Source organism: Equus quagga, chromosome 15 (genome assembly GCF_021613505.1).
Source record: "Equus quagga isolate Etosha38 chromosome 15, UCLA_HA_Equagga_1.0, whole genome shotgun sequence".
Taxonomy (NCBI): Eukaryota; Metazoa; Chordata; class Mammalia; order Perissodactyla; family Equidae; genus Equus; species Equus quagga.
In genome coordinates, this window is record NC_060281.1 from 91,005,061 (window position 1) to 91,075,871 (window position 70,811).

The 70,811-nt window shown below is 50.8% G+C and overlaps 2 protein-coding genes and 1 pseudogene across 2 annotated transcripts; 2 read left to right on the forward strand and 1 right to left on the reverse strand.

Annotated features, from left to right (window-relative positions):
* The first annotated feature begins 20,231 nt into the window (after window positions 1-20,231).
* Window positions 20,232-26,172, forward strand: LOC124227210 (tubulin alpha-3 chain-like). The gene is made up of 4 exons (XM_046641059.1): window positions 20,232-20,246; window positions 24,238-24,462; window positions 25,364-25,512; window positions 25,825-26,172. Exons 2-4 carry the CDS (start codon window positions 24,339-24,341, stop codon window positions 26,170-26,172), a joined length of 621 nt encoding a protein of 206 aa, XP_046497015.1. The 5' UTR covers window positions 20,232-20,246; window positions 24,238-24,338.
* A 6,401-nt stretch (window positions 26,173-32,573) lies between these two features.
* Window positions 32,574-49,286, forward strand: LOC124227211 (P2X purinoceptor 6-like; annotated as a pseudogene).
* A 2,762-nt stretch (window positions 49,287-52,048) lies between these two features.
* On the reverse strand, window positions 52,049-54,700 carry LOC124227212 (cationic amino acid transporter 4-like). The gene is given in 5 exon segments (XM_046641060.1): window positions 52,049-52,158; window positions 52,161-52,211; window positions 52,313-52,421; window positions 52,677-53,251; window positions 53,719-54,700. Coding segments are annotated over 5 exon segments (1,827 nt in total).
* Between the last annotated feature and the right edge of the window lie 16,111 nt (window positions 54,701-70,811).

A 70,811-nucleotide genomic window follows, 5' to 3' on the forward strand; every position in this document is an offset into this window, starting at 1 on the left:
TTATCTTGCACCATATGCAAAAATTAACTCCAACTGGATTAAAGATTTGAATGCAAGAACTGAAACCGTAAAACTCCTAGAAGAAAATATAGGCAATACACTCTTCGGCGTTGGTCTTAGCCACATCTTTTCGAATACCACGTCTACTTGGGTAAGGGAAACAAAAGAAAAAGTTAACAAAAGAGACTATATCAGACTAAAAACCTTCTACAAAGCAAAGGAAACCATGAACAAAATGGAAAAACAACCCACCAATGTGGGAGAATATATTTGCAAATTATTTATCAGACGATGGGTTGATATCCAAAGTATATAAAGAACCCACACAACTCAACAACAAAACAAAACAACAACAAAAACAAACAACCAGATCAAAAAAAACAGGCAAAGGATATGAACAGACATTTTTCAAAGGAAGATATACGGATGGCCAACAGGCACATGAAAAGATGCTCAACATCACTAATCTTGGGGAAACGCAAATTAAAACTACAATGAGATATCACCTTGCACCAGTCAGAATGTCTGTAATTACCAAGACCAAAACCAACAAGTGTTGGAGAGGATGTAGAGAAAAGGGAACCCTCATACACTGCTGGTGGGAATGCAAACTGGTGCAGCCACTATGGAAAACAGTATGGAGATTCCTCAAAAAACTAAAAACAGAATTACCATATGATCTAGCATCAGGCAGTCCATGCAGGGTCCACTGTGGATGTGCCCCGGACCTCCGCTGCAGAGAGTTCATGTCCCCTGGACACAGCCCGTCTATGAAATTATAAACCTCTCCTCCTCCATGGTCAGAAGATCCCACTAAATTTAGAGAGGACTTAGAAAGGTGAGTGGCTATTCATAACCCCACCCACGGAGATCGTGGCTGGCTGCTAAGGGGGTTCTTCCAGCCCAGGATTACACTGTGGTTATCAGACAGGCCATGGGGCCCCCTCACAGGGGAAATAGAGGGCCAGACCCTCTCCCAGGTCCTCCTGCAAATGACCAGGAAGTGGCTCTGCTCGAGGATGACACTCAAGGGTGAATAGGGGACATTTTAGAGCTGTTTCCTCCTAAAGTTAATTGCTCAAAAATGGAATTATGCCCTCAGAATGAGGGGGAACACCCAAAAGCCTTTGTCGAACGTTTTATACAAACTTTTCAAAGGTGCAGTGTATTAAACCCGGAAGCCTCAGAACATAGGAATCTCCATATTCCTGCTTTAGTAGGAAATTTTCTTCCTGACATTAAAAAAACAAATTCCAAATAGTGTGGTTAGTTGATCAGGGCATCTGTTAAGTGTAATAATGGAGGCTGCTACACAGTTCTTTGAAAATAGTTAGCAGGAAAGTAAAAGTCAAAAAGAATTGAGAGCAGCTCCTTGTTTTACAACTTGAATCTTTAAAGAAGGAGAAATGTGACTGTGAGAAGAAACTGAAGCCCACTCAGAGGGCTCCCTATTCGCCTCCAGACACTTGCAGGTCTTGCAGGAAACCAGGGCATTGGAGAGAGATTGTCTTGCTCTTAAGAGAAGGGAAAGCTTAAAAATACCTCCCCCCTTGGCCCCAGCTCCCCAGGAAGGCTTGGATTTCTCCTCGTGAGGGGCATTTACCCCTTAAATAATGGGGTCAGCTGATCCTCAGTCACTGCCCTGAGCCACCATTAAACTTAAAATAGAGGATTGGGAACTGGATTTCTTAAGAGACACTGGTATGACTTTCTTTACTCTCCCTTCAGAGGGTTTATCTCTACCCGTCCCCTCTGATTCTGTTCAAGCTGTTGGACTCTCTAGGCAGCCTATTTCACAGCCCATATCCCAGCTCTCTCCAACATTGTTAGCCCCTTAACACTCATCCTGCCTCTCTAGTCTCCCAATGCTCTCACCTTTTTGGCAGAGGTTTGTTAGGTGAATTTAATGCCACTAGAAATTGTAATGACAAAGGCATTTTCACCTCCCTGCCCTCAGACCAAACCCCAAGGATGAGTCTTTAAATGTGTCCCCATTAGTCTCTGGGCTACCCATGCAGATGAAGTAGGATTGTTGCTTAGTGCAGAGCTCCTGCACATTACTTGGAAAAAGAATGAACCATTTCCATCAGTAGCCCAATAGCCACTCTTCAGAGATGCAGAGTGAGGAATTGAACCTATAGTACACTCTCTTTCACATCAGGATGTACTCAACTTACTTCCTCACCCTGTAATACTATGCCTGCCCTGATGTCAGTTCCCCTACATTAAACCCAGCATATATGTGGTTAAACCCAAAGCACTCTTGCCCTGCTCACTCCCTGGCTCCCTGGCTGCAGAATCCACTATCTGCCATGGAGACAAACAGCCAAGGACAGCCACCTGGATTCCATATCATCTCCTCCTCCTTCCTGCAAGCAGTGTCCCAAGGCTGAAGGCAGGCTCGTGGGAAACTCTGACCAGTAAGGCCACTGACTCCCCCCTGCCACAAGCAGCCATATTTCTCACAAAGCTTTAAAACCCCTGGCTCCCCATCTTTCAGGGAGATGAGATGAAATGAGACAAATCTGAGGGCTCACTCTCACCTCCCAGCTGATATCATCTGAAATAAAAACCTTTTCCTTGCCTGGTATTCCAGTTTTTATTTGGCCCATCTTGTGTGGCAGGTAGGGAACATATGTCTGTGGGCACTAACAATACAGCAATCTTGACAGTGAAAAAAGAAGACAAGTTTGACTCACATGGAACCAAATCTATAGATTTGTACAGACCTCAGAGCCATAAAGTCTTCTGTATTCCTTGGCATCCCTGGCCCCTGATCCAGCCATCATCCTGATTCAGTTCCTGATGGTGCAGCCTGAGTGACAAGAGTTGGACCTTCCCCAGCTCTCTTGTCAATCCCACTGCAGCCTCACAAGTTCCTTCTGCTTTTACATTTAAAGGGAGGCCATTCACATGGACTCGCCTTCCTCAGGGATATTGTGAGTCCCCCTCATATTGTCCCCAGTCCTACAGCTCACCTGGATTCTGTAGCCTTCACTCAAGGCTCCGCTCCTGTTCAGTATGTGGATGACCTTCTACTCTGTAATCAGAGTAAACAGGGAGCCCTTACAGACCTCTCACTCTCCTGAAGGCACGAGCTGCTCGAGGTCATAAAGCCTCCAGATCTAAACCTCAGGGGGTGCAGATGACTGGGACCTACTCGGGACAGGAGCCATGTCAAGGCATTCAACAGCTCACCCCAAATGCCTTGAGTCCACTTTGTCCACTCCCTCCCCAAAATGATGAAATAGCTACGTAAACATCTAGGGGCAGCTTGTTACTGCCCCAGTGAATTCCTGATTCTGCAGCTCTTGCTAACCCTCTGTGTGCTCTTTTCCCAGACATCACCCCCCAGCCTATTTCCTGCCCTTCGGAGCCATTAAACTCCTATGGAGCCTTAAAATTACCTTTGTCCTCACCCCTGGTTCTCTGCTTACCTAATTTTGACAAAGCTTTCATCTATACTGCCATGAAAATAGTGGAATTGCTGCATGCATTCTAGGACCGATATATCCTATGGCACGTTTCTCGTGCCAACTAGACCCTGTGGCATCAGGTATGCTCCCAGGCTTATGTGCAGTGGCTGCAGCTGCCACCCTGAATGACAAAGCCAGTACTCTAACATTAGGCTCTGCCAGTCATCTCTATGTTCCCCGGGGTGTCTCTGATCTTTTGCAAGTTCACAGGACACAACACCTCTCTACAAGGCCAGACAGGGCAGGCTCTTTTAACTAGCCCTTCCATCATCTTACATCCTTGTAACACTGTGAATCCAGCTGTCTCGTCACCCCTCCCTGAAGCTGTAGAGACCCACTGCATCCCACGGTCTTCCCTTACGTCCATAGAAATGGTCTCAAAGCCACGAGAGGGTCTCTCGGACATCCCTTTAGACATCCCAGACTTACTTCTGTTTTGTGATGGCTCCTGTAAGTGGAATTTCCGGGGAAACATAGTAACTGGTTATGCCACAGTTTCCCTGCATGAAATGCTCGAAGCTTGTTCCTTGCCCACTGTAAAATCACCCAAGCTGCTGGATCATAGCTCTCACTAGAGCCTGAATATGAGCACAAGCGAAAGCTGCCACTCTGTACATGGACTCCACATATGCTTTTGGAGTCGGCCAGGCAGCGGGCACAGTTTGGAAATCCCCTGGAGTCTTAACTTCTGCAGGCACTCCCATTGCTAACGGACACTTAATTCCTGCCCTATTACAAGCTGTTCACCTCCCTTCTCAAAGTGTCATTGTTCCTGTTCAGCCCACACTCAGGAGACTGATGTGAAATCTTCAGGAAACAACAGGCTGACAGAGCTGCTAAATGTGCAGCTCACCGTGGACCCCCTTGTCCCTTCTCCACCCAATTTTTAAACCCGCCTTTATCTGTGACTCATGTTATTAACTCTCAGGCAAATGCCCTACAATCTGAAAGAGACAACTGGATACAAATGGGTGCCAAACAAGGATCAGATGGATTAGACCCTGGACCAAAGGGACTTCCTGTAGTCCCTTTTCTTTTGATTTTTTGACTTGCACTTATCTTCCTCCAAATGGGACATATTTGCAAATGGGGGATAGTTAAGGAAATAAAACACTGGTATTGCCCTGGCAGCCACAAAATTTCTGACCAAATTATTTCCTAGTGCACTACTCGTCAATCTCACTAAGTTTCTGGGGGAAATCCGTGTGCCCCAGGAAGTCCTCCCAGGCCCACACTGCCCTGTGCGGTGCTCCAAATGGACTTTACAGCCTTGCCCCAACTTTAGGCTGTTCTCACTGTTTGGTCATCGTCTGCGTGGTTAGTGGATGCACTGAGTGCTATCCGACTAGATGTGCAGAGGCCCCAACAATGGGACAGAAATTAACAACTGCAGCTGTTCCTTGTTCTGGCTTCCTTTACGGATTGAAGCAGAGCTAGGAGCTCATTTACAGCAGAGGTAACCATTTGCCTGCAGAAATTCTGGGGCACTCATTAAAATTGCATACCCCACATCATCCTCAATCATCAGGACAAGTGGAACATAAAAATGTAGACATGAAAAGGACTTAGGAAACATCTGTCAAGAAACTGGACTTAAATGGCCAGAAGCTCTGCCCTTGGCCCTTAGAAAGATATGGAATACTCCAAATAGGAGACCCAAAGTGACTCCTTTTGAAATAGTTTTTGGATGCCCGATGCCTACTGGCATCTCTAAGCCTTCCTTTCCTGGATTAAGTGAATATTATGGAAACTTAAGTGAATAATTTGATGCTATGACTAGCTAGAGACAAAAATTAACTAGTCTACTTCAAGCATATGGTCAATAGGTAAAAGAGCTGTGGCTTCCACTTGCAGACAAGCCTTGCCCTCCCTCTCGACCAGGAGATCGGCTGTACATCCAGGACTTTAGAAGAAAAAATGTGCTGTCACCTCACTGGGAAAGACATTATGAAGTCCTATTGACCACCTACACTGCCATCAAAATAAAGGAAAAATCTTTCAGAATCCATGCAAGCCACACCAAAATGGACCAAAAACATCACTCCCAGGACAACTTGGAGACAGTCTCCACAGGTGACCTTAAACTAAAGATTTCCTGGGCCAATTTCAGGTCCCAGAAGCAGCTGGCCTCACAAAGTAGACAGCTTTTCCCAACATCACGGATCAAAAAACTCACTTTTACCTATTTTCCCACCTTGCTTTTAAAACTCCCTACACACACACACACGCACACAGACACACCACAACCATTTTCCTATTAATGAGTATATGTACTTCTATTAACCACTTATTAGAAAGCTGACTGGAGAACGCTGGTCTCTGTCCGTCCACTCCCCCTCTCTAAGTTTCCACTACGGGCTCTTTTCCAGTCTGTGCCTTGCTCTCACTAACTCTCTCTTTCTCATCAGGTGAGGCACAGACCAAACACTCCCCTATGCCAGTTTACAAACACTGGCCACCCTAACTAATCAATCTAACTGTTGGCTATGTCAACAGCTAGAGAGCACAGAAGAACCTGAACTGGTTTCTGTTCCTGCTGATGTGAACCCCTGGTGGACTAAGCACGGAAGATGGACGAATGAGATGGCACGATGTCCACGGCAAGGACAACATCACTCTGCCTCTTCTCCTGGTGAGTCATTAGGGCTCCAGAAAACCTCTAGAGAAATTCCAGGATCATCCCTTGCTCAGATAAAGAAAATAGGTGAAAATTGTTCCCTTGGCATCAAAAGTAAACTGGACACTGTACTCTTCCTGGGCAACATAGGAGGTCGATATTGTAATCTAACTCTGTGGTTTGAGTCTACAGGTGGCATCTTCAAACCTCTCAAGGAAATTGTAGGTGACTCTAACACTCCTCCCTTTGGCACAAACATTTGCCAAATCACCAAAGGTTTTGGATGGCTTATGAGTCATGCTTGTCCAACTTGGGGTATTGCACCTGCCTGCATGGTTAACTGCCAATACCACAAACTATATGTGGGTGGATCCAAACTCTGAACTCACTTCATTAGGTGACAGGACCAGGCTTTATAGCTGCCAAAATCAGACTTCAGGGCTCCTGCATCTGTTCTGCTCTCCCAGGTTGAGAGGACCACATGGAAAATGGAGAAGTTTAAGCATGATGGTACCAGTGGCAAAGGTCATGGAACACTCCAGACCCTGGGAAATACAGGTTCAGCTCTAACCTTGTCTGTAAACCACACTGGTCTTTTTATTTTATGTGGCGACAAAGTATAGAAAGGGCTCCCAACTAATGGTCAGGATTATGTGGACTTGGCTACCTGGCCCCTTCTGTCACCAGATGCTCCCCCCTAAATGCCAGCCACATTGCAAGCTTGAGTTCCTTTGTTCATAAGATTGTGACACATAAGCGTGTCAGTTGAGAAATCACAGAGAATCTGCTTGTATATCACAACTCCATGTTCTTTTCAGCATAGAGAATCTTATTCTCCAGGTTTGGAAATTATGGGTTGGAAAAGGTGATCTTAAATCTCTCCATGGTGATGGAACAAGTGTTCAACCCCATCATGCAAACATTGAAAATACTCCAGTCAGAGATTAACAGCCTAGCCTCCAAAATCGCCCTGTTCTGGACACACTGACTACCCAGCAAGGAGGCACTTGTGCAATCATTGATGAAAAACATTGCTTTTATGTGAACCAAACAGGGCAAGCAGTATCTAACTTACATCTATAAAGAGATTTGCATTTTCCATTAGATGAATGAAGCTCACCCATTTCATTGGACTGACCCATTCCCAGGATTGGGAACTGGTTTAATGGCGTGTAAAGAGATGGGTTCTGATCCCTTCCTTTCTACCTGTTCATCCTCATTCTAATCCATGTTCTTTTCTCCCTTTGCAGATTTCTTACCAATAGGCTACTATCTCATTTTCTCTCTCCACACTCACCAGCGCTGCTTTCAATATGTGAAAGTTCCAGGGAAGTTTCAGAGAAGGGAACTGATGGGGTTCAGGCCAGGCCACCCCAAAATGTGCCACTCTGCTATGTGGATTATTTCAAGCTGAAGACAATCAATACTCAGAAGACTCTGGAAGAACACTTGACCTTCCCCTAAATTGCCTAAGAGAATTTAAGCTGGAAGGGCTGGTCCTAGGAGGAGATCTTACCATGGATAATTCTAGGTATGGTGAGCAGGAAGGCATCTGGAAAGGGCCATTTTTATAAAAGATCTCTTTCAGGTCCCCTTTTCAATACACGGCCCAGCAAACATTTGTTTACAACATTTGCCAAATATGAACTCTTTTCATCTTCTGTAAGTTGCCTTCTCCCCCTTTGAAGACTCAGAACTTTATCTCCCTCTCCTTAGTCCAGAAAGACTTGTATACTTCATTTTTCTGACTTTCATTGGAATTCTTCATGCTTACGTGAATTCCCCATGTACATGAAGTAAACTTTGTTTGATTTTCTCCAACTAACCTGTCTTATGTCATTTTAATTCTTTGACCAGCCATAAGAACCAGAAGGGAAAAAGGGGGAGAGATTCTCCCTCTTCGCCTGCACCTTCAATTTATAAAAAATGCAATATTTGCAAAGTAAAATAAAATAAGGTACGCCTATAATATGTGTTGTGACTTTGTCAAATGAACATTTGTTAAGTAGAGGCCTGGGGGTATTGGATGGCGAGCCTTGGTCCAACAAAAGACCAAAAAGGAATTGAAAGAGAGGAGTTTCTTACTCACACGTCCTGGAGAAGGTCCACGGGATACCTTGGGGGGCCGCACCAGGAGGTTAAGGCAGAGGGCAGGCAGAGAGCAGGGCAGGACCTGGGGCATATGCCTTTCTTGGGGTTCACATTCAGAGGCTTTGGGGTTCCCGGGCTAAGTCAGGATTGGTCAATTCAAACCAAATGAGGTTTTGGTAAGCTTCACAGAGTTCTTATCTAAGGAGTGCACACAGGAGGAAGGCCCTGGGAGAGGGGAGAATGCCTCTCACAAGGGCAGCTTCTGGAGTCAGATCAGGAACTGACATTTACTCTGACTCTGCCAGTGGTTATCTAGGGCACGCACTCTCAGAAGGGGCTGGTGTCACTTCAAGTCCCCTGCAGGCTGCTTGGCCACACAAAATGGATGCCAAGGCAGCAACGGTATGGAGAAGTTTTGCGAAACTCCCAACAAACTCTTAGAAGAAAACAGGATTAAATCTTCATGACCATGGATTATGCAAAGGTTTCTTTCTTTTATTTCTTATTTTTATTGAGGTAACATTGGTTTATAACATTGTATAGGGTTCAGGTGTACAACAGTATAATTCAGCATCTGTATACACTACAGCGTGCTCACACCAAAAGTGTAGCTTCCATCCATCACCATATAATTGACCCCCTTTACCCACTTGCCCTCCTCCCAATGGTTTCTTCAAATATGACACCAAACATTCAAGCAATCTAAGAAAAATATAAATTGGACTTCATCAAAATTAAAAACTTGTGTGCTTCCGGGGATACCTTCAGGAAAGTGAAAAGAAAACAATCCACAGAATGGGAAAAAATATTTGCAAATCATATATCTGATAAGGGGAATGTATCCACAATATATAAAGAACACTTACAACTCAACAATGAAAAGATATATAGCCCAATTTTAAAAAGAGCAAAGTATCTGAATAGACATTTCTCCAAAGAAAACACATAAATGTTCTATAAGCATGTAAGTGAGCAAAAGTGAAGCCATCTTGTTTTGCTAAATGGCCCCAGCCCCTCCTCTGTGTGACTACTCGCTGCTCTGCACACGCTTTAAAAAATTCACATGCTCTCCTGATTTATGGCCTCCACTTATGTATGTCCTCCCTGATACCTTGATAAATTAAAGCTTTGTTCTATGAGTTTCTCTCAAGGAATAGGCTGACCACAGGTGGGAAACACACCTACAAGGTATCCATCACAGCAGACGGAATAGAAGAATGTGATGCCTAGAGCCCATCATACCTGGAGACCAACATCCCTGGACCCCCTCCTCACCACCCATTTTCCCTGTATAATTGCCTCAAGATTCTGTAATCCTTGAAGATGGGTTTTTGAGACATTAGACACCCATCTTCCAATTAGCCAGCTAACTAAACTTCCTTTCTTGATCTCTAACTCGTTGTGATTAATTGGCTCAAATGATGGCGAGCAGTGAGCCCATTGTTCAGTATCAAGCACATGGAAAGATTCTTTTTCTTTTTTAATTTTTTTTTCAGGAAGATTAGCCCTGAGCTAACATCTGCTGCCAATCCTCCTCTTTTTGCTGAGGAAGGCTGGCCCTGAGCTAACATCCGTGCCCATCTTACTCTACTTTATATTTGGGATGCCTACAACAGCATGGCTTGCTATGCGGTGCCATGTCCACACCCGGGATCCAAACCAGCAAACCCCGGGCCACTGAACTGGAACTTGTGCACTTAACCACTGTGCCACTGTGCAGGCCCCCACATGGAAAGCCTCTTCATATCGTGAGTCATTAGGGAAATGCAAATCAAAACCACAGCGTGATGCACCCCCAGGATGGCTACAGTCAAGTCAGAGAAGAGCAAGTGTTAAAGATGATGTGGAGTGACTGGAAGCCTCACACACTGCTGGTAGGAATGTAAGATGGTGCAGCCATCTTGGGACACCATTCAGCAGTTCTTTAAAATGGTAAACATGAAGTTACTGTATGATCCAGGAATTTCATCCCCAGGTATATATCCAATATAAGAAAACAAATGTCCAGACCAAAACTTGCACATGAATTTTCACAGCAGCATTACTCATAGTAGACCCAAAGTAGGAGCAATCCAAATGTCCACCAACTCGTGATGGAGAAATAAAATGTGAAATATCCAGACAATGGAATATTATTTGTCCATAAGAATGAATAAAGTGGTAATACAACATGGATGAATCTCAAGAACATCATGCTAAGTGAAAGAAGCCAGTTACAAAGACCACATATTGTCTGATTTCTTGGATATGCAATGTCCAGAATAGGCAAATCCACAGAGACAGAGAGTAGACTAGTGGTGGCCAGGAGGGATGGGGGAGAGGGGGATGGGAAGTGACTTCTATTGGGGACAGAGTTTCTTTTGGGGGGCGATGAAAATGTTCTGAAATTAGTTAGAGGTGATGGCTGCACAATTCTGTGGCTATACTACAACCCATGAAGTGCACATTTTCAGTTGGTGAGTATTATGGTATGTGAATAAAGTTGTTATCAAAATAAAAGATAAAGCACCAAACCATCCACAAGAAAGAGCTCCAGGGGCAGGAAGGGCTGGGTGCCAGAGAGAGATGGAGCCTGGTAAACAAAGGAGCAGAGTAAGAAGTGGGGAGACCAGTGCTTCCCCCAAGCTGGCCCCTTGTGCTTTACCTGATTGAGGGTGTGAAATGTGAGACAGTCACTCATGTCTAAGGGCTTTAAAATGGAGCTGGGAAGCCATGAAGGAAATGGGTCTCATGACGTCCTCATCCAGCAGAGAACATGAACTTCTGAACTGAGCAACCTGCAAGAACCTGCAGCCCATCACAGTGATGGGCTTTTGCCCCCCTCTAGCTGGACTTAGCAATCAATTAATTTTCACCAAGATCAGTTTTCTACCCCCAACCCCCATTAACATTCTTTGTAATGCAAACCTCCCTTCTGTGCCTTTAAAAGCCTCTGACTTTTACTCCCTAGCAGAACACTATTCGGGTTTTGACCTGAACCTGTGCTCCCAGAATTGCAGTGTCCTATATCCCCAAGTAAACCCCTCTTTGCCTCTCATTTTGGCTCTTCAGTTTTAGGCTAACTGTCATGGGGTCAGAAAGCAGGGCCTGAAGTGACCTCACTTGCATGGACTGGCCTCCCCTGGAAGCGGGCGTGGTTCCTATGATACTGAACCTCTTAATCAGAAGGTGTGCCTGATGTGCAATAAGCCCGTCACTGAGCCATTGGTGCTTGGACATGGACAAAGCTTTTTTTGAGTCACCCCAAGATGGGTGACTAGAAGAAACTAGAAGGCAGGATGAGAGTTTCTCTCAAAGCCACCTTAACAAAAGAAGAAAGCAGAGGATTTCATAGAGCTAAGAGACTTGGGAGGAGGAGTTTCAGAGAAACAAAGGGAAATTCCCCTTTCTTTCAGTCCAGGTAAGTCCTTGGGCAGTCAGACTTCTGGGCATCAACTGCAGCCCAGGGCTGGTTATCCCGTCATCCAGCTTCCTTGAAGGGGTTCTTTTTCTTCTCCAAAACAAGCATATAAATCCAGTGACCCTTGATCCACCCCTCAAATTAAACAAGAAAACAGTACAGTCACAAGATTAACCTCTTTTGATTTGTGTCTGTGTTCGGAACAAGGTGAAAGGGAATCATGTTCTCACTGAATGTTTACAGTAACCCTCAGGTGCCTGGCTCACCTACGGGGGCCTCCTTGCACTCTCCATTTCCACAGATCACTGACTCTCCTGATTGTGGGTCCTCTCAGGTTCTGACCTCCCTCCATTGGTCCAGGTCAGTGCCTTTTTTTGGGATCAGGTTGACCACCCTGGAAGTGACTGTCTCTGTGCCTGTGTGACGGCCATTGCCACAGGTGGGGATTCTCTCAGCAGGGTTTTCTCTGCTCAGTGAGCACTCTCACTGAATTGAGGGATGTCTCTACTGTCATTCCTGTCTGTGAGCTTTTCTTTCACATGAGACTTTCATTTTCCAAAATTTCTCAAGAACTTTCTCCCTCAGGAACTCCAGCTGGTTTTCTGTTTAAGAACTATGGTCCTGTCTCTTTTAAATTTCTAGCTCCATGGACCAAAATTACTAAGGGTGATTTAAAACCACAATGGCCAGGAAAGGGAACATTCTAATGAGATAAGATCATTTAAAAGGTGCACTTAAAATGAAAGCCTTCAAAATTCTAAAATGGCTTCATCGGCAGTTTTGTTGCAAAAAGCTAACGGAAAATTAAAGCTGTAAGAGGGACCAAAAGGAAAGACCACACAGACATACACAGGAGTCCACCAGGTTAGTGGCCTTACTGACACCCTCACATCCAGTCTCGTAGCAGGGCCCTGATGGGCAACTCCAGAGTTGATGAGACTCTGAGGGTTTTCCTGGTAAACTGCTACGTTATTCCCTTAAACAGCCCAGGGGAAACTAAAATTAGAAGTAATGGGGTTATTTAACACTGCCAGAAATATTTACTCTTTGTCCCAGCTGAAAACTAACAAGATATTGAGAAGGATTTTTTAAAAATAGGCTTTCTTGTGTAAGTGAAAATAAAACCACATACCCAGAGAGCAAGAAGCAAATTAGGGATACTGTAATTGGATGGGTAAACCCACCTCTGTTGTCATTTAAGTTACAACCCAGTTTCTGAGGCACTGAGAGCAACCGTCCTCATCTCACAAATTTTTGCAAAACTGAAAATGCAGCTCCACAGGCAGCTCAGGTCCCACCATCCCCGTCACTGATCCTGACACCTCCCCGTCTGACTCAAAGCCTGGACCCTCGCCAGGAGCATCTTTATTAGACTGTCCCCCATTCCTGAGACTGAAGGAAAAGTTTAAACCCCAATTACCCTGAAAGCCCTAGGGACAAACTTGCACTATTTCTCTGTGTCCTTTGAAGTTGTAAATTTCTCCCTGTCTTTAGCATGCAAACAGCCCAGGAGCTAACAGCCCACAGTCACCTGAGGCTCAACCTGGCTCCTCAATCAGTGAAGCCTGAGGTTAGAGGGAAAAAGAAGGAAAAAGTTTCCTTTTAAATGCAGGCTGCTAGAGGGGCTCTCTCCCCAAATGTACTTCATAGCCTCCTTATCTAGAGCACAGATCAATCTTCAAAGGCTTCTCCACAAATACTAACAACAAAAAAACCTTTCAAGCAGGTGACCTTAACTTGTTCCAACTGCACAGTTATTTATAAATTAGTGAGTTTTGTAATTCTACCTGTTTCATGGCTAAAATTTTTAAACTAAAAGCTGTAAGATCTCTGTATTGTTACATATATATATATGTATGTATGTATATATGTATACACACTATGTATGTGTGATAATGTTCTACCTTCAGGTAGTATTAACAAAATTGATTTCTAAAAAGGGTTCCATTTAATGAACTTAAAGTAAGAGCTTACATAAATTATTTCTAAATATAACAGAAACTAACTCAAATGTTCAAGTTAATGTGTTATAAAATAATCTTTTGTCAATAAAAGCTTGCTTAAGTTTGTTGGTTTAGTTAAAATAGACATGTCTTCAGAGTTATCAGCATTGGATATAATGGACACATACAGCTTTTTTTCTAACTGGGTTATTAATCAAATAAGCTCCTGTTACTTATTTCTCAGCAAGAAACATTAACTTAAAATGATAGCTAACTGCTTTGTCTCATGAAGTTTTCACTAATAATCTAAATATGGTGATTAAGAACAAGTGAATTACACAGATGCTAATGAAATAAGGAGTTTTAAGTGCAATAATTATGTTTCATTGTCTATGTACTTTATAATAGCTTTCCCAAATCTTTTGGTAACTTGAAAGTTTAGAGTTTTGCTAATTGAAAGTAAGTGATGGAAAATTCATTGAATATCTAGATAGGATAAAACAGATCTCCAGATAAGATACGACAGAGAAATGTTGATTATTGTACAGGTGTTATCTATTTTGGCTTCCTATTATAGAAAACCTGAAAGATGTTTGGGTCTATTAGCAAACACACCTTTGCCACATTTAAAAGATTATGCTATGAGGAAATGTATGTTTTCAGTAAAAGAAGATATATGAAATGGAGATATTTTTGTTCAGGAATTAAATTTGTCCTAAAGTAAAATTGGTTATGGGAAGGAAGGTGAAATTCTGAATGTAAACAGGAAAGTTTTTGGAAGAGGAGCCCTGAGAAAAGAGTCTTGTTCCTGGTCAAGCTAGCTAAGATCAGAATGAATTTAATTAAGTAAATGAGTTTTAATATCAAAAATAAGCTGGTGCAAAAGTAGAATTTGGTTTTCTTTGTGTTTGTTATAAGGACAAGGTTTCTTAGGCTTTTAATCTATTCCTGAGAAACAGGATTATGAAAGATTGTCTTTATGTTTGAGTAATCTTCATAAAAGGCAGAGACTTTATGTTTTATCAAAATAATTTCTTGTGCTTTAAGTTAAAAGCTGAGTCTTCCCTATTACAAAGAGCCAAGGTTTTGTGGCTTTGTAAACTTCTATATTTGTCTTTGAAATCTTTTTGTCGCCTTATTTAAATAGATAGTTAAATATTAAGTTTCATGATGACCTGTGATCCTATGTAGGCAAGTATTTTAAGACTTTCTTTGATATTTGTGACAAACTTACCAAAATCTGATTCTAAATGATGTCGTTTTTTGACCTCTAGCCCACATTGGGATTTTTCAGAGGATCCTTGAAATATGTCAAGAGATTTTATTTTCCTTATAAAAAGAGAGAGATTAAACTAATTAGGCTTATCTGATATGTTAAGTTACATGGGAAGCCTTGGAAAATAAAAAAATAACATTATTCCTTCTTTATGTTATATCTTTATATGTACATGTTATGAGAGTTCCAGAAATTAATGTGACAACATGTCCTGGAATAAATGTTGTCTGTCATCCAAATTGAAGCTCAGACTAAATGTCAGGAAATCTCCTTACGTGATTTTCATGTAAAGGCAACAACAACAGAATCTACAGAGATGGTCATATGTGGATGAAGTCCATTCTGCCTCTGAAAAGAACAGTCCCTCACTGCCAGAGTTCTGCCATCCTGATGTCCTTATCACAGGGCAACAGTCTGCTCCTGAAGCAGGGAAATTAAGGTGGGCGAACAATGGCTGTAAATTCACCAAACAGTCAGGACTATGGAAAACCCAAATGGTCACTGGGCTCTTCCCAGCTCTCTGGCAAATCCCAATTCCCAGGTTTATCTTTTTGGTGTTTTATTTTTTATTTTTTTTTTTTTTGGTGAGGAAGATTGACCCTGAGCTAACACGTTGCCAATCCTTCTCCTTTTGCTTGAGGAAGATTTGCTCTGAGATAAATCTGTGCCAGCCTTTCTCTCTTTTGAATGTGGGTTCCTGCCACAACATGGCTTGCTGAGTGGTGTAGCTCCATGCCCAGAACCTGAAGCCATGAATCCCGGGCCCCCAAAGCGGAGTGTGTTGAACTTAACCACTACACCACTGGCAGGCCTCTATTTTTCAGTTGTTACATTCCTTCACCCACTATAGGAAAAACTATTCTGTCCAGAGGCCTTAGAACTCCTCCCTCTGGGTCCTTTGAGCACCTGCCTTGTCCTTCACTCAGCTGCCACTTCCTACGGCTCATCAATATGTTCTTGTTGCTGTCTGTGGTTTCAGGATGTGTTAATGCCCTTCCCTTGCCACAAAGCTGATGCCCTCACAATGGCAGAGAAACTGCTAGAACACGAGCTTCCCACATGGGATGTACCTTTCCCAATCTCCAGTGATTGAGGCACCCACTTCACTGGGCAAATCATATGAACCTTAATGAAAACTTCCAAACTTCTTGAGATTATCCCTGTCTGTATCACCCTCAATCATCAGGCAAAATCAGGAAAACTAATGGAAAAACTGGATTCAAGCAGAACAAGTATTAATTTCCCGGGACTATGTGAACTGAGGAGGATGTTCTGATGTTTTGTTTTTCCGAATTTAAAGAAACATTTTCTCTTAAACTAACAACAATTTGGTAACACATACCTTTGTGAACAAAGATGAAACATTGACTTTTTCTTCTTACCTGATCCCTCCCTTTCTCAATTCGAGAAACTCTCAGTGAGTATTCTTATTTTCACTTGTATAAATAATCAGGCCAAGTTTTTAATTTAAACGAATTAGTTTTACCATGATTATTTTTGGCAAAAAAAAAAAAAAATTGAGGCTAATTGTAGAGAGAAAAATTCTGTTTGCACCTTGTAGACATTAGATTCTAATCCTGTTAATTGTCTATGAGGTTCGTTACATAATGTGGACTGGACTCCCCTGGCCTAAGGTATTGCCTTCGGCCTTGCTGACTGTTGGCAGTGCCCTCTTTGGAAAACATGGACTAACTCCACCTGGGACAGTCACCAGCAGATCAGTGTCTGTTGGTCCACAACCTTCTGCTGCTCCCCTGTTGTCTTATGTGAGTGTGACCAGCTGCTGTGAGTCTCCACTGTCTTATCCCCAGCCCACCACCAACAGGTTAAAGACACTTTCCTGGATCCCAATTTAAAGGAACCTGTTGGTCACACTCTAGAGCCTGGTGACTGGGTGTTCTGGAAGCATCATCAGAGGACAGCCCTCGAGTTCCATGGAAAGGACCTTACCAAGTGCCCCTGACCACTGACACTGCTACAGAAGTAGAAGGCACTGCAGACTATGTGCCCCTTCTGGGTACACCTTCCACCTAAGGACAACGGTGAGCTGATGGATGTCTAGACAGCTGGCATATGGCAGGACAATGCCTTCATAGGATTCCATTTCGAGTCATTGTTAAAAGAGAAACCCAACCACCATCTCAGAGGTCTAGGCGAGACTTAATGACCCACCTTTACACCCCATTTACTCTCCATTGATCACCATTGCCAAAGATTCTGTCCTTGCATTGATGTTGTCCGTGATGAGCTGACTCCCTCCCTCCTCGAGCTTCCCAGCCACTTCCTCCCGGGACCCAGAACTGGTGCACCCCGCGTGCACTTGCAGGAGTCTGGTGACACGTCTGCCCCTGACAGGCCCAGGCTTGGAGCTTCATCCCAGCCCAGGACACAGCCTCGGCGATGAGAGGGGCGCTGACAGCCCTCCGTGGTGGCTGCGCTGCCGGCTGCAGAGCCTCTCACAGGCCCGGCCCTGTCCCTCCCTGCCGGTGCTGCTCTCCGGGAGCCCGCCTTTCACGGATGGACTGGCGCCGAGAGCTCGCAGCACGGCCTCCACATCAGGGCTCCCCCAGCCCAGCCGCAGCCAGCCCTTCAGCTTCCCGCTCAAAGGGAAGACCAATCAAAAGAGCGATTTCACGGGTCAGGAAAATGGCCAATGGCGATTGTGGGCCTGTCTAAGGCCCGCCCCCCCCAAGTGGTCGGAGCCAATAGCAGTCGCGAAGCTGGCGAGCCAATCAGGATGTGGCAGGCCGCAGTCGGGGGCGTGGCGTTGGACCAGGACTGTCTGGGAGCGCGCCTGAGGCCGGCTGGGGTCCCCGTGGCTCCCGGGCAGCGGGGCGCCAGGGCCATGTCCCTGACCTGCAGCGCCGGGACGGGGAGCCACCCAGGGCGGTGTACCCACAGCTTGAGGGTCGGGGGTGGGCACCGGGTACACTGCACAGGTGCAGTCGCCCTCTGCCCTCGCCCTTCCAGACTCTTCCTTCGGAAGCAGCACCGAGTGTTGCACTTGAGCTCTCTCCTGCTCGTCTCTGCTGTGCTGGGAGCTCGCGAGGGCGCTTAAACGATGGGCAGTATTTACAAGGTCTTGTAATAAGAATGATAGAAACCGGCATATGCGGAAAAATCTTGCTTCCCCCATTAGATAGGGTTTTATTTCCTGGTTGTTTATACTGATAATTTTTTTAAAGCAAACCAAGCAAACAGGAATAGATGTGCTGACATCCCCTCTTTCTTGCACCAAAGGTAGCGCCCAGTATGCGCTCTGGCGCCTGGGGTTTCCTTGTACGGAAAGTCCGGCTCCCTCCGTCTCAGCTCCAAGAATCTGCACGGTCGTCTGCCCCGCACAGTGTCCAGAGCGTGGCGTGAGTCAATCGGCCTGTTCTGTGCAGCGGAGACTCGGGTGTTTCCAGCCTTGACCCAGAACGCTGCCGTGCACGTCCGCGTGTGTGCCTCTTCCTGCCGTGTGGGTGTGCAGGGGCTGCCAGGGGCGGAGGGCTGGGAGTCTGTAGATATGGGCAGATCCCTTTCCGTAGGCGATATGCGAGGGTTCTTGCTTTCACACACAGGGTGGGCTTCTGCCTTTAACTTGTTCATTTTTGTATGCTCAGCTCATAGGTGTCTCCTGGTTAATTGTTGGATTAATATGTTAATAGTTTACACATCGGTGGAACCCAACCATCACCTCTGTCATCTTGCGCTTCTAGAACAAGCGGTGCCCAGAGACAGCCTGATGTGGTGAGGGCCAGAATGACCCTGGGACCGGACTTCACATGGTCCAGTTCAAGTTTCACTTGTTCCCGGGGAGCTGAGGCTGACGGCTAATCATCTCAGCCTCAGTTTCCCCTCCTGACCACTGTGGTATCTTCCAAACTTTATAAAGAGTATGTAACTATACAGTAACTCACACTAGCCTCTGCGTTCTCCTTTCATAAAAGCTGGTTTTGAGGCTTCTGTTATTGGTCATTGCACAGCATGAAATCAAGCTGCTCAAAAAATTTTTTTAGAGGTGAAGTATTCCAAGTGTAAAGGAAAAGTACCTTCTGTTACCTGACAGGTGAAAGGAAGCTTCTGGGTTAGAAGAAATTTGTGCATTTCATCATTCTGAGGAGCTGTTATGTTCAGCAAAGGCTTTGTCCTAAAAGAGAAAAATACCGTGACTAATACTTTCAGAAGAGCTATCCAGCCATTTTTGGTATACTAGGGTCTTCTCCAGTTGAAATGCCTAAATATGATTTTAAGAGTTCATAGTACTTACTTGAAGCAACACAATTAAGAAACTTCATGTGAGGGGGAGGTGGTGACAGGTTGGTGTGAATTTAACCTAAAAGAACTTACACTGACCTTCTCTGAGACAGTGTTGGCCATTCCAGGTAATTTCCTTTTGTGTTAGAAGTGTTTGTGTCTCAAGAAGAATTTAATGGAAATCTCAGCTGCAGAAATTTTGATTAAAATCCTACTTTCTGCATCCAAGAGCCGCCTCAGAAAGTTGAGAACCTTCTGAAGAATTTGTCCTGCCTGGAAGGGTAATTTTTCTTCTGGCTCAGTATTGTAGTTTGATTGGAAGCAGAATTAGCCCATTGGCTATCAATTAGCCTCTTGTCTTTCACTGACTAAGGAGGAGGCCAGAAGCAGTATTTCTAGGCTTCCAGACCACCACTCTCATGAGCTAGGAGATTACAATGCTGGGTTAGGGAACCAGAAAGAACTTGAGGTAGTTTGAGATTTCTGAATGGTAATGTTGATACCAGCCCTGATATTGGTTCCCTACATTAAACCCAGCATATATGGGTTAAAACCACAGCTCTCATTCCCTGCTTACTCCTGGCTTCCTGGCTCCAGAATCCACTCTCCGCCATGGAGGCAAATGGCCAAGGACAGCCACCTGCAAATTCCCTATGATCCTCCTCCCTGTAAGCAGCCTCCCAAGGCAGAATGCAGGCTGGTGGGAAAGCTCCGACCAATATCAAGTTGTAAACTTTCATCACAAATTAAAAATGAGTTTCTTAAAAATGTAACTTGACCAGATATGAAAACATTTAAAGATCTTCAGTATTGAGAAAGACTAGGCTTTAAAAAACAATAAACACCTGTGTCATTACCAAAAAGAGACATCTTTAGATAAAATAATGAAGGTTCCATGCTGTGTAGATAATGCAGATGGTTCCAGTTATCTGGTCAACGGGCAAAAAGCAAGCCCTTGAGGTCTTGCACTCTGATCTTTTGTCGTTTCTCGGTGCTGGAATGTCATCTTCACCTCTTCGTGTTGGATGACTACAGACGGTGGTGGAGGCAGGAAGCCTGCGTCTACTCACCAGCCCTGCTCAGCCCCGGGAGGGGGCTTCTCAGCTGGGGGCAGCTGCTTTCTTCTCCTGGCCATCTTGTGGTCTAGGGATTTCTTGGCCTCTGTGTTGGTCAATGAAGGTGTGGCGGTGCTGATGTTGAGGTGGCTGCTTACAGTAGGTCTCCTGTCCTTGAGCTTCCTGATCTGTGTGGCCATCCTCTCTGGCTGTCTTTGGCGAGGAGGCCCCTGCAGCACTGTGGTCTATACCCCGATACAGCTTCTGTCTACTGGTCTAGCTTGTTCTCCTGCACCTGGTTGTCATTCCCCTCCATCAGTTCTCCCTGCAGAGGAGGGCTGGAAGACTGTGGTTGTCACCCTAGGGTCTATGCATGTAGCAAGGTGGGGACCGTGGCCTGTATTTGGTCAGGCCAGTGCTGTGGGCCCGACCTTCGGGAGCACTCTCTGATCCCGCATTCCTTCCTGCTCTCACTATTCTGGTGGTTCGGCTGGGGTCGCTGTGGAGGCCCCTGCGATGTGAACAGTGGCTATACTGGCCCCAGGCTGCTGCACATTTACTGTCTGCACTGCAGCTCCACCAGGCCTGTCACATTTGCTGCCTCTGCCCCCTTTTCCTTCAGCAGCATCAGACTGCACAGTCTCCCCATCTCCTGCACTGCGAAGGTCCTTGCTGCTCAGGGTGTGGTGACAGTGGCTGGGCCAGCTCACCCCTCAAGGGTGCAGTGATGGAGACTGGAGCTGGAGGCGGGGCTGCTCAGGGCTCTCTGGGCTCCGCTTCTCCTCCCACTACTGAGCAAACTCTTCTTTGGATTATTTGGGTTTATTGAGACTTGTCTCTGGTTGGTGGGGAATGGGGTCTCTTGGCAAATGTCTCCTGTGCATGTGAGAAGAATGTGTCCTCTGCTGTGTTGGGGGCGTGTTCTGTAAAGTCAGTTCGGGCAGAGTGATGACAGTGCCATCCAGGGCTTCCACATCCGTCCTCGTCTCTGTCTAGCTGCTCCATCAGTGATCGAGCAAGTGTTGAAATCTCGGACTGTAGGTCTTCTGTTTCTCCTTTCAGTTCTGTGGGTTTTCTTTGTATAGTTGAAGCTCTGGATCTAGAAGCTATGACTCTCCTGATACACAGCCATTGAGGACTGTGATGCCTTCCTGGTGAATGGCCCCTTTATTATTAGGAAATGACCACCTTTCCCTGGGAAATTCTTTGTTTTGAAAGCAGCACTGTTGGCCCTGGCCTGCGCACTCCCCACTGGACACCACGTGAATGCGCTGCTCCCTGGGAGCTCCCTGTGGGCCAGGTGCTGTCTGGAGGGGCCTGCCTCCCACCCCCAACCAGAGGCCTTCGGGGGCACATCAGAGAACCAAGAGACCCTGAGTTCCTGCTAGTCTGCCCACCCAGCTGCAGGTTTGAGCCCACTGTGACGCTCTTGGAGAAGCACGGGATGAGTGGTGGAGTGGGAGGCCCCAGCAACTCCACCTGGTCGGCGCATGCTGGAGCAATGTCCTTGCTGCCCCCTCCATGTACCATGCGCCCTTCCCACCCCTGCTGACCTGCCTCATCCAGAGCGGAGTGTCCTCTACACCTGCTTGGAGGACGCCTGGTGGGGTGATCTTTCCATACCAGCCTCCCCTCTCCCAGACCAAGGCCCATCTGTGCTCAGCATGTGCTGCTGTCAGCAGAAAGCAGATGACACAGAATGCACACCACGCTGCCCCTGCAGCCGCCCTCCTTTCCTGCGGTGGAGCCTCAGCCTGCTGGGTCTCTCTCCTCTTTCCTTTCCCTGTCTCTTGGCTTCCTGCACTTAGCACAGAGTCAGGTCTGCTTTTTTCTCCCTCTGACAATCCGCCTTTATTAGGTAATTACATGGAATTTGTAAGGACACTGATGTGACTATGGGCGGGGTTGGATTCAGATCCACCAGGTTGCTGTTTGTTTGTTATCTATCCTGTTTGTCCCCATTTCCCTCTTTTTCTACCTTCTTTTGGGTTAATTACTCGTATGATTCCATCTTATCTCCTGGCTCAGCCACTTCATTTCATGTTCTGTGGTTGCTTTGAGGATTCCTGCCTCCATCTCCTGTTTGTGCCAGTCTACCTTCAGGTGACACTGTCCACTTCACAACAGTCCACTTCTGTGTCCCCTTCTTGGCAGTCTGCTATTGATTGTCATGTTTTACTTTTATATGAGTTATCAACCCCACAACAAATCATTATTTTGGCTTTAACATTCAATTATATTTTCATAATATGGTGAAAGTCTTTGATATTTGCCCCCATATGTAGCAGTCGTGGTGTCTGTGTTCCTTGCACAGTCCCAGCTGTCCATCTAGGATTGTTTCCCTCTGCTGGAGGGGTTCCTTTCACATCTCTTGTAGTCGTGCTCTGCTGATGATTAATTCTCTCAGTGTTTGAATGTCTGAAAAATCTTTATCCCGGCTTTTTTGTTTTACAGTTTAACTGAGGTGTAATTGGCATAAATATAAAGTACTCATTTAAAGTGCATAATTTGACAAGGGTTAACAGTGATTAACATATTGATAACCCATGAAGCCATCACCTCCATCGAGACAATGAACATGTCCATCACCCCAAGTTCCCTCATGCCCCTTTGTGAGCCCTCCCGCCCCCCTTGGCCCTCCCACCAATCTACTTTTTTGTATTTTCTGGAATTTTATGTCAATGGGATCACTGAGTTCATTGTTTGTTGTAGTTTGGATTCTTTCACTCATTATGATTATTTTGGGATTCATCCGTGAGGTTGCCTGTGTTGACATGGCTCTTTTTATTGCTTAGAATCTCCCTTTTCTGTGATAAAATACACAACACAAAATTTACCACTTTAACCATTTTTATGTGTATAATTCAGTAGCACTAAGTACATACACGTGTTGTATAACCAGCACCACTATCTGCTTCCAGGACATTTTCATCATCCTCAAATCTTGTCTCCTGTGGTATATAATCTGTTAATACCATCCAGTGTTCATTTCAGACGTTATCGTTTTGATCATTAGCAGTTTGATTTAGGAATTTTAATAGCAAACATGTTCCCCTTATCATGCTAATTTTCCCTCTACCTTCCTGAGCATATGGATATGTAACAGTTACTTTAATGTCCTTGTCAACTAATTCTATCATGTATGCCATTTCTGGGTCTGCTTTTATTGGTTGCTTTTTCTCTTCATAGAGTCATATTTTCTGGATTTTTTTCGTATACCTGGTAGGTTTAGATTGGATACCAGACATTATGAATTTCACATTCTCAGGTGCTAGATTTTCTTGGTGTTCCTTTAGCTATTTGTAGGCTTTTGGGAGGATGCTACCAATAAACCTAGGAACAGTGTGACCCTTTGAGGCTTGCTTTTCAGCTTGCTTAGGTGGGTTCCTAACAGCCTGGAGTGTAGACCTCACTGGGCCCCGCTTCTGAGGACCCTGTGCAGTGTTTGTGAGGGAGAGGTCTTTCCAGCATTGTGGCTGTGACCTCAGGAGTCCCCCACATACGTGTGCCGAGCTGGCCACAGCTGTGGGTTCTGTGGGACCCCCCACTGGTCTGCACAGAGCTCTTCCCTGCAGCTCTCACCCCAACCCCTGGCCTCAGCACCATGGTTTCCGGTTGTCTTGGCCTTCCCAAGCACCGAATCCTCTCTTCCCACTCGGGGGACCCCTGGGCTTCAGGTCTCCCTCCCTTGCTGCAGCCGAGAAACTCCCCAGCAGGCTTCTGGAGCAGGAACACGCTGACTGTTTCTCTGCTCAGAGCCATCACTGTCTGTTGTCCAGTGACCAAAACCTGCTATTTCATGTAATTCATCTGATATTTTAAATCCACCCTTAGGTGGAAGCAAAATTGCTTGACTGCTTATTTTCTGTTAATTTTTATATTACTTACTGATTGCTTGGAAGACAAGTTCATAATGGCTATATTCCTGTTCATAGTTCAAGTATGTCTTTATCCATGTTGGATGTTGGGTGTTCAGATATGAAATGATCATGGCAGGGCATAGGATGTAATGTCTGAGCAAACTACCAGACACCAAAATCTTTTACAAATATTAATTTATGACATCAGGTCCTATTTGCATGTCATAGAGTTACAATTTGCTTGAACATGAGAGTCTCACATTTATTTTCTGGGTCCAAGCACAAATGCATCTCTATCCATGTGGGGCAGGCAGGGGTCCAGATTGGCGATGCCTGCTGGGAATGGTACCACGTTGATCATGGAATTCACCTGATGGTCAGATGCCAAGTGACAAAACCATCGGTGGTGGAGATGACTGGTTCAACACATTCTTCAGCGAAACTGGGGCTGGCAAGAGTGTGCCCAGAGCAGTGTTTGTGGACCTGGAGCCCACCGTGTTGGTAGGTACATGGACACTCGGAGCAGCTGTCCTGGGAGTGTGGGAGAGCCTTGTTAAAGCCCCCATGTGCTCCTTTGGATCCCCCTGCAGAAGGGACGGACGTACAAGTGTATGCCCGTGGTCACGTTAGGTCACACACTGGAAAGTTAGTGCCTGAAAAGGCCGTGGGACTCAGGCTTGTAATTGAGAAAAACCTGCTGTGAGGTTGGCCGGCACGGAGATGGGCTGGGGATGGAGTCACTCGTGGCCTCCTCGGCCCGGTCAGGTCGTTGTGGAGACCCTGTCTGCAGGGCGCCTGGGCACCAGTCCCTCTTTAGTGCTGTGGGCTCCCCCAGGCTGGAGCATGAGTCTTGACCTGCGTTTTAGACATAGAAAGCTCAGTATAGAACATTCGTTGGGTTCCTCCAGATTAGAAGTCTGAGGTAGTTTCCGAGGAGAGCTGCAAAGACAGCACCTTTCAGTGGCCACCAGGGGATGACAGAATGTCACCGTGAAGCCTGTGAGACCCAGGCCACATAGGGTGCCCTGATGGGACTGCCCAGCAACAGTCATGCTGGGGACTGTCTAACCTGTAAGGGATTTTTAAATTCTACCCTTGACTGTAGCTACAGGGATGGAAGAAACACACATGTGTAGAGTTGCGTGTGTGTGGGTGTGAGAGCTCTCCTCCCTTCTTGGGGAACCGGTCACGCTGGCATTTGTCCCGAGAGTTGACTCTTCTCTCCTAGAACCATTGGGTACACTTGTGGTCTGTGTATTACACAGAAATGTTTCCTGTGAGACACCGATGCTGCTGACCTACAAAGAACAGCGTGTGCTTGGTAGGAGGGGACGGTCCCGATCTGTCCACCCTGGTGAGTTAACAACAGGCCTTAAAGACTCATGGTCCCTGTGTCCTCTTTGTAGTTGAAGTGCACACAGGCACCCACAGGCAGCCCTTCCACCCGGAGCAGCTGATCACCAGGAAAGAAGACACAGCCAATAATTACGCCAGAGGCCATAGCCCCATCGGCAAGGAGATCGTTGACCTGGTCCTGGACTGGATCCGTAAACTGGTGAGAAGAGCCCTGAGAAGGCCATCTGTGGATGCTATCCTGGACAGGAGGGTAGGCCTTGGAATGTGACCTCGAGGACATTTTGGCAAAACCGACACCTTAATCATGAGTCCACAGTCTTACCCTCCAGTGTGGCTGTGGTGCATGCATACATCTTTACGGTCTGTCTGCTCTGCCTCTAAGTGCCATGCATATTCACTGTGGAGGGTGTGAACCGTGTAATCTTGCGGAGGAGGAGATGTGACCGGGGATGTTTGGAGGTTGCGCTGTGCCTTCTGCCCGCGTTGGCTCCCGTTCTCTGCTTTCTCTCAGGTGGATCTGTGCTCGGGGCTACAGGGCTTCCTCATCTTCCACAGCTCCGGGGGCGGCCCCGGCTCTGGGTTTGCATCTCTGCTCATGGAGCGCCTCTCGGTGGACTATGGCAAGAGGCCCAAGCTCGAACTTGCCATTTCCGCAGCCCCCCAGGTTTCCACGGCCATGGTGGAGCCCTCCAACTCCATCCTGACCACCCACACGACCCTGGAACATGCTGACTGTGCCTTCATGGCGGACAGAGAAGCCATCTATGATGTTTGTTGCCACAACCTGGATATCGAGCTGCCCATGTACAACAACCTCAGTCATCTCATCCGGCAGATCGTGTCCTCCCTGCAACTGTAATGAAGAAAGCCCAGCATTTATTGAGCACCAACTGTGTGTGGCACGTTCTGGATGCTGGAAACACAGCAGCCAACAGAGACACTGTCCCTCCTGGTGGAGCTGAGCAGACAGGCAGTCAGAGGCCTGTGATAACATGAGAGCTAGTGTAGACAGGACCGTGCGCTGATGGAATTAACAGCCATGTTGGGGTGCAGGATCCGGTAGTGGGCCCCATGCTAGATGGGCTGATCTGGGAAGCCTCTCTGAAGAGGTGATGCTCGACTGTCCTTTTAACAAGATCCCTGTGGCTGCTGTGAGGACAGTAGGCAGCCAGAGGATCAGTGGGCAGGGGAGGCTGCAGCCTGCAGTGGTGGGCGTGTGACAGAGAGGGAGCGAATGGGTCAGGAGGTGGAAGCCCCTGGCCTGAGAGGTGAGACCTAGGGAGGGCCGGGTTTGGGAGGGAGGCCACCCGTTGGTTTGAGACAGGCCAAGTTTGGGATGTGGTGGGGACATGACCACCTCAGGCAAGTCCTCCCTGGTCCACGAACCCCGGCCGTCCTGGCTCCTTGTCCACGTGGCTCTGGTCCCGCCCACAGAAGGGCTGCCCCAGGCTCTCTCTGTCCCTGGGATGTGCTGTATGCTGGGCACAGGCAGACCTCAGACCTGGACTCCGGGGCTGGCTCTGCTGCCTCAGGGCCAGCAGTGGACCTGGCCACTCCCCGGCCCCTCCTCCTAGGCCTCAGTGTCCCTGTCTGTGGGATGGGCTGGCTGGAAGCATCCACCTGTAGGATCTCCTCCAGCTCAAGGCTGCACTCTGTTCTGTGGGGATGGCAGAGCTTCCGGGCAGGGGCCCCTTCCTGTGACCCACGTAGCTGGTCCCCCTCCTAGGCCAGTCTGTACAGTGAGTGAGCGCACGCCCAGGAGCGAGAGTACACTCAGGAGGGACTCTCTCCCAGGCCTGTGTCCCTGCCCACCTCCTCCTGACCCGGGCTCTCAGGTACCTGGTCAGGAAGATCCACAGAGGCCTGAAGGGCAAGGAAGGGAGACAGTGGGGCCATCCCTGTCCCACAGGTGCTCATCCTCTGGCCACAGGGAGACTGGGACTCCCACACAAAGCAAGGAGGGGAGCTTGACTGCTCAATGGTTGAGGGACAAAGAGCTACGGGCCCTCTGAGAAGGGGCCACCAGGCAGGAGGACTCTTGACAAAGACAGTGGTGGGATGGAGAGGGGAGGGCACGCTAGGCAGGGAGAATGGCTTGAGCAAAGGCGCGGAGGTGGAATGAACTCATGTCTCATGGGGGAGGAAGACACTGTGGATGGGGCCTCAGAGCCCAGGCTGGAGCCAGTCGCTCCACCAGCGCCCCGTCCTAGAGCAGGCCTTGCTGGTCCTCTGCCTGAGCGCTCCCCTCCAGGGACTCTGGCCATCCCTCGACTCTTCCGTGTCACCCCTGTGCAGCTGCTACCTGCCATCCACTGGATTCTGTGTTTTCTGGAATCCCACGTCTGCCCATGGAGCTACCAGGGACAGCCTTGGGCAGGGGCTGGAAGGGAGGATGCCTCACCCCACCCCCTTCCCAGGTCACCGTGAACTAGTGGCACCAACAGGGAAATGAGGAAGGCAGCCACCTCCTGTAGGGGATTGAATGGTGAATCCCCCAAAGGATATGTACCCCCAGAACCTGTGAACCTTTGTTGGAAAAAGACTCTTTACAGATGTAATTGCCAAGGATTTCAAGGTGAGAGCATCCTGAAGCACCCAGGCTTCCCTAAACCCAGTGACACGTGCCCTTATAAGAGGAGGAGAGACACAGACGCAAAGCAGAAGACACAGAGAAGCCCTGTGATGATGGAGGCAGAGCCTGGAGTGGGGCAGCCATGTCACAAGCGACCCCTGGAGCCAGCAGATGCTGGAAGAGGCAGGAAGGCCCTAGAAGCACAGAGGGAACCCAGCCTGCTGATGCCGTGATTTCAGACTGCCAGCCCAGGATGGGGCCCAAGCCACAGCCCACCCCACCATCTGGGCTCCTTGGACCCACCTTGGTCCCTCTGCCCGATGGTGGTGTTCTGAGTGGCCAGGTCAGCTCAGGATGCTGGGGTGTCAGTGATGAAGTAAGAGACTTGGGGGCAAGTGGGTGGGAGTCAAGGTTTGAGCAGATAGGTGGGGGATGGGGGGCCGCCCTTGAACTGGGGCAGGAGGCGGAGGTGCTGGCCTTCCTCCCGGGGCCTGAGATCATTGTCCTTCCTGTGAGTGGATTCACCCGGAACCTCCACGCTTCTGGATGTCATTCCACGTCCTCACGCTTCTCTCCACGGGCCCCATCATGGGGGCCCAGATCCAGTGAGTCAGAGGGTCTCTCCTTAGACACTAAGGCCACACATCTGAGGCCAGGCCTGTGAGCCCACGGTGGGGGTGAGGCAGAGACCCCAGATTTACAAGGTGGGGGAAGAAAGGTGGGTGTCTTGGCAACACGGGAGGGGCCTTCCTCCCAGCACATCCCGCAGGCTGTAGGTCCAAGGTCCCATCTGGGGTCCGCCCAGGCCATGTTCCTCATGGCCACACTTCTCATAGAAGGTCCCACACTGAGGCTGGGGTGTCTGCAGTACTGTGGGCCATGGAAGATGACACAGAGGAAGATGGGCCTGCACAGCCAGTGGGGGCTGGATTGTTGAGGTCAGCCAGGTGACACCCCACCTGCCTTTCCACCCCGGGGAGCCCCAGTCCTCAGGAAGGAACAGCCCTCTGGGCTTGGCCTCCTCCCCACGAACTGAAAGTCTCCCGTGACCCCACTGCCCCAGTTGCCACAGGTCCCCTTTTCCTCTGTGCAGATTAAGAGAATCTGGAACCTTCTCTCCCACCCCAACTCCATCATCTGGGGACTCCAAGAATCCCAACTAAAGACTCCAGGCTGTGTGTCCCGTGTTAACTGCCCAGGTCTGGCCGTGTGAGGGAGGGGAGGGGACACGGCCCTCATTGCCCCGTCATCCTGAGTCTGCAGGAGTTCCTGAACAGCAGCTTAATTCCAGTGAGTCCGCCCCACCTGGAGGACAGAGCCGTCCTCCTGACGCCAAGTCCAGCGGGGACGCTGTCTCCTGCTCCACGTGCTTCCTCCCGGGGATGCCTGGAGGTGGGAGACGGGCCTGTGCAGAGCTCCTGCAGTCTCCCACTGCCCTTGGCTCCCTTCTCCGACCCCCAAGCCCTGCGCTTGGCCGTGGCCTCTGCAAGGGCAGCCCAGGCCCTTGTCCTCATGGACCCATGGCCCAGCCAGGAGGCCCGGGGCCTGGGGACGAGTGCTCAGAGCAGGCGGCATGGGGCTGAGGGTGGCTCTGGATGTGACCTCGTCCCTCTGGGGCAGGGAGGGAAGGTGCCGGCCTGTCCCCATGGTGGCACAAAGCCCCCACTGTGGGACCGCCGGCCTGGCCAAGCTGCAGCGGCAGGCTCTGCACCTGCCTGAGGAGGCGAGGTGCTGGAACTCCTGGTGTAGGCCCTCTGCCCCACTCTGATGCTGCTGGCAGGGAGGCGGGGCCACCCGGTAGTGGGGGGAGCGCTCATCTGAGCCCTGGTGTGGACCTCAGGTGGCTGGCACCCAGGGAGATCTACGCCACCTCCCCCTCCTCACCCCACAGGCCCACAGGTCCCTCCCCTGGGACATCGGTAGGAAACACAGTAGACTGGGAGGACGCACACTGACCCTGGGGGCTTTTGTTTTCTTCTTTCTGTTCCTCTGTTCTTCCCAACGTTTCTGTAACGAGCACTCATCACAGACTGAAAATGCCAGCAGCAGCCTCCTTTTATTCACCAGTTCTTCTCTAGTGTGTGAGGGATCATGGCACATGTCACACACTCAGACCAGAAAGACGTCAGGTGAGAAGGAAAAGCCCCTCTGTGTTCCTGCAGCCCCACCAAGAGGGGAGCACATCCACGGCTGCCTGATGGACTTTTCAGGAAGCCCTGGATGAGGCATTATTATAACTCCATGTGACAGGGGAGGAGACAGAGGCAGACAGAGGTAAGTGACTTGAACTTTGTCACACAGAGTGGTGGAGCAGAGCTCATGGGTGGGTGGTGGAGCCTGTACATGGACCACTCAGGTGGGGTGTGGGAGGGGAGGTGGGGGCATCCTCAGGAGAGACCAGGGAAGGGTCCCCCACAGCAGAGGCATCAGGGGCTCTCCTTCTCCCATACCCTCTTCCTTGTCCCCCTCCTGCCTCCCCTGGGACAGACAGGTGAGGAGGTTGGCACCACTGGGAGAGCAGCTGCTGGCTGAGGGGAAGGCATGGCGGGGGCTCAGGCTGCAGTGGACCAAGGTGTCCGGGTGAGGGGGTGATGGCGCTGCTGTTGCAGCCGCCACTCTCAAAGCCTCCATCCTCTGAGGAAGGTGGGAGACACAGAGGACACACACGGGGGCTGGGCTCAGAAGGAGCAGCAGGAGCAAGGGAGGAAGACCTGGGGTCCTGCTGAGGTGGCCTGGGTCGGTGATGGATGCCCAGGTGGGCATGATCCCTGGGTGGGCATAATATCTGGGTGGGCGTGAGACCATACAGGTGTGATACCCAGGTGGGCATGAGAGTCAGCAGGCCCGATGCCTGAGGGGGAATGCCGCCAGGCAGGGTTGATACCCGGGTGAGCATGTACACAGGCAGGCGTGTTAGCAAGCGGCCATGACACATGGGGGTCATAATCCTCAGCACGTATGATACTCGGGCAGGCACATTAGCAGGTGGTGGCTGAACACGTGGACACAGTGCACTTCTGGGCAGTCCCGGGCTGTGCAGACACTGCAGGAGGCAGTGGCCAGGAGGGCCACACACAGGGCACATCTGATGACCTGGGCGAGTGTGTGTGCATCTTGCCCACTGCCTCTCACTGATGGACAGGACCAATCCCCAAACCTAACGGGAACTTGAAGACTGTCCAGTCCAAGCCCTTCACCCTAGAGGAAAGTGAGTGAGCCTCAGCGAGGCGAGGTGCAGCACCCAAGGCCACACTCCTGGGCAGTGGGCACCAGGGACTGGGCCACCAGGCTTTATCATGCCAAGTTTCTTCCATCTGCCCTGGAGTAGAGGAGGTCAGGGGCACACGGAAGAAGCCAGCGGGAACCCCCAGGGCCAGCACCTGCCCCAACTCCCGCAGCGGCAACTGTGGGGGAGACCCTTGAAGAGAGGGCACGGTCAACCTCCTGTTGGGTTATCATCCTGCCCCCACTGAACCCCCTGGGGCATGAGCTGATGGCAGCTGAGCAGACGAGGTGCTGGGGTCTCACCATTTGACATGCATCCTGCTTGCAGGCCAAGGAGGGAAAGCCGCCCTTCTCCAAACCTGCTGGGAGGATCTCGGCACTTGGCTGTGCACCTGCCATGGATGGAACTGTGCCCCTCAAGTTCATGAGTGGAAGCCGTAACCCCAGCATGACTGTTTCTGGAGACAGGGTCTTTAATTGAGGCTAAATGAAGTCATAAGGGTGGTCCTAACCCAGCAGGATTGTGGCCTTGTAAAAGGGAGAAAGATCTGCCTCCACCACTGAGGACATGGTGAGATGGTGGCCACCTGCAAGCCAGGAAGAGAATCTTTCCAGCAACTGACCTTTCTGACCCTGACCTTGGACTTCCAGCCTCCAGAACTGTGAAAAATAAACACCTGTTGTTGAAGCTCCCAATGCCTGGTGTTCGTTACAGCAGCCCCAGCTGACCAAGAGAGGACCTGACCCCGGGGCTGCATCACCAGGTCTCTGGAAGGTTCCAGCACGAATCCCAGGCCTGGCAGGATGTGGATCCACATGCAGATTCTCTGCCCCTGTCCCTGGGAGGGGGCAGTCGGTGAGAGCCCCTCAGTGGAGAGCTGAGCTGAAGGGTCTGGCTAGACCACAAAGTTCATCAGAAACAGAGAACCTGGCAGAGGGCCAGACCTCAAAACAGGAAAGAACCGGGTTGCCTTGCGACAGCCAGGCCCAGGTCACCAACCTGAAGTCTCCTGAACAGCAGGGCGCTGGAGAAACCTCAGGTTCCTGGCAGGGGCGGGGATCTGGGGAGAGGGCAGGTGAGTGGTGGTGGGCTGCACCTTTCAGCCAGGAGAAAGAGAGCTGAGCCACAGACCCACAGCACTCTGCGGTCTGAGAAAGTGGTGGGGAGGAGATGAGAGCCCCTGGGCACCCTGGCTGGTCTCTGGGGACTTGGGCACCAGCCCCTCTTCTGGCATCCCCTCTGGGATCTGTGGATCCCTGAGTTCTAGAGGCCCGCAGGGTTAGCCCAGGCTACTCTGGTCACGGGTTGGGGTGCAGGGTCAGAGCGGGGGGGGGCAGGAGTCGGGTATTGAATGTTGGGCCGACCCCCGCAGAGCCCGAGGTGGGTGAGGCCACCCCTGCCTCCCTCTCCCAGGAGCCAACCACGAAGAACCTAGGGTCAGCAGAGGGGAGACGGGGAAGGAATGGCAGCGGGGCTGCAGGGCACGCTGGGGTTAGCACTGACCGCTGGTAGGAAGGGTGAGCGGCCACTTCTGGGGGAACAACAGGAGGGCGTGGACGGCGGTGCCCAGGGCGTCGCCTCGCGCTTACAGAAGGTCCTCAGCACGTTCCGGGGGCGCCAGCGACGCGTGACAGAGCCCGGGACCCAGGATCGGAGTCCCGACCCGGGCAGCTCAGGGCGGCGCTACCAGCCCGACCCTGAGCGGGGCCATGTTCACTCCAGGCCTGCCCTGATCCCTCCCAGCCCGCGGACACGCGCGCGCCAGGCCCGCCCCCTCCGCCCTGACCCTGCCCCTTGCTCCCCGTTCTCCGTGGCTCCTGGCGACCTGGCTGCAGCGACAGCCAGAGACCATGAGCTGCGGTGCCACGTGAGTCCGCGGCGGGCGGCTGGTCTAGGGGTGGGTGGAAGAGCTGCTGGCGACAGGCCAACGTCGCCCGGGGGCAGCGGACGCGAGGGGCGGTGCAGGTCCTCGGATGCGGGCGCCTCCATCGGGCACCCCTGCTCCCCACCCACCGCGTCCCCACCCGGGTCCCCGCTGCCCTGGGCCGCGCCAGTAGGCCGCGGACCCTTAGCGTCGTGGGATCCCCACCCTTCGACCCCAGGGTCCAGAACAAGCGGCTTTGGGGGTGGCGGCCGGGTTCTGCCTGGAGCAGGCTCGCAGGGCCGTGGTGAGGGGTGGTCTGGGGCTGCTCTGCTCGCAGGGGGCATCAGGATCCCAGAGGATGTTGCGCACCCTGAATTAATGGAGGAGCCTCTGGCCTTCTCCCAGAAACAACTGGAACCCCTGGTGCCTCTCTGGGGATGCGATGCCATAGGTGGGGGTGGAGGAAGGTGAGGCCTCAGGATGGCAGACCCCTTCCAGCGCTGCCGTCCCCCTCAGTGGGTGGAGTGGGGCGCACTTGGAAAGTCTCCGGGCCCTCAAGGAGCCACTCCCCACCCACTCCCCACCAACCAGACGAGGGTGCCCCCGGACCCGGCTTCTCTGTGCCCTGCTCCCCGTGAAATTCCCTGAGGAGGAAAAATTAAAGCAAAAAATTCTCCTGGAGGAGAAACCTTGAGTCTAATGAGCATTTCGGCTTCTCGCTGAGAAATCCTTTACTGCATTCTGCCGGGCCAGCAGTGATGGAGGGAGAGAAGGTGCCCAGGGTTTGGGCAGGGGGATTCGGGGAGATCAGTGAGCAGGGGAGGGGGCAGCCCACCTTGGTGGAGGCCCCTCTGCACAGCTTGTTGGCTTCCTCTCAGACCAGCAAGGGGGCATTTAACCCATCTGGGTCAGACCCCCTGGAGGGGAGACAGATTGTGCCTCTGCTGATGCCCTGGACCCCCACCCTATTGCTGGGTTCTCTGAAGCTTGGACCCTGACTGCTGGTCTGTGTTGCCTGCCGGCCCACCCAGTGCATGGCCTCTACTGTGAAGGTGCTGGCTCAGGCCAGGCCCTCAGGTGCCTGCATGGCCTGACCAGCCCTCTGCTGCCCCCTGCGGCCATGCAGAGGAGGCTGTGCAGACGAGGCTGTGCATCCTGACCTGGCTGTCCCAGGACTCTGCAGTGGCTGAAGATGGACTTAATGGCCAGGTTCTAGGTGGGGCTCAAGGTCATTCCCTAGCCGCTGGCCTGTGCTGAGGGGCCTGACTCCTGCCCCAGGTGAGATGTCTACCCTTGCTGCTGGCCGCATGCCCTGCTCACAGCCTGACCCCATTCCAGGCCTCAGCACCCACCCAGAAGCTGAGGAGAAATACACAGTGCCCCTCTAAACAGCGGGGCACCCAGGGCTCCAGCCCCATGGGGCCAAGAAGCCTTGGTTTACCATCTAGAGCATGTGACACATGCCTCTCTAGCAGCTTTTGTCACACTTGTCACTCACAGGCACTGAGCTAGTTCTGGATTGTGTGATGGGGCCAGCGCGATGACCCACCGTGGCCTTAAGAACACTTCCTCAGACTCACACACTCACAAGAGGCACACAGGTCTTTGTGCTCCCGCAGGTGGCACCCAGGTGGTACCAGATGGGTATGGGGAGAAAAGAGGTCCCCTGGTCACTGCAGGTCACACTTGTGGGTGATAGAGGGTGAGTTGTTATCCTGCCTGTGTGCACTGGTATGCCCAATGTACACAGTGGACACACAGACCCCTGTTCTCAGATGTCTACATCAGGGACACTGTGGACGTGCCACGTGCCTCCTCGGGACTCATCGCTCTCTCTCCCCAATGGTCTGGTCTCTACTCTGCCTCCATGGGTGCTTCGGGTACTTCTTCTTGGCACTTCCTGGTATGTGACTCTGGGTCCCACAGCCATCATGTCCCTCCTGATTTCCTCCTATGCCTTCCATGAGCCTGCCTGTGCTGTGCTGCTGACCTTCCTGTGGGGCTGTGTGCAGTGAGCCCTGGGGCTCCTGCTCTCGGGTGAGACCCTCGGGCTTTCCTCCCAGGTGGGGGCTGTGGTTCTGCTCTTCCTGGGGCCCCGAGGCACCTGCCTCCGGAGGCTGCCCCTGCCCTCAGCATTTCCTTCTTTGCATTCCAACAGCTGTCCCTGTGTGTGGGGGGGGGGGTGGTGGGAGGTGGAGGTGCCCTCATCTCTCAGCCCTGCCCTATTCTGCTGAGAGGCCGGGACACTTGGAGACGTGCCTAGGGCCTCAGACCCCAGCCTCCCTTTCCTGCTCTCCAAACCAGCCCAAACCACCAGCCCTTAGCCCCAATCCCACCCACAGCCTGTCTCCCACCCCATGTCCAGCCATGTCCTCTGGTACAGGGCAGAGCCGTGACCACTCAGTATTTCCTCTTGGCTGGCCGGGGTCCCTGCTGGACGTCATCTCCTGCCCCGTCAGTCATTAAAGTTCTCACCTCTGCTGCTACCATCACCATCGGCTTCGGGCAGATCAGGGTGGGCTCGCTGTTGGCACCAGGGCACCTGCTGGGTAAGGGACCAAGGCCGGGTCCTGGTATGTGTGGGCCAGTCAATATCCTGCTGTTCCAGAGGTCGAAGCACACGGTGCTTGTGTGGGTTTCTATGAATAAAATGGCCGCTGAGGGAGATGTTGGGGGAGGGTCAGATTCTACCACAGGTCATTTGGAGACCGGTGATGACAGCCCTGCTCTGGGTGGAGGCTCCCCCCAGTGTGCTTGGTTCCCTTGCTGAGTGGTTCTGTTCCGCTGCCTCTGCTGCACACTCAGCCAGCAGCCATCACAGGCCCCGAGCATCCTGCCAAACTTCCACAAGCAAATGATTCCCCCACACTCGTTTAGCTAGATGATTCATTTTATGTTTCTTTCCAATTTCTGTTGACTGTGTTTCAAATGCCCTGCTTCTTTATGTTTCTGTTTAAACCTCTACAAGAAGCACTAGATCGGTGATCATCGGATGTCCAAGGCCGTCATTGGTTCTCCTTTCCTTGGGTCTGACGTTCCTGGGGGGCAGGAGCTGTCTTGCTCCCAACCATGACCACCCAGCGCTGTGCTTGGTACAAAGCAGGTCAGCGCTCAGGTGGGTGTGCAGAGTGGACCTGAGCTATATTGTAATAATGACGCCATGGGGCCCCTGCGTCATGACCTGATGTCCCCACTGGGACTTCTCCAAGGCCTGGTCCACATGGCCAGGCTCTGCCCCAGGCTGGCCTGTGACAGTCTTCCCTGACGGCAGGCAGTGAGCAGATCAAGGCCAGGAGGAGACGTGTGTGTAAGAATGAAGCAGCTGACATGTCTTCCCTCTCGCTCTGGGCTGGGGCTGGATTCACACTTTCCCTGTGCTCATTTCTCACCACACCCCTGGGGGCAGGTTTCTCATCATCTCCATTTAGGGAGGAGGGAACCCCTTAGAAAGGTGGGGTGAGTGCAAATTTTATATTACGTGCACACACATATCAGGGGAAGCTTGGCAACTGCTGTTTCCTGGGAAGGCCTGTCCTTTTTCTGGAAATGACATCCTTCCTTTTTAGCGTCAAGGATTCTCCTTGATACGATCATAGTGGGGATAGAGGGAGCTTCTTTATGTTTTTGTGCTTGGTGACCCTAGGCTTCCAAAGTCATTGAACCTTGGCTGTGTCATGACTGCACTTGGAGATCCCCTTGGCTGGGGGGGTGGGTTCCTCCTGACCTGCCAGGATGGAGGAGAGGAGGGGGAAGTTGGAGGTGTCACTTGGCCACTTAGCCAGGACTTCTAAGGCACAGTACCTTAGGTTCCTTTGCCCTGGTGAGCAGTGTGTGCCCAGGGAAGCATGTTGTACTCGGTGATGGTCACATCATGGGAAGGGGGACAAGGTTTGGTACAAAGAACAGGTGCACAGCTTTTTAACAAATCCAAAATGTCTTTTTATTTGTATTTCATCACTCGTGGAGGGTAAATTAAACCCTGATGGATTTTAATAGACACGCGCCCTGCACCATCACTTCAAAGTACTGAATTTCCCATGATCCTCGTTTCTCTGCCTGTTGGCCGTGCTGACCCGCATTTGTGTCTGTTGTCTGATAGAGCGTTTAGGGTTGGATTCAGGGTCAACAACGAGCCCTTTACAAATGCTGTGGATTCTTTTCAGTTGTCTCCTAAGGCATCTGTCACGTCTGGAATCCACTCCAACAACGAGGAGGAGCATCCCTTCAGTGCCTATGAAATGGAATATTCAGGAATTTTTAGTTTTAAAACTGGGAATCTGGAAGATTCAGTTCTTAATGATTGCACAATATTTATTTCTTAATATTTTGGTTTTTCACAAACTGATACTTTTGAAAAAGATAGTTAATTGTCCTCTTTGACTTCTGAGGTCATCCCTGGGGGTGGAGTAGTGACGGATGTGAGTCCACCTTCACATTCAGGGTGCAGATCTGTGTGACCCGAACTCTGACATTCTCTCCATTTGACGACTTCCCCGTATCCCCTCCCCCTGAGTGATAATGATTCTTTCCAGATATTTGTGAATATGTGTTTTTAAACCTTTGGTGCCTTTTTCTAAAAATTAAAACATGGAAATCCTTGTGAATATTTCAGGATTACCTGGTATCTCAAACGTTAACTAATAGAATTCCTCTAATTTTCGTTGCCCTAGTTCAGATCCTTTAAGGTGAGTGAATGAGATTCTGTGCTCCCTTCTAGGGGTTACATTCTGTGTTGATGATGCACAATGCTGTCTTTTATTCATTTTAACAGCCTTAGTGAGATATGGTTCACATACAAGTCACACTTGAAGGCATGAAATTCATGGTTTTTTAGTATGTTCACAGAATTGTGCAACATCAGCACAGTGGATTCTGGAAGCTTTCCACCATCCCTCTAAAGAAACACCTTCCTCATTAGGAGACAGTCCCATTTCCCCCAGCCCCTAAGGCCTAGGCAAACACAAATCCACTTTCTATTTCTATAATTGGCCCATGTGGCACATTTCTTATGAATGGAATCACACAGTGTGTGACCTGTGTCTGGCTCCTTTCCCTCAGTGTAGTGGTTTCACGGTCCATCCGTGTCATGGCGTGTGTCAGCCCCTCATTGCTTTGATTGCTGAAGAATATCCATTGTATGACAGTAGCATGATGTATTTCTCCTTTCCTCAGGGGAGGGACATTTGGGTTGTGTCCACTTTGTGGCTCTTATGACTATGGCTGCTGTGAACATTCCTGCACAAGTTTTTGCATGGACATCTGCTTTCATTTCTTTTGGGTGCACACCTGGGAGTGGAACTGCTGGGTCAGATGGTCACTCTCTGTGTCCCTGTTTGGATGCCCGGAGGGCTTTCTCCAAAGCGCCTGCACCGTTTCCCGCTCCTGCAGCAGCGTGTGAGGGTCCCAGTTTTTCCACATCCTCACCCACACTCACCGTCTGTCTTTGATTCTAGCCACGCTGTGGGTGTGAAATGGCTTCTCTCTGTGGCCTTGATTGGTACTTCTCTGATGGGTGACGATGTTGGGCATTTTCATGTGCTCAATGGCCATTTGTGTATCTTCCTTGGAGAAATGTCTGTTCAGAGCATGGGCCCATGTTTAAATTGGGTTTTCTTTTCATAACTGAGTTGTCACAGTCCTTTATATATTCTAGGTATGTTTCTTACCAGGTATATCAGTTGCAAATTTTTCTCTATATTGTGGATTGTCTTTTCACATTCTTAGTGGTGTACTTTGAATCCCAAAAGTTTTGCATTTTAGCGATGTCTAATTTATGTGTAATAGAGTCTTACTAGATGGAAATGATTCAGACATTAACTCACATCCTCATCAGTATTTTGGTTATCTGAGTTAAAAGCCTCCTGTTAAAGGGTCACGGAAAGATTTGAATTAGTTCATTTCAAGATTCGCTATAGATCCAAAGGAACTCGTCAGGGAAGGTATCAAATGTCAAATATTTCTTTATTATCCTTTTGATGCTCATGGGATCAGTAATCATAGCCCCTCTCTCATTTCTGAGATTAGGAATTTGTGTTTCTCTCTTTTTTTCTCAGCCTGGCTAAAGGTTTATCTACTTTTTAAAATCTTTTTTAAGAACTAGTCTTGGTTTATCGATTACTCTATGCATTTCCAGTTTCAGTGTCATGAATTCCTGCTGTAATTTTTTAAATTTCCTTTCTTCTGTTTCCTTTAGGCTTCCTTTGTTCTTATTTCTGTAGATTATTGTCTCAGATGGTTTTTTCTAATGTGCATTCACTGCTATAAATTTCCCTGCAGGTTCTGCTTTCACTGCATTCCTCACATTTTGACAAGTTGTATATTCATTTTCAGTTGGAAAATTCTTGCAATTTCTCTTGATGCTTCTTTTTTTGATCCATGTGTTGTTTAATCTGCAAATATTTTGTGATTTTCCAGTTATCTTTCTATTTTTGTTTCCTACTTCAAAGTCCTTTTTGGTCTGAGAGCATGCTTTGTCTGATTTCTATTGTTTTAAATTTGTTGAAGTGTGATTTTTTTTTTTTTTTACCTGCAATGTGTTCTATCCAGTGATTTGTGTGAGCTTTGGAGCCCGGGTGCTCTGCTGTGTTGGGTGCGGTGTTTTATGCATGTCACTGAGCTCCAGTAGATGGGTGGCACCATCCAGTCCGTCCTTCCTGAGGTTCTGCCTGCTGCGTCTGTCAGTCACTGAAAAAGCGGTGTTTAGTGCTGTCATGGGGATTTGTCTGGTTCTGTGTCCATCCACTGTGATAGTGGATTAGTTTTAACAGTTTTTCCTCATATATTTTGATGTTCTGTTGTTAGAGGTGTGTATGTTAAGGACTGTCATGTCTTCTTGAGAAGTGACCCCTTCCACATCATGGAATGCCTGCTTGTCCTTGAGAATTTCCCTTGTTCTGAAATTGGCTTTGTCTGGAATGAACACAGCTCCTCTAGCTTTCCTTGGATGTGTGTTAGCCTGACTTAATCTTATTCTGTCCCTTTACTCCTAACCCAGCTGTGTCTTTATAATTAAAGTGGGTTTCTTGTGGACAGCATGTAGTTCGTTCTTATTTTTTAAAATTAGTCTGAAATCTGTCTCTTACCGGCCACATTTAGACCATTCTTATTTAAAGTGATTATTAATATAGTTGGATTAATATCTACTATATTTGTAACTGGTTCTATCCGTTGCTTTTGATCTTTCCTTTTTTGTCTTGCACTTTTTAAATTATTTTTTGCCTTCTCTGGTTTTAATTGAGCATTTTATATGATTCCACTTTTTCTTTTCTTTTAGCATTTCCATTTTACTTCTTTTGAAATTTTTCAGTGGTTTCTGTAGAGCTTACAATATAAATTTACAAGCAACCTCAGTTCACTTTGCAATGACGCTGTTTCTTCATGGTTAGTGCAGGTCCCTATGACAGAGTCCTCCCGATTCCTCCCTCCCATCCCGTATAAAGCGGCTCTCCTACACCTCACTTATCCGTGAACTGTTATCACCCAATGTATTTTTACAATCACTATTTTGAACAAGATGAATCTGTTAGATCAGTTTAGAATAAGAAACGCATAAACTGAACACTTTTATTTTTCCTTCGATTATTCCTTCTCTGAGTTCCATACATCCATTAGCTAAGTTTCTCCTCTTGGTTGGGAAAACTCAGCCCTGATCCCATTTCAGGAAGAGGTGGGACACCCCTCCTTACACTGTTTGGCTGAGCTTTTGCATTTTAACATCATTCTGGAAGCCTATTCTAAGGGCGGAACAACTGATTCTGTCAAGAGCATTTCCAGGAATGCACGGGGCTGGAGGGGCTGCCAGCTGCCCTGAAGGTGTCCCAGGGAGGGATGGCTTTCTGCTGGACTTGGGTCCCCTGTCCCTCAGCCCCAGTCTACCCCTACCTAGAAGCCCCTGAGGTGAGGAGACAGACCTGAACCCCATACCCAGGAACCTGCTGCCTGAAGGTCGCAATCAGAACCTGTGTGCGAATGCCACTCAGCTTCCAGGACCCCTGCAGGATGCCCAGCAGCAGCCGCCACCTCCTCCTGATCTTCCCTCTCCCCGGACCTCTCACAGGGACCCCCATGGCTCTGTCCATTTCACTGTCCCAGGCACTGAGGCTGAGACTGAGTCGCAGGAACCCAGAAGGCTGGGGATGTGGACGGACCCGCCGGCCGCATGGACCAATCGAGTGTGGCTGGCAGCGGACAGGCATCCCCCTCCTTTCCACCGCACTGCAGCCAGTAGAGACACGCTCCCCAAGGCGCTTGCCTGGGGAACCCCGGGCTGTTGGTCGCTGCAGACACTGCCACTGGCCTGCGCTGACCTTCAGCCCCCTCCTGGCCAGGACTCATAAGTCCAGCAGCGCCCGCCTTCCCCGGACTGAGGACTCTGCCTGACTCCAGAGCTGTACTTAGTTCCTGCACTTGGGGGTGGGGCAGCTCTGCAGGAGCATCCCACAGGAGGGCCTGGGGGACCTTGCAGAGCCAGCCACCCTCCTCTCTGGAGCCAGAGTCAAGCTCTCTCTCTGTGGGTCCCAGTTCTCTCTCCTGATCTAGCGTCGCATGTGCGGCTTCCTCCACCAGGAACATCTCTCCCCAGCTTTGCTTGTTGAACTTCAGAATCTGCAGTGTCAGCTCAGAGGGCCCTTCTTCCTGAAGCTTTCCTTGGCCCCTCCTCTGGGCTCTGCCACCCCCATGCCACCCTCTCAAAATACCTATAACACCTGTCATCTCCTCAGCCCCAAGGAAGTGAGGTGAAAGGGCAGTTGAGAGGAGCTCCTCCTGTCTGTGCCCTAAAGCCCAGAAGAAGGAGTGTGGGGAGGAAGGGAGGCCCAGGGCAGCTGGGGGTTGGGACTGAGCCCAGGGCTGGGGTGGGGCTGGACCCTGCCCCGAGTGTCCCTTTAATGCTGCTGGCGTGGCCTGGCCTGGGCCCCTGCTTTGCCTCCTGTTCAGCTGGGGCTGCAGCTGCTGTGCTGACTCCTGCTCCCAGCAGCCAGCAGGAGCTGAGAGCAGGGGCTCCCCAGGGGCTGGGACAGGCTGGGGCTTCTGGATTACAAAACTAAGAAGTAAGGGATGATCAGGAAGTGGCGGGTGGGCGCCCTGCAGAGGCTGCTGCAGCTCGGGGTCCTGGTCTGCGTGGTGGGTGAGAGAATGTCTCCTGGGCGGGTTGGCTGGAGGGACCCTGACTGGTCCTGCTGGGCTGAGGGTTGGGGGTCTGACTCTCCAGGGGCCAGGCTGATAGTGGTGGAGAGGGCATGTTGAAACAGGGAGGGGCAGAAGGAAGGATCTCCGTCTGTCTAGAGGCCAGCAGGGACAAGAGTGAGCCTCCTCTTGTGCTTGTGTCCTCCTGTGCGCCCACCTGTCCCCTTTCCTGGGCCTTGTCCCCAGCCCTGTGCTGGGCTCTGTGCACAGAGCAGGATGGCCTTGCCCTGCCCAGGAGGCCCTGGGAGGGCAGGAGGTAATCCCTGACCCCTGTGAGAGCTGCAGCCCTGAGGCCCCTGAGAAAGGCCACCAGCTGTGCTGGGTCAGGGGAGCATTTGAGGAGGAGCTGGTGTGGCTGGGGCAGGGGAGGGGGAGGGCTGGTAAGGGAGGAGGTGGGCAGCTCAGTCTGAGAGCATGGGTCTCGGATGCGTGGCCTGAATGTCTGGCCTGTGCAGGGTGTTTGGGTGGAAATGAGGCTGGAGAAGAGGCGGGGCCTGAATGCTGTGCTGGGACCTATAGGGTGTGTAGGGGCTGAGTGGGTGGGCTCAGCTCTGCTGCTGGTCACCTATGTGGGGGGCATGCCACACTGCCCATCGCCTCCTCCCCAGGTGGGCCCTCCTCGCCAAAAAAGGCTACCAGGAGCAGGACCTGGACCCCCAGGTTTCCATCATCACCAAACTCAAAGGGGTTCCAGTGACCCAGATAGAGGAACTGGGGAACCAGCTACAGGACGTGACTGACTTCATGAAGCCACCATAGGTGGGTGTCTGGGTGCTGCTGCCAGGGACTGACACCTCTGACCCCACACCTGCGGTGAGTGTTTGCAAGAGGGGCATGTGATCCTGGAGCAGATGCTGGCACTGTCACAGGCCAGGCTCAGGAAGGGCCTGACAGAGGAGTGGCCCTGGACAGGCTCTCGGGGATGAGTAAGAGGTTTCCAGGTGGACAGAGGGACAAGCCAGGAAGCCAGGCCAGAGGGACTGCATTTACAATGGTGCATCTGGAAAAGTGGAGGGTCTGGGGGCTCAAGGCTTGAGCTTGAAGGAGGGGTGGTATCAGGGGGCAGGACCTGGAGCTCCTGAATGCTCCCTCCCTGCCCTGGGCCCTGTGGGCTTGTGCCTCCTCTGCCTGCCCCACGCTGCCTTCCAGCTCCTCTTCCCTCCACCAGATCCTCCACAGCCCCATTTCCTCTGTTCTGCTGATGCCTACACTGTACCCCGGGGACACCTGCCCAGCATAGCTGCCTCTTGGTGCACACCCGCCTCGTCCAAGGAACCCTCTCCATCTCCCAGGGGGGCCTCTTTTCATCCAGTGAGGCCATGACGTCCCCAGAGCCAAAGCTGGACCAGGCTTGACACCTCCCTGCCCCTCCCTGCCATCTATTCCGTCTGTGATGGTTTCCCTGTTGCCCCTGCTGTCCCTGTGGTCATCCTGTGGGCCCCCAGGTGCTCTCTGCCAAGAGGCCAGGCTGAGCTTTCACAGGTGATACCATCCATTGCTTGCCACACTTGGAGGCTCCCTTTCCATGATGGTGGCCACCAGGTCCCTGCAGATCCTGACCGCTGCCCCAAGCTGCCCTCTGCCCAGCCCTCCCCTCCCCCCCTGGGTGTGCGTCCCCCACATGTGCAGAGCTGTCATGGGCAGCACATGGTGCCAGCCACCCTTCCCCACAGCCCCTGCCTTTTCCCAGGCAGAGCTCACCACCTGCTCCCCCAGCCCCCTGTCATGCGTGCAATGAGGGGTCCACCTCCCCACTATCCTGGGTGTGTGCCCAGCCCAATTTAGCTCTGGGTCCTCAGTGCCTAGAGCAGGAGGCTCATGCAAAATTCTGGTTGAGTGAATGAGAGTGAATATGAGAAAAAAAATTTGCCTCAAAGAGGGGCACAGGGGCTCAGAAATGTCCAGAAACCCAGTCAGCCTCCTGTCTCAGCCTGAACTCGCCTCACTGGAGGCATTTTCCTGGGTCACAGGATTGATGACTTGATGGGACCCCTTCCCTCCCAAATTCAGCTGCCAGCCTCTGGCATCTCCCATCAAGGAGCCAAGCAGGGCCAACCCTGACCCCTGCCTTCCAGGGAGATAACGTGCTCTTCTTGGTGACCAATTTCCTTGTGATGCCAGAAGGAGTTCAGGGCAGATGCTCAGAGGTCAGGCTGCCTGGGAGCCTCCCAGCATGTCCCTGTTCCTCCGCCAGCCCTGGGTCACAGCCATGTTCCCCCTTCTCCTTCCCAGGTGCCTGAGGCTCATCATGTGTTGCTGTAGCCCAGGCTCTGAGCTGAGACTTTTCCTGAATCATTTCATCTCACAAGCACCCTGCCTGGCAGGAATTGCTGCAGGCCCCATTTAAGAGGAGAAGACTGAGGCTCAGCCAGGCTGAGTCACTGACCCAAGGCCTCCAGCCTGTGGGGGATGGGACTCTGCACCCCTGAGCAGTCTGCTTCCAGATCCTTCCACTCTTGTTCTCTGTGAGATGTCCAGGCTCCTCCCCACCCTGGCCCCTCTTCTGGGCACTCTCCAGGTTGTCAGTGTAAACCCCAGAACTGGGCACAATGCTTAGGTAGACTCTGATAGCAAAAGCCAAGCTGGAAGATCACCTCCCCTTCTCTATGCCCAGCCTCTGATAATGTGTCCCAGGGCAGCTTCCCCTTTTGTGGGCAAACACAGCACACTCCTTCTTATGCAGAGCGCAGGGTCACTTATGGTTTCTGACTTTTTTTCATGAGGACTGTGGTCAAGCCAGAGTGCCCCACCCTCTTCTTGCCCATTCATGTGGAAATGCAGACTCTCCCTTGAAATTTCAACTTTTCCTCTCCCCTAAGGCCGTCCCTGGGATCCACTGTCTGTCACAGAAAACAGTTGCTTTCCTCCCCAGCTGTGGATTTTTTCCACTTTTTTATTGTGATAAAAATCACTTAACATAAAATTTACCATCTTAGCCACTTTCCCGTGCACAGTTCCCCAACTGTGGATTTTGCGTGAACAGTTGGGACCCGGGACACCGCCCTGGAAGCCTGCCTCCACGGTTATGTCTTTCTTTAGACGAGTCCAACACTGAATCGCTTGCTGGGCTGGAGGGTAACTGTGTGGCCTCTGTCCCCTGAGTCCTGGTCTTTGGTCCCACCACAGTGGCTGGAGTGCCACATGTCCCTGGTTGGCCCGTCCACAATGAGGTGAGGCACGTGCACAGAGGATGTGCTGATGTTCAGAAACACACATGACGTCCTTTCCTTTCCAAATGCCCAGAGACGTCTAGTTAATGTTCAGTTTGTAGACTGTCCTGAAATTGTGCTGGGGCCATGGGTCTGCGTTTTCAGGAATCCATGTGATCCTCTTTGCCCCCTTCCAGGCTTCTGGCCCTTCCCTCGAAACTGCCAGGCCTGGGTGATCCACCAGATCCGACAAGCCGGCTTCCTGAGAATAGCAGAGTTCCTGCCAGCTCCTCTCAGGGGCCTGGTCGTCTGGTCCATCCCAGCACACGCACTGTGTCCTTGTGGTGTCACAGCCTCCAGCAAGCATCTGCCAAGCCTCCCCCAGACCAGGCTTGCAAAACTCCACCGTCCTTACCTCATGGAGCTCCTGCACAGACAGCTCAGCCAAGGTGGCCAGTCCTGCGACTGGGGAAGAAGCTGCAGCTGGGAGACCCAGGGAGGCACATCAGGCTACCCGAGGCCTCGGGACCACGCAGGCTGCTGGAGGGAGGTGGATAGGGGCAGAGGTGGGGACCGTGCTGGTCATGATGGGGTCTGGTCGGCGGAGATGGTGGACCAGCCAGGGTGGAGAGGAGGGGCAGACTCAGGACATAGGTAGGGACAGCAAGGCAGAGCAGGTGGCCCACACTGTCCCCTGCCCACTTCTCATAGTCCCACCCCCACAAAGTCCCAAGTCTCCTTTGGCTTCTCAGAGTCCCCAGGCCTTCCTGCCACCCTGGTGCTGCATTCTTCCTGCTGCCCCTGAGCCAGGGGCCCTAGACAGCGGCGTCCACCCTCCACCTGGCACAACCATGTCTGTACCAGTGCCCGACGCTTCCTCTCCTGAGTCTGGGACTCCCAGAGAGCTTGCCCCCCCCTCCTGGCTGATGCCCAGAACTCTGTGACCCTGTGCAGGCACTGATGTCACTGTTTACTGCAGAACAAGCCAGGAAGGGACTGGCCTGTTGTCCCTTGGCCAGTGTGTGGGGTCCCACTTCCCGACAGGCCCCTCTGAGGAGGGTCCCACCCTTTGTGTGTCACACCCGGCACCTCCACCCTGGCATGAGCTCACCCTCCCAGAGTCCCTCCACCGTCCCTATTCTGTCATCTGAATTGAACCAGAGGAGCTGGGCCTGGAGGAGTCACTTCTGCTCCCCTGGGCACAAAACTTTCAGGAGGGAAGGAGTCTCGCTCTGCCTTGGGAGACAGCGCTGCACCCCTATCTGGCCAGGGTATTGCTCGTCCTCCCCCTCTGAGCACCTCCTTTTATCTGCACCCTCCAGCTTTCCCATGTGCCCCAAACTCAGGGAACCTGGGGGCTAAGCAGGGGAGGGGTGTGTCCCTGGGGACTGCAGGGCTGGGTCACACAGGGGAGCCCTCTCCTGGGCCTGGACAGCTCTGCTCTCTCACTACCTCAACACCCTCCATCCCACTGGGCACCTGCTGGGCTGACAAGGACTGTCCTGAAGGGGAGACAGGGACGCACAGCCATGGTAACTGTGGGCCCTTTCTTCCAGCACCTCCACTGGGATGGGGTTCAGGGGGCTGGGCTGGGACACTGGGTGGCTCCTGTGTGCAGGTCCCGTGGTGCCTTTGCATCTCTTGTTTCTGCCAGCAGCCCCCTGCCCACTCCCTTCCCAGGCCCTGTGGGGATTGGAGGCCTGGATTCTGTCTCATGTTTTCAAGGCATAAAAGCAGGCCAGTGTGTGATCTTCAATGGGACCCACAGGACCTATGAGATCTGGGGCTGGTGCCCCATGGAGAGTGACACTTTGTCTGTATAAGTGTCCCCAACATGCAGGCCAGGGTCCCAGTACCAGCAGAGTCTGCCCCTTACCTCCTCCCACCTGCAGGAAGCCCCTGCTGGTCTAGGCTGAGAACTTCACGCTGTTCATCAAAATCACTGTCACCTTCAGCAAGTTCAACTTCTTCAAGTAAGCATGGTGGGTCCTGGCTGGCCCCAGATCCTCCTTGTCCCCTACTGGCCCGACCCCCAGCCCCACCCCCTCTCAGGTCCAATGCCTTCGAGACCTGGGACACCACCTATTTCAAGTGCTGCCACTACATCCCATGCTTCAGCCCCTGCTGTCCTGTGTTCCACATGGGTGATGTTCTGACCACAGCTGGAGAGGTCTTTGAGGACCTGGCTTTGCTGGTGGGTCTGTGGGGGCAGGGCTCTGGGAGGGCTCAGGGAGAGGTTCTCAGGCCCACATGCTGGGGGAGCAGTGATGCACTGTGTGCAGGGTGGTGATGTACCATCCATGTCTGCTGGGATTGTGACCTGGACAGAGGGGCTCTGTCTTCCGGCCCCACAGCTCCTTCCAGCTGCAGGAGAGGAGCTCCAACTTCAGGTGCTGCCCCACTGCCCACCTGCTGCTCCTCAGCCAGGTCCTCCCCCGCCTGTCCTCCTGTGGTGGCCAGGACAGACCACAGCCTGGCCCATCCCTCTGGACGCTCTGCTGTGTGTGTGAGGGGGTCCCAGGGCAGGAGGGGGTCTCTCAGCTCCAGGTGCCCCAGCACAGGCTCCATCCAGCCTCCCTCCTGAGCCCTTTGGCCTCCACCCCATCTGTCCCCACACCCTGCTGCAGAGATCCGGACACTCACCTCTCTCAACGGTGTCCTGAGACAGAGGACCTTCCCCAGGTGACCGCTGTCCTCTTGTAACACTCAGGAAATTTAACATTGGCAGATAGATCTAATATTTAAATTTCCCCAGCTGTGCCAGAAATAGTCCTAAAGCTTTTTATTTTCTTATCAAGGATGCACTCAAGGCTCTTTTGTTGTGTGTATTGTGTCTTTGAGTCTCCTAAGCAGATGTGTCCCATCCTTCTGCCCCCTCATGTCACCTTGTCACCCTCACACAGACATGCACACAGCCACCAGGCCTGGAGGGGACGCTCTGTGATACTGTCCTCTGGGCCCTCCTGGCCTGGCTTCACTGGTCTCCTCAGCCCTGTGCAACCATGTGGGGCTGGACCCACCTATGCCCTGCTCCCCTCCCCTCTGCACTCTCCCTGCCCTGCCTAGAGCTCCTTTCTGAGCCCTGGGAATCCAGCCTGAGGGTCTCCTAGCAGGAAGTCTTCCCTGGTTCCTGGGGGAGAGTGATCGCCCCTCTCAGGACCCCACAGCCACAGGCCTGCCCCACCTCCCCCACCCCCACTGCCCCTGTCTGTTTAGGGATCCTCTGTCCCTGTCCCCTCAGCAGTCAGGGAGCTTCTGAGAGGCAGGTCCCATCTTGCTTGTCCCCTGTGTCCTCAGCAGTGACACAGGGCTGAGACCCAGGACTCAGGCTGGGGGTGGAGTTAGTGGATGAGGAAGATGAGGCCTGTGAGGGCCAGGCCACCCAGGAGTGGGCAGAGCAGCCACTGGACTCTCTCCTGCCCCAGGACAGCTGTTCACTGAGGGGAGGCCTCAGGCGTGGAGGCCCGGAGCCTGCTCAGCTCTATGGGATCCGCTTCGCCATCCTCATCACTGGGCAGGTAGGGGTCAGGCCAGGACAGGTGAGGGCGGGAAGAGAGGAGGGGCTGGAGGGGGTGACAGCCACAGGCAGAGAGGCTCGGCCTAGGTCTCTCTCAGGCAGGAAAGTTCGGGCTTATCCTCACACCCCACATGCTGGGCACTGGAGCGGCTTGGCTGGGGGTGATGAGTCTGGCCATCGTGGCTCCCTCTGGCTGTCAGCAAGCACGTGCCCCCCGAGTGCCTCCCAAGCCCCCTGGCTGATGTTGAGTCTTGGAGTGAGGGCTGGGGAGGAGGCGAATGGCAGTTTGGGGGCCGGGCCGTGGGTCTGCCCTGCCTCTCCCAGATCACCCCCTTCTGTGACCTGCTGCTGTTGTACGTGGATGGAGAAGCCCATTTCTACTGGAGGATCAAGCATGAGGAGGGGGCTGCAGGCCTGCCTGACCATGGGCTACACTTTGGAGGATGGTGGCTGGAGCCCTGACCTGCTGTCCTCATCTGCAGACAAAGGCCCCAAAGGGGACTGCCAACCCTGAGCAGACAGGCGGCTTCTCCACATCTGGCTGCCCAGGTGCCTTAGAGGGGGCCCAGCACCTGCCCCCACTGCTGCTGCTGGGAGCTGGACGCTGTCAACAGAGTGGGCCTGGCACCCACTCGCTGGCCCATTCCTGAGGCCTGTAGCCTTTCTCTGCTGGTTGGAGGTTGGAGGCTCAAATGACTAGGGGCCCGCACCTTGGGGACTCATGGCTGAAGCCTTGGAAGGCCCAGGGCAGGGGTTGGGGAAGAATTCCACCCTTCTGCTCCCAGGTAGCCTGTCCCTCCCCAGCACCAGCCTCGGCAGGTGCTGCCTGGGGACCACAGAAGCCAGTTTTGTGTAGACACTGCAGGGAACAGACGCAGGGCCCCGGTCCAGTGGGGCTCCGGCTGGGGCTGGGGCTGGAGATGCTCTCCTAGTCTCCATTTCCAGTGTTCCCAGCAGCTCCCCGCTCTCCAGCTGTGCACCACACTGGCCGTGGTCGCCTCTGGCCCTGCATGGCTCCCAGCCCTCCTCCCCCTGCTGGCACCCCCTGACAGGGAGAGGCCCTGCCCTCTCAGCTGCCCCACACTGGGGTCTGTGCAGCCAGAGTCCAAGGCCAGGGAGAAGGCAGCCTGACAAGAGGAGCTGTGGCAGCTGCTCTGTGCTGGGTTCCCAGTGCAGGGCCCCTCCCAGTTCTGGGCCTCATCCATAGAGTGAGGAATGTGGTAGGCAGATGCTCTGACCCCCTAGGACCCCAGACAAGGGCACAGGATTCCTTTGTCCCCTACCTGCTCAGCTGATGAGCACCATCCCCTTCCTGGTGGCAACCCTCGGCCTGTGGAGGGCTGGGATGGGGACGTGGGTGGAGGGGCTGAGTAGGTGGGCATGGGGTCCTTTGGAATCTTCTATATGTCTCCTTGGTACCCGCAGCACAAGACCCTGCAAGCTGCTCACCGGACTCCTGGGAGCCATGGGGTGGGGAGGCTGTATCCCTGGACACACGTGTCAAAGCTGCCCAAGGTCACACCCAAGAATATGTCTGGGCAGCTGCCCACGCAGCCTAAGCCAACTGCATGAAGCTCACGCTCTGAACAAGACCCCAGGTGGAGCCCAGGGGGTGGAGAGAATGTCCCTAAGAGAAGACATAGGGCCCCCAGCAGGTTGGCCTGGTTCTGGCTCTGGAATCCTCCTGGGGGCCTGAGTCCTGCCTGCTGGAGAATTTCCCCATGTCCTGGGCCCATGGTCAGGAGGGCAGGGACAGGGCTGCAGGAGCCAAGCCCTCTCTGGGTCCCAGGGAGGGGCAGGGTTTGTTGTACCTACCCCAGGGAGACAAGAGGCTGCCTCCACATGGGTCCCTGGTGAGCAGGGCCCTGCTGGCAGCTTGCTGGTGGAGGGACACAGGCCAGACTTGGGAGGGGGGCCTGGGGCTCAGGCTGGGCAACATCTGGAATCATCTGGCACCAGGAGCCTCAGCAAAGCCTTGGGATCCCTGCTGCCTCTCACCCCCAGGGCAGTGTCCATGGGAGGCTGGCTCAGAAGGGCCTGAGTGAGAGATCACGGCCCTGAGGCCTGGTTATTGGAGTGGGGTCATATGTCCCTGATTGCCCTTGGGGCCCAGAGAAAGTGATGTTGAGGCTGCAGAGAGTCGAGGAGTAAAACTGCCAAAGCCAGCAGCTTCCTGTGTGGTCCTCACAGGCAAGAACGGGGAGGGGGAGGCAGCTATTGTAGATGGAGCATGGCCTTGGGGAGACCACGGGGGGTGCAGGGTGGGCCTAGGGACCCCCATGGATGGGGCTTCAACACCACAGTTGGGTGGAAGGTCCCTGGAGCAGGCCCAGGTACTTATGCACCCACCTGCCCATGTGTGTCTCATCCTGAGCCTTTGTCACAAAGCCCTGAGGGGGCAGCAGGGAGAGAGGCCGCTGGAAGCTGCAGGCAGCCCTGGGCTGGGAAACAGCTGCTGCCTCAGTCTGCACATGGGTGCATGCCCAGGGGACTGTGTGGGCCATGTGGGCCTGTGCCTGAGAGATGTGTGTGCCCAGGCAGGGGGCCCTCTCCATCCGAGGCAGGTCTCAGGATTGGGAAAATGAGGAAAACCTGGAACTGCAATGGCTCTGCTCTCTGGATCTGTCCTCAAGATGACATGTGGGGAGGCTGGGAGGGAGCCTGGCCTCACTCTGTGAGGGACCCCTCTGTGCCTGGTGTGTGTAGCTCCCCTCTCTGCTGGGCAGGGGTCAGTTGCCTGAGGGCAGGACCCTGAGAACCAGGCCTGGCTGTGCCCCTGACTCAGGCCTGGCACCTCCTCCCTGCAGAACCTCTGCACCTTTGCTGTGGATTGGTGACAACCATCTAGTTCCCAGGGGCAGGTGAGGACTCAGGGCCACAAAGACTACCACAGTGGACACAGCAGCAGGCCACATGGCAGGCTAAGCAGTTATTACTGTGGATCCCTGGGACTCGAGGCTCTTCCCTGCCTGCGCTACTCCACCTGCCCAGGTAGTTAGAGTTGGTCATAAACTGGAAGGTGATGGGCAGAGTCCACTACACCAGTGCTGGCCACGGCCCACTCCCAAAGACTCGAAGCTCAGCACCTGGTCTAAGGTCTTGAGGTCCTGAGGACCCCCCAGCACGGGCAGGTCTGCAAACCCAAGCTGCCCAAGATAGAAGGGGTGGCCAACACCTCAGGCAACCTGAAGAGATGGGGAGGGCAGGCAGGCCCCCAGTGGTCCTCATAGACTGTCCGGCTGCTCCGTGTGACTGGGCTCCTGGGCTGGTGCCTGGCTGGGGGGCTGCAGGGCTGGCACCATCTCCTCCAGGTTGCCTTGTGGGATGGTCAACCACGCTGGTTCTCCTTGCTGTGCCAGATGCCGTAGCCAAAATACACCGCGAGTCCTGCAAGGGTGGCATAAGCCTGAGGGGTCGGTCCTAGCCCTGCCTCCCTGCTTGCCCTCCTCCTGCAGGCCACCTGGGGTCCCAGCCTGGACCCAACTCACCAATCAGCAGCCAGATGAATAAGCCCAGCCAGGTCAGGTAACTCAGGTGCAGCATGAGGAAGATGTCGAGGAGGATGCTCAGGGCGGGTGTCAGGGGAGTCACGGGAACCTGAGGGGACAAGGATGGGGCTGGGCCGCAGGGAAGGGCTGCTGGCCCAGGGCCTGACTTCTCAGGAGTCCACAGAGCCTTTCTCCACCTCTGGAGATTCCAGAGACAAGGGCCCACCTGCCATGCAGAGAGCAGGGTGTGGGGTACTGACCTCCCCCAGCCCTGCAGCCCTGGTGCATCCTGCCATGGCAGAGGAGGAAGGGACGAAGGGAGCTGGCTGGGCTGAGCACGGTGGGTGCTGGCTGGAGGAAGTACCTGAAAGGTATCCTGCCGGCGCTGCTGCTGGTGGGCCCCCAGGACGAGGAGACTGAGCAGAAAGGTGGCGGAGCTGAGCAGGAGCAGCAGGGTGTAGCCCCAGGGCGGGAGGTGCAGGGCTGAGTCCCCGAAGACCAGCACACAGTCCAGAGTGATGGCCGAGGCCACCAGGACACCGAGGGTCCAAGCCACAGCAGCTCCAGGTCTGCACCCACCCAGGAAGCCGAGGTAGGGCCTCAGGGCTGGTCGCAGCTGCCCAGGCTCAGTGCCCACAGGGCTGCCTGGGGCCAGGGAGCTGGATGGAGGTGTCTTTCTGAAGCGTAGCATGATAGTGCTGCTGGCCATGAAGCTATAGTACAGCAGTGTGCTGATGGACAGGAACTGGACCAGCACCTCGAGGTCCAGCAGCAGAGCCAGGAAAGTCATGAGGGCCCCGAACACCAGGATGCTCACCACAGGTGCCTGTATCTGGGAGTGCATGTAGGTAAACACCTGGAGGAGGAGCCCATCGGTGGCCATGGCATGGATGATGTTTGGCAAGGAAAAGAGGTCGAAGAGCAGGACAGTTATCATGGCTGTGACAGAGAGTAGGAGACTGGTCAGCATGGTGGACAGGCCCATCAGGGGCCGCTGCTGGGGGCCAAGACATGGGTGGCCTCTTGGGAACATGGGCATGAGTTTGTCTGGGCTCTCAGAGTGGGCTGAGTGTATTTAGGGTACTGGATTGTCCCCCATCACACCCAGGAATTAAACATCCCAGTTTAGGTGGCAGATCCACTGGAGAATCTGATGAGGGCTGAGTCCCTCTGCCTGGAAGGATCTGGAAGCACATGCCCAGAACTGACATTCTGTGTACAACTGGGAGGGACAGTGAGTAGGTCCCTCCCAACAAGCCCTGGTGAAGAGTCTAATCATTAGCACCCTCCTGGGCCCAGGATGCAACTGGGAGCACAGGCCCAGATGGAGATGTGTGCCCTTGGGGGCTTAGAGCAAGGTCCTACCACCCTGTTCCCCTCCTGCCTTGCCCTGAGGTGACCCTTACCACAGATGGAGGCAGCCTCCACCATGAAGGCCGCCCAGCTATAGCCCCGCTGGTAGAAGGCATCAACAAATGCCCAGTCAGGGTCCAGGCTGTGCCAGGGTACCATGAGGGTGAGCACAGTGGAGACGAGGATGTAGGCTCCAGCTACCAGACCAAGAGAGATGGCGATGGCCATAGGCATGGCTCGCTTTGGGTTCCGGGCCTCCTTACTGGAGTCAGCAACAACATCAAAGCCCACGAAGGCATAGCAGCAAGTGGCGGCACCAGCCATGATCCCAGAGAAACTGAAGGGTGCAAAGCCACCCTGCTCAGCGCTCCAGTTGTGCGGGTTGGCCAGGACAAACCCCAGGATGATGATGAAGACGATGACGACCAGGTTGATGGCAAAAGAGGTGTAGTCAAGACAGGAAGAGAGGGGGGCTCCATAGCAGATGAACACGGAGGCCAAAAGTGCAATGCCAGCAGCCAAGAAGTCGAGGTACTGGGCCAGGAAGGGCACCTGCCAAATGCCCACATGGGCCTCGATGAAGCTGCGGATGGGGTAGCTGAAGATGGCATCCAGGTAGCCGCTGCAGGCACGGGCCCCGGCAACGCCAGCAATGAGGTACTGGAAGATTGTGTTCCAGCCAACAACGAAGGCCCACAGCTCACCCATGGACACATAGGTGAACAGGTAGGAAGAGCCTGTGCTGGGCACACATGCTGCCAACTCCACATAGCATAGGACTGCCAGCAGGGAGGCCGCGGCAGCCACACAGAAGGACACGAGCACCGCAGGGCCAGCCATCTTCCTGGCCACAATGCCTGTGAGCACATAAAGTTCAAAGCCCGTCAAGGCACCCAAACCCAAGAGGGTCAGCTGCAGTGTGGACAGGCGGCGCTGCGGCAACCTCTCCGTGGTGGGCTCCTTCAGTGTTTTCAGCCGGTTCAGCCTCTGGCAGAAGCGTGCCAGGCTTGCGGTGCTGGGCAGTCCCCAGGCCATGGTGGGCAGCTGAGAGGAGCACCAAACTGGCACCTACAAGGATAAGAGGGGAGTGACAGGCTGTCCAGGTGGGTCCTGACCAGGGGGGTCCTGACCAGCCTCCAGTCCATGCTCTGACCCTGCCCTGGGGACCCAAGCTTGGAACCACTGGCAGCTGCAGGGCTGGATGAGGCCGGCTCAGGGCCTGGCAGCAGGGCGGGCAGGAGGCCACAGGGCAGCGTGGGGATCCCGTTGGCCTGCCTCCTGGGCAAGAGACTGGGTGTATGGGAGGGGCCCTGAGGGTGGGGAGGGCCGCCCCAGGAAGCCTAGCTAGGACCCGCTCCAGTGGTCTGGGATCCCAGAGCACATTGGAAGAAGCTTCCTGGGAGCTAGGCCAGGCCCCCAGGGCCCAGGACAGGAGGAACTCTGGCCTAGACAGCTGCCTAGCCTCAGACAGCTGCGTTCATCCCCCCATCCCCTGTCCTGCCAGGCTGGTGTATCAGTGCTCCCTGCGAGGAGTAGGGGTGCCCTGGGCCATATGCTGGAAGCCAATGTCTCACACCCACCACCACACCTCTGTCAGAGCCATTTTCCCCGCACCCCGGTGCACAGGTGCTGGAGTATCGCTTCCTTTCTGGGCTGAGTCTGTCCCCACAGGACTTGCTGTAGCTCGCCTGCTGTCACAACTGTAGCCATTGCACACTATGACCTCCCCTACAACCCCTCAGTGCCAGATCCAGCCCTGGGCCCTACCTCACAGTCATACATGCCCTCAGCCCATGCTGCCCACACCTCACACAGTCAAGACCAGTGCTCCCCAGGTTCTGGGGAAGCCCTATGACTGTGTCCGGTTCACAGATGAGGAAGCTCAGGCCACCAGGTAAGTGACTAGCCCAGGTCACCAGGTGGCCTTGGGAGGCCAGTGGAGCCTAAGGTCCAGGTCTTGGTGGGGTCTGGAGCCCACCCACTTTCCACTGCTGCAGATGCCCTCCTTTATCCCTCATCCCAACACACAGACTCCATCAGCTGGGCACCATCCAGGCCCCTCGACCCTGGGAGGGGTTGGGGCTGCGGGAGTCAGGCAAGACGCTGATAAGACGAGGGTCTGAATGTGGCTGAGAGGCCCTGGGCAGTGCCTGACCTCTGGCACAATGGGATGGCAGTAAGCCACCCTCACCCACTGATGAGGGAGCACCCAGCTGTGGGGAGTGTTCTGTGAATTGGCAAAACTTGTGCTGGCTGTTCTGAGCTTCCAGCTACAGACAGTGTCCTGAAAGGGCGCAAGCAGACCCCTGGGGACCACCTTCATCCCTCCAGCCTGGGGCACCCCTAGGCCCCTCAGACACCAATGGCAGCCCCTCCCACCCCAGGAGCACCTGTAAAGCCTGGAGGACCCTGGGGGACCCTAAGAGCAGCTCCCACTTGTGGATATCTGAGAGGTGTCATGGACTGAGCATCTGCTCCATGCCAGTCCCTGCATCATGGGGACACATCACATCTCATCACGTGACCATCACAAACCCCCTCAGGCATATTTATTCCTGGAGCTGAGGGGTCTCTGTCCTTCTGCTCTTCCCACGCCTTTGAAAATGGAAAGGCTGGTGTGACAGGATGTGAACTTGTTTACAGCAAAATGAGGACAATCCATCCAAGCAAAGCAAAACCAAAACAGTCATCCTCTTACCCAGAACTCTCTCCATGTTGTCAGGTTTCTATGTGGTTTGTGAGATAGGACGTTAGGGGCACCTGCAGGCTGTCTGGCTCAGCGGGCTGGTGACAGAGTGGTGGACTCCCAGACAAGAGAGTGCCACTTGGAGCACTCTGCCTTAGCCAGCCCCTTGCTCCCTTCTGGTATGTGGCTGACGTTGTCTTGAGGAGCTTCTCAGATGGGCTTCCACTCCCTGCAGGGGTGACACCTCCCACATCTCACTCCTGTGTGGCCTAAACATAACCAAGCAGAGTTCCTTGTTCTGAAATGCCTTCAAAGAAACCCAGAAAAATACATTTCCAACCAAGAGGCCTGGGCAGTTGTATAACAGCAACTCCCCCAAGGCCTGACCAATGGCCACCTGAGAGCTGGTGTGCAGGGTTTCAGAGCCCTGACTTTTCATCTCCCCAGAGAGGGGCTCTCACCACACCCCCTTCACAGGGGCCAACATCCAGTGGATACTCGTGGCCAAGCGTGGTCGACACAGTAAACTGTAAACTTCCAGGGACATGGCTGGGCCAAGTGCTGGACCTCAGTGAGCAAGGCAGTTACACTGAGCAACACATGAAGATGCAGTGAAGAGAAAGCACCAAAAATACAAGAAGAAGAGAGAACGCTTCCCACCTCATCCTACAAAAGGCAGGAGCACCCTGTCAGCAAACCCAACAAGGACATCACAAGGAAAGAAAACCACAGACCAACATCCTTTATGAATATAGTTGCAGGATTGCTCAACTGAGTACCAGCAAATTGAATCCAGCAACATATAAAAAGAGCCAAGTGGGATTTATCCCAGGAATGCAAGATTGATTTAGCATCTGAAAGTCAATCAATGAAATAGGCCATGTAATAGAATAAAGGACAAAAACTACATGATCATCTCAACAGACACAGAAAAAAACAGTCAACAAACCTGGAATAGAAGGGACCACCCTCAAACTGACGAAGACCATCCACAAAAATCCCTCAGCTGCTGTGCTCAGTGGAGAGAGACTGAAAGCTTTCCCTTTGCTCAGGAACAACATCGGGAGGTCCTCTCACCACTTGCACCCAGAATTTTACTGCAGGCTCTGGTCATGGTGATTAGGTGAGAACATGAAATAAAAGGAATCCAGATTGGAAAGGGAGGAGTAAAACTTTCTGTAACCACAGATGACATGATCTTATGAGAGAAAATCCTAAGGAATCCACACAAAAAATATTAGAACTTATAAACCAGTTCAGGTTCAAAGGTGCAAGATACAAGATCAATATACAAAAATCAACTGTCTTTCTATATACTAGCAAGGAACTATCCAGAATTCTGCCTATGTACTATCAAAAAGAATAAATTTATGTATAAACACACTTAGAATACATTTAACGAAAGAAATGCAAGACTCGTACACTGACAACTACTAAACACCATTGAAGAAAATTAAAGAAGACCTAAATAAGTGGAAAGACACCCCACGTTAATGGACTGGAAAATTTAATGTTATAAAGATGGCAATCCTCTCCAAATTGGTCTGCAGATTCAGTGCAATCCGTATTAAAATCCCAACTGCCTGTTTTACGGAAATTATAAAGTTGATCCTAAAATTCATGTGGAGATGCAGGGGACCCAGAAGAGCCCAAACAATTTTGACAAAGAACAAAGTTGGAGGACTTAGTGCTTTCTGATTTCTAAACTGACCACAAAGCTACAGGAATCAGGACAGCGTGTTACTGACATGAACATAGACATATAGATCAATGGAATAGAATTGAGGGTCCAAAATAATGGACAATTAACTTTTAAAAATTTATTGCAAATTTAAATTTATGGCCAACTGATTTTTTAAAAATAGATTTTATATTTTAGGTTCACAACAAAATTGAGCATAAGGTGGAGTTCGCATATCACTATATACCCCCAGTCCCTACACAAGCACAGCCTCCCTACTATCAACATCCGCTACCAGATTGGTACATTTGTTATAAGTGATGAACCTACAGTGACACATCACTATCACCTAAAGTCCAGAGTCTACATTAGGGCTCACTCTTGGTGTTGTACATTCCATGGGTTTGACAAATGTATAATGACGTGTGCACACTACTACAGTAAGCCCTAAAAATCCTCTGTGCTTCACCTACTCATCCCTCCCTCCCCACTAACCCCTGGCAACCACTGATCTTCTCACTGTCTCCACAGTTTGGCCTTTCCAGAAGGTCATAGAGTTGGAATCAAATGATACAGTATGTAGCCTTTTCAGATCAGCCTTTTTCACCTAGAGATATGCATTTAAAGTTGTCTTATATCTTTTCTTGGCTGGAAAGCTCCTTTTTTTTTTAGCGCTGAGTAATATTCCTTGTCTGAAGGGTCCACAGTTATTTATCCATTCACCTACTGAAGGACATCCTGGTTGCTTCCAAGTTTTGGTGATTATGAATGAAGCTGCTGTAACATCCATGTGCAGGATTTTGTGTGGACACAAGTCTTCAACTCATTTGAGTAAATACCAAGGAGTGTGGTTGCTGATTCATAGGATAAAAGTATGTTGAGTTTTGTAAGAAATTTACAAACTGTCTTCCAAACTTGCTGTGCCATATTGCATTCCCACCAGCAATGAATGAGTGTTTCTGTTGCTCCACATCCTCCACAACATTTGCTGTTGTTGGCGACCTCAATTTCTGCCATTCTAACAGGTGTGTAGTGGCATCTCATTGTTGTTTTAGTTTGCAATTCCTTAATGACATATTATGTGGAGCATCTTTTCATAGGCTTATTTGCCAACTGTATATCTTTTTTGGTGAGGTGTCTGTTCAGATCATTTGCCTATTACTATTGGGTTCTTCATTTCCTAATTGTGGATTTTTAAGAGTTCTTTGTATATTTTGGGTAACAATCCTTTATCAGCTATGTCTTTACAAATATTTTCTCCTAGTCTGTGCCTTGTCTTCTCATTCTCTTCATGGCCAGTTGATTTTTGACAAGAGAGCCAAAAAAGTCAATGGGGGAAACAATAGTCTTTCGAACACACTGTGCTGCAACAACAGGACATCCACAAGCAAATGAATGAGGTCAGACTCCCACCTCACACCACATGCAAAAATTAACTCAAAGTGGATCAGAGACCTAAATCTAAGAGCTTAAACTATACAGGCAGACCTTGGAGATTCTATGGGTTTGCTTGGAGACCACTGCAATAAGATGAATGTCATGACAAAGTGAGTCACGTGAATTTTTGGGTTGCCCAGTGCATATAAAAGTTATGCTTACACTCTACTGTAGTCACTTAAGTATACAATAACATTATGTCTAAAAAAAAGAATGTACATACCTTAATTAAAACATATTTTATGGTAAAAAAAAAATTCTGACCATCATCTGAACCTTCAGCAAGTTGTGATGTTTTTGCTGGGGGAGGGTCTGCCTTGATGGTGACGGCTGCTGACTGACCAGGGTGGTGGTAGCTGAAGGTTGGGGTGACTGTGGCAACATCTTAAAATAAGCCAACAATGAAGTTTGCCACATCGATTGACTCTTCCTTTCGTGAACAATTTCTCTGTAGCATGTGATGCTGTTTGATGGCATTTTACCCACGGTAGAAATTCTTTCAAAATTGGGTCAGTCCTCTCAAACCCTGTCAATGCTTTATTAAGTAAGTTTACGTAAGGCTCCCATGATAGGATAAGGTGGTCATGGAATGGGGTAGATGACAACAGGTCCCCGTCAACCTCCAGGAAATTTCCTTGAGTCAGCCTTGATGGTCTAGTGGTTAAGATTTGGTGCCCTCACCACTTTTGTGGTCCAGGTTCCTCTCCCAGTCACAGAACCACACCAGCCATTTGTCAGCAGCCATGCTGTGGTGGCAGCTCACATAGAAGAACTAGCAGGACTTTCAACTAGGATATACAACCATGCACTGGGGCTTTGGGGAGAAGAAAAGAAAAGGAAGATTGGCAACAGATGTTAGTGCAGGGCAAATTCTTCCCTTCAAAAAAAGAAAAAGAAAAATTTCCATGCAACAAGGTACTCTGCAAGACACACATAACCCTCAAACCCACATCACATCCCTCCTAGGTGTTAGTTTGGTTCCAAGAGACCCACAGGGTAGCTACTGTTATTATGCATATAAGAAAACAAAAGCCAGATGAGGTTTTTCTTTCTGTCTTGTTCTATGTCCTGAGAACTTGGCTTTATCACCAGAGAGAATATTCTCCTTGGTCTCCATCATTTGTAAGGTGCATTTTCTGGAGTGCACCTTGGTGCCCAGTCAAATAACGGGTTTTGAGCAGTCTCTGTCCAGCTGTGCCAAGCTCTCGGAGGAGTTTATCATAAATGCCTTTGTTGTCTCAACCTTCCTTGCTTGTTAGTGCTGGAATAATCCTACTTGAGTAGGTCCTGCCTGGTGTCACAGATTACCCGGTCTGTGACAGGAAGTGGCCCACGCTCTCGTCAGACTGCAGACACCGTTTTCACGACACCATCTTTACTGCTTGTGCAATGAAGCTCTTTACTCTCTCTGACTATTTTGGGGAGTGAACTTTTTGGATCATGAGGGCTACAGCACCTGTGCCCTCCCCAGGGATGCCTCCTGCATCCATGGTAGAGATTCATTCTAGGCCTGGAAAGTCATCTCCACGTCTGTCCTTAAAAAGGCTCATTGGATGGAGTCATATTAGAATAACATACAGTGGAGATCCTCCTTGTCAATGTCCAGATGATGGCCTTTTGAATTGGAAAAACTTCATATTTGAAAATTATTGGAGAGCACTCTCATCACAAACAGCTGCCTTACTGGTATTTATGGGAAGATCAAATTGAAAAGAAAACCCAAAAAATATAACAGCTAGCCTTAGAGGATCCCTTAATAAAATGAAACAACCAAAGTCAGATTTAGAACAAAGATTAAAAAGCAGATTGAATGAAAATTCCCCTTTTCCTCCCTCCTCTGCTCCCTTGTACCCCCAGCTCCCTGTCCCTGACCCCCTAGAAGATCTGATGAGTCTCTGGCCCCCTGGTTTCAACTCCCCTTCTGAAGATTTAGCTCCTCAGTCAGTTCGCTTAGATCCTAAAACCCCAACTTCTCCAGACAGTATCCAGCTGCCCTTCTTCACTGCACTTGCTTTAGAAGACTCACAGGGGCCCTCAGGCCTGACCCCCAAGCTAGGGGCACACAGGTCACTGGTGCAAATGCTGAAGCCAGGAATAGAAGTGGAAGCAGCCAGGAAAGGCAGGAAGGCTGGTTTGCTGCCCCTTCCAAGTCCTCCTGCTTTCCAGGGCTCTGTCATCAGGCTCTGCCAGTATCAGGCAGTCCATGCAGGGTCCACTGTGGATGTGCCCTGGGCCTCCACTGCAGACAGTTCATGTCCCCTGGACACAGCCCATCTATTAAATTATAAACTTCTCCTGCCTCCATGGCCAGAAGATCCCATTAAATTTAGAGAGGACTCAGAAAGGTCAGTGGCTGTTCATAACCCCACCCACGGAGATCGTGGCTGGCTGCTAAGGGGGTTCTCCCAGCCCAGGATTACACTGTGGTTATCAGACAGGCCAGGGGGCCTCCTCACAGGGGAAATAGAGGGCCAGACCCTCTCCCAGGCCCTCCTGCAAATGACCAGGAAGTGGCTCTGCTGGAGGCTGACACTCAAGGTTTAATAGGAGCCATTTTAGAGGTGTTTCCTCCTAAAGGTAAATGGTCAAAAATGGAATTATGCACTCAGAATGAGGAACATCCAAAAGCCCTTTGTGAATGTTTTACACAAACTTTTCAAAGGTGCAGTGCATTAAACCCTGAAGCCCCAGAGCACAGGAATCTCCTAATTTCTGCTTTAGTAGGAAATTTTCTTCCTTATATCAAAAAACAAATTCCAAATACTGTGGTTGGGGTTTGTCAAGGCAGCCATTATGGATAATAACAGAGGCTGCTACATAATTCTTTGAAAACAGTCAGCAGGATAGCAAAAGAACAAAGAATTAACAGTAATTCTTCTAGCTTTACAACTTGAATCTTTAGAGAAGGAGAAATGTGACTGTGAGAGGAAACTGAAGCCCACTCAGAGGGCTCCCTATTCGCCTCCAGACACTTGCAGGTCTTGCAGGAAACCAGGGCATTGGAGAGAGATTGTCTTGCTCTTAAGAGAAGGGAAAGCTTAAAAATACCTCCCCCACTTGGTCCCAGCACCCCCAGAAAGCTCGTATTTCTCCTCCTGAGAGGCACTTCCCCCTTAAATGATGGGGTCAGCTGATCCTCAGTCACTGCCCTGAGCCACCATTAAACTTAAAATAGAGAATGGGGAACTGGATTTCTTAAGTGACACTGATGTGAGTTTCTCTACTCACCCTTCAGAGGGTTTATCTCTACCTGTCCCCTCTGATTCTGTGCAAGCTGTTGGAGTCTCTGGGCAGCCTATTTCACGGCCCAGATCCCAGTCCACTGCAACATCTTCAGCACCTTAACACTCACCCTGCCTCTCTAGTCTCCCACTGCTCGCCAGCAAGCCTTTTTGGCAGAGTTTGTTATGTAAATTTAATGCCACTAAAAACTGTAATGAGAAAGGCATTTTCACCTCCCGGCCCTCAGACCAAACCCCAAGTCTCCTACTTTCCTTGCTAGAAAGGCATCCTGATTGAAATTCTTCTGAAGAGGATGAGTCTTTAAAAGATGTCCCCATTAGTCTCTGGGCTACACATGCAAATGAAGTAGGATTGTTACTAAGTGCAGAACCCGCTCACATTGCTTGGAAAAAGACTGAACTGTGTCCACCAGTAGCCCATTACCTGCTCTCCAGAGACACAGAGTGAGGAATTGAATCTCTAACAGGCCCCTTTCTGCAACAGGGTGGACTAGTTCTTACCTCCTCCCCCTGTAATACTTCAATCTTACTAGTGAAAAAAGAAGGCAAGTTTGACTCAGATGGGAACCAAATCCATAGATCTGTACAAGCCCTCAGAGCCATAGAGTCTGTATTCCTCAGCATCCTTGGCCCCTGATCCAGCTGTCATCCTGAGCTCGGTTCCTGCTGGTGCAGCCTGGGTGACAGGAGTTGACCTTGCTCAGTTCTCTTTCCAATCCCACTGCAGTCTGACTCACAAGTTCGTTCTGCATTTACATTTAAAGGGAGGGAACTAACATGGACTCACCTACCTCAGGGATATTGTGAGTCCCCCTCATATTTTCCCCAATCCTACAGCCTACCTGGATTCTGTAGCCTTCACTCAAAGCTCCGCTCCTGTTCAGTATGTGGATGACCTTCTATTCTGTAATCAGAGTAAACAGGGAGCCCTTACAGACCTCTCACTCTCCTGAAGTCACGAGCTGCTCGAGGTCATAAAGCCTCCAGATCTAAATCTCAGTGGGCTCAGACGACTGGGACCTACTTGGGACAGGAGCCATGTCAAGGCATTCAACAGCTCACCCCAAATGCCTTGAGTCCATTTTGTCCACCCCTCTCCCCAAAATGAAGAAACAGCTACATAAACATCTAGGGGCAGCTGGTCACTGCCCCAGTGGATTCCTGATTCTGCAGCCTTTGCTAACCCTCTGTGTGCTCTTCTCCCAGACATCACCCCACAGCCTATTTCCTGGCCTTCAGAGCCGTGAAATTCCTGTGAAGCCTTAAAATTACCTTTGTCCACACCCTTGGTTCTCTGCTTACCTAATTTTGACAAACCTTTTCATCTATACTGCCATGAAAATAATGGAACTGCTGCCCGCATTCTAGGACAGTCTTTTGCCCCTCAGACATGTCCTACAGCATATTTCTCATGCCAGCTAGACCCTGTGCCATCAGACATGCCCCCTGCTTGTGTGCAGTGGCCGGAGCTGCCACCCTGACTGGCAAAGCCAGTACTCTAACATTAGGCTCTCCCAGTCATCTCTATGTTCCCCAGGCTGTGTCTGCTCTTTTCCAAGTTCACAGGACACAACACCTCTCTAGAGGGCACAGACCATCTGTGAGCAGGCTCTTCTAACTAACCCTTCCTTCATCTTACATCCTTGTATCACTCAGAATCCAGCTACCTTATTGCCCCTCCCTGATGATGGAGAGCCCCACTCCATCCCACATGATTACCCTGCAACATAGAAATGGTCTCAAAGCCACAAGAGGATCTCTTGGACATCCATTTAGACACTCTAGACTTACTTCTGTTTTGTGACGGCTCCTGTACATGGAGGTTCTGGGGAAACATAACTGGTTATGCCACAGTTTCCCCACAGGAAATGCTCGAAGCTTGTTCTTTGCTGACTGTAAAATCAGCCCAAGCTGCTGGACTCGTAGCTCTTGCTAGAGCCTGCACATGAGCAAAAGGGAAAACTGCCACTCTTTACACAGACTCTAGATACGCTTTTGGAATGTGCCATGCTGTGGGCACAATTTGGAAATCCCCTGTATTCTTTTTTTTTCCTTCTTCTTCTCTCCAAAGCTCCCCCCAGTACATAGTTGTACACTCTATTTGTAGGTCCTTCTGTTTGTGCTATGTGGGACACCACCTCAGCATGGCCTGATGAGTGGTGCCATGTCTGCACCCAGGATCTCAACCGGTGAACCCCTGGGCCACCAAAGTGAAACACATGAACTTAACCACTGGGCCATGGGGCTGGTCCCAGAAATCCCCTGGAGTCTTAACTTCCGGAGGAACTCCCATTGCTAATGGACACTTCATTGCTGCCCTATTACAGGCTCTTCACCTCCCTTCTCAAATTTCAATTTCTCCATCCAATTTCTAAACCTGACTTTATCCCTGACTGATATTATCAATTATCAGGCAAATGTGCCAGAATCTGAAAAAGAAAACTGGATACAAAAGGGTGCCAAACAATGATCAGATGGATTAGACACTGGACCAAAGGGACTTCCTGTAGCTCCTTTTCCTTTGACTTTTTGACTAGCACTTATTTCCCTCCAAGTGGGGCATATGTGCAGATGCAGGATAGATAAAGAACTAAAAGACAATTGGTATTCCCTGGCATCCAGAAATCTCTGACCCAATTGTTTCTCAGTGCATCACTTGCCAATCTCACCAAGTTTCTGGAGAAGTCCGTGTACCACAGGAAGTCCTCCCAGGCCCACACTGCCCTGTGCGGTGCTCCAAATGGACTTTACAAACTTGCCCCAGCTGTAGGCCATTCTCACTGTTTGGTTATCGTCTGTGTGGTTAGTGGATGCACTGAGTGCTATCCGACTAGACGTGCAGAGGCCACAACAGTGGGACAGAAACTAACAACTGCGGTTGTTCCTTGTTCTGGCTTCCTTTATGGATTGAAGCAGAGTGAGGAGCTCATTTTACAGTAGAGATAAACCAGTTGCTTGGAGAAACTCTGGGGTCCTCATTAAAATTTCATACCTCATACATCCTCAATCATTAGGGCAAGTGGAACATAAAAATCTAGACATGAAAAGGACTTTAGGAAGATCTGTCAAGAAACTGGACTTAAATGTCCAGAAGCTGAGCCCTTGGCCCTTAGAAAGATCTAGAATAATCCAAGTAGGAGACACGTATTGATTTCTTTTAGATGCCCAATGCTTACTCACATCTCTAAACCTTCTCTTCCTGGATTAAGTGAATATTATGGGAATTCGAGTGAAAAATTTGAAACTTGACTAGCTAAGACAAAATTTAACTAGTCTACTTGAAGCATATCATCAGTGGGTAAAAGGGGCATGGCCTCCACCTTGTGACAAGCCTTGCCATCCCTTTGGACCAAGACATCGGGTGTACATCACGGTCTTTAGCAGAAAAAATGTACTGTCACCTGGCTGGGACAGTCCTTATGAAGTCCTACTGACCACCTACACTGCCATCAAAATAAAGGAAAAATCTTCCTGGACCCTTGCAAGCCATGCCAAAATAGACCCAGAACATCACTCTCAAGACCACTGGGAGACAGTCCCCACAGGTGACCTTAAACTGAGGATTTCCAGGGCCAATTCTCAGGCGCCAGAAGCAGCTGGCCTCATGGAGTAGACAACTTTTCCCAAGATCATGGGTCAAGAGACATAGTTTTAACCTATTTTACCCCCTTGCTTTTAAAAGTCCCTACACACACAAACACACACACACACACCCCACCGCCGTCGCCACCACCACCACCACCAACAACAACAACAACCCTTTTCCTATTAATGAGCATATATATTCCTCTTAATCATTTGTTAGAAAGCTGACTGGCCAGCGCTGGTCTCTATCTGTCCACTCCCCCTCTCTAAGTTTCCACTCTGGGCTTTCCAGTCTGTGTCTTGCTCTTACTTACCCTCTCTTTCTCTACAGGTCAAGCACAAACCAAACTCCCCCTTATGCCAGTTATCAAACCCTGGCTATGCTAACTAATCAATCTGACTGTTGGCTATGTCAACAGCTAGAGAGCACAGAAGAACCTGAACTGGTCTCTGTTCCTGCTGATGTGAACATCTGTGGACTAAGTACAGAAAATGGATGAACGACAGGGTATGGTGTCCACAACAAGGAAGACATCACTCTGCCTCTTCTCCTGGTGAGTCATGTGGGCCCCAGAAAGCCTCTAGAGAAGCTCAAGGATGGTCCCTTGCCCAGATAAAACAGTAGCTGAAAAGCGTTCCCTTTTGCATTGGAAGTAAACATGACACTGGACCTTTTCTGGGTGACATAACAGGACAGTATTGTAATCCAACTCTGTGGTTTGATTCCACAGATGGCATCTTCAAACCTCTCAAGGAAATTGTAAGTGACTCTAACACTACTCCCTTTGGCACAAATATTTTCCCAATAACCAAACGTTCTGGATGGTTTATGGCCACCCTTGTCGAACTTGGGTTATTGCAGGTGCCCACATGGTTAAGCTGCCCAATACCACAAACTACATATGGGTGGATCCAAACTCTAGACTCACTTGGTCAGGTGACAGGACCAGGCTTCATAGCTGCCAAAATCAGACTGCAAGCCTCCTGTACCAGCTACTCTGCATCTGTTCTGCTCCCCCAGATTGACAGGAGGGCATGGAAAATGGAGATGTTTAGGCACTAACAGCACCAGTGGCAAAGGTCATGGAACACTCCAGACCCTGGAAACTATAGGTTCAGTTCTAACTTTATCTATAAACCACACTGGTCTTTTTATTTTATGTGGCAACAAAGTTCACAAATAGTTCCCAGCTAATTGGTCAGGATGAAGTGGACTTCAACACCTGGGCCCTTCTGTCTCCAGATACTCCACCCTAAATGCCAGCCACATTGCAAACTTGGGCTCCTTTGTTCATAAGATTGCGCCACATGAACGTGCCAGTTGAGAAATCACTGAGAATCTGGTTGTGTATCACAACTCCAAGTTCTTTTCAGCATCAAGGGTCTTATTCCCCAGCTTTGGAGTTTACGAGTTGGAAAAGGTGGTCTTAAATCTCTCCATGGTGATGGAACAAGTTCAACACCACTCCGGTAGATCAGAATCGGCCACCCCAAAATGTGTACCTTTGGCTTGATTATTTTTAAGGACCAAAGACTCTGAAAGAAACTTTGACCTCCCTCCAACTGCCTAAAAGAATTTAAGATAGAAGGCCTGTCCCCAGGAAGAGCCATCACTGTAGACAACTCTGGGTGTAATAGACTGGGAGGATCCTTGTTAAGCGAATTTTTATCAAAGTTCTCTCTCTCTCTCTCTCTCTCTCTCTCTCTCTCTCTCTCTCTCTCTGTCATCACACTGTCTATATAGGGCCAAGTAAACATCAAACATTTGCTTTTCTATCTCCATGTAAATTGCCTTCCTCCCATTTAAAGTTCCAAACCATGACCCCCAACACCCTCCTTTGTCCTAAGGTAAAGATGGTATTTAAGGTAGTGGCTTCTGCCATTTTGGTGAGTTTCTCAGTTTTGCTGGGTTTCTCCCATGTATACATGTTATCAAACTTTGATTTTCCTTGGTTATTCTTTCTCATGTCAATTTAATTCTTAGACCTGCCAGAAAGACCTGGAGGGTAGAGAAGTAGCTCTTCCTCCCCTACAACAGCATGTGAACTTTGAAAATACTCAAGTCAGAGGTTAACAGCCTAGCCTCTGTGGTCCTCCACAATTGACCTGCTCTGGACACACTGACTGCCAGCAAGGAGGAGCTTGTGCAATTGTCAGTTAAAAACATTGCATTTATGTGAACCGAACAGGGCAAACATTATCTAACTTCCATCTATAAAGAGAAGATTCGCATTTTCCATCAGGTGAGTGAAGCTCACCCATTTCCTTGGACTGACTCATTCCCAGGATCAGGAACTGGCTTAATGGTGTGTGAGGAGATGGGCTCCCATCCCTTCCTATCTGCTTGTTCATCGTCATTCTAATCTGTTCGTCTCTCCCTTTGCTGATTTCTTACCACTCAATTACTATCTCGTTTTCTGTCTCCACGATCACCAACTCAGTTTTAATATGTGAAACTTTAGGGGAAGTTTCAGAGGAGGGAACTGATGGGGTTCAGGCCAGCCCACCCCAAGATGTGCCACTCTGCTATGTGGGTCATTTCAAGCTGAAGACAATCAGGGCTGAGAAGACTCTGGAGGAACATTTGACCTTCCTCCAAACTGCCTAAAAGAATTTAAGCTAGAAGGACCTGTTCCAGGAAGGAAATTTTATCATGGATAATTCTAGGTATGGGGGGCAGGAAGGCATCTAGGAAGGGCCATTTTATCAAAAGATTTCTTTTGGGTCCCATTGTCTGTGGATGGGACAATGCAAACATTTGTTCACAAAATATGAACTCTTTTCATCTTCCTGTAAATTGCCTTCTCCTCCTTTGAAGTCTCAGGTCTCTGTCTCCCTCTCCTTAGTCCAGAAGGATATATGCACTTCATTTTGCCTGACTGTCTTTGGAATTTTTCCCACTTATTTGAATTCCCTGTGTACACATATTAAACTTTGATTTGCTCCTGCTAACAGACCTTATATCATTTTAATTCTTGGACCAGCCATGAGAACCAGAAGGGGAAAGGAATTCTCCCTCTTCCCTACATTGTCAATTTATTAAAAATGCAATATCTGCAAAGTGCAATAAAATGAGGTATGCCTATAATAGCCACTGTGACTTTGTCAAATTACCATTTGTTGAATAGATCCCTGAGAGTATTGGACGGTGAGCCTGGGTTCAACAACAGACCACAAAGGAGTTGAAATAGAGAAGTTTGTTACTCACAGGTCCTGGAGAAGGTCCACAGCACACCTTGAGGGGCCACACCAGGAGGTTAAGGCAGAGGGCAGGCAGAGAGCAGGGCAGGACCTGGGGCATATGTCTTTCTTGGGGTTCACAGGCAGATGCTTTGGGGTTCCCAGCTAAGTATGGATTGGTCAATTCAAACCAAAAAGAGTAAGTTTTTGGTGAGTTTCACAGGGGTCTTATCTAAGGGGCACATGGGGGAAGGCCCTGGGAGAGGGACAATGCTTCTCCCAGGGGCAGTTGTGAGAATCTTATCAGGAGCTGACATGTACTTGTGACTCTGCTGGTGGTTATCTAGGGCGTGCACTCCCGGGAGGGCCTGGTGTCACTTCATGGCCCCTGCAGGCCACTTTGCCACACAAAATGGATGCTGAAGCAGCAACGCTATGGAGAAGTTTAGCTAAACTCCTAACAAACTCTCAGAAGAAAACATAGGAGTAAATCTTCATGACTGCAGATTTGGCAAGGGTTTCCTCCTTTCTTTTATTATGTTTATTGAGGTAACATTGGTCTATAACATTGTGTAGGCTTCAGGTGTACAACATTAGAATAAGACATATGTATACACTACAGTGTACTCATCATGGAAAGTGTAGTTTCCATCCATCGCCATATAATTGACCCCCTTCACCCATTTTGCCCTCCTCCTGACCACTGTGGTAGCATCCAAACTTCATAAAAAGTATGTAACTATATAATAACTCACACTAACCTCTGCGTTCTCCTTTCATAAAAGTTGGTTTTGAGGCTTCTCTTATTGGTCATTGCACAGCATGAAATTGTTGGGGAGGAAGACATTTCCTCTACCTGCTCTAGGTCCTTCTGGTCGGACTATGAATTAAATTCACATGAGACAGAATAACGGGAAAATTAAACAAAGCTTTATAACACGTATGCATTGGAGAGGCTCAGGAAAACTGAGCAGTTCGCCAAAATGGTGGAGGGTCTCATCTTAAATACCATCTTCAGCTACAGACAAAGGGGGATGTTGGGGGTGGGGAGAGTCAGCTATGGGAGGTTACCAGAAAAGCACAGTAAACAAGGGTAAGGTTATATGCAGATTTAAGTCCCTGCCTTACACATTAATAAGAGTTTCTAGAGATAAGGTCATCCTCTCTTTTTCCTGGTGCAGAGAGGGAGACACCTTTACAGATGGAGATTTCCTTTACAAATGAAAATGTCTCTTACAAAGGGTAAATTCTACTTTTCGGAGTTTCTCTCATGTCTGCAGGTTTTAAAAGTAAGCAGCCCAAGATAATCCTCATGCCAAAGAGACATATTTTGGG

Excerpts from the sequence above, each read along its gene's own strand:
- LOC124227210 (XM_046641059.1), top strand. The coding sequence starts at position 24,339 with ATGCCAAGTGACAAAACCATCGGTGGTGGAGATGACTGGTTCAACACA. Across the intron at positions 24,463-25,363 it reads GGAGCCCACCGTGTTGGTAG|TTGAAGTGCACACAGGCACC; the intron begins GTACATGGACAC and ends TCCTCTTTGTAG. Across the intron at positions 25,513-25,824 it reads TGGACTGGATCCGTAAACTG|GTGGATCTGTGCTCGGGGCT; the intron begins GTGAGAAGAGCC and ends GCTTTCTCTCAG.